The following is a 72,089-nucleotide window of genomic DNA, read 5'->3' as shown; positions in this document are numbered from 1 at the left end:
ATTCTTAGCTTTCTGACGTGCACAGGAGGGAAAATATATAACCTATTTCACTCATAATACCAACTTCAGAACCCAGTGAATCTATATGAATATGCTAGATCTCGCTTAAGTTACATCACAAAGTAACCTTTAATAAACAAATGGACTTCTGTACTTACTTATAGGAATGACCTTTCACGCCAATTCCTAATGACAGACAAGTTTTAGACAGGCCAATACACTCTGCTCGTCCTTGAGCCACAAGCCGGTGGGATTTTGCCATGTCACTGCGCATATGTGACAGCAATTCCTTCTGCTGAGAAAGTCGTTCTTCGACTCGGAGAAGTTCTCCACGGATACGATGCAGGTCTTTCAAACATTCTTCTTCTGTGGCTCGTTCCCTTTCTATTTGGCACAGAAGTGTTGTCATATTTGTCAACTCATCCAGCACCTCATACCTGAATGAAATCAAATTTGACAAATGAAGCCTTCCATATTGCACAAGAGATGAACTTACAACAACACAACAGAGGACTTGAGGTTCTCACACTGATAGTCATGAGAGTTCTGTCTTTTGGGATATAATGGTATGAGTTCACTGAAAGTCAACTGACGTTTTGGAAGAACATGTTGTCTCCTTCATCAGGGTCAAAGAATAAGCTGAGGGGGGAAAAAAACGAATGAAGCAAGCACCATGCTGAGGTGACATATTCCCCTGAAACATCAGTTGACTTCCAAGAGACTACACAGCACAACATGAGTTGGGACGGAATAGCGTAGTCGGTACAGTGACTGGCTACAGGCTGGACGACCTAGGGGTCAGAGTTTGAGTCCCGGTAGGGTCAAGAATTTTTTCTCCCCACGTGATCCAGACCGGCTCTGGGGTCCACCCAACCTCCTATCCAATGGGTACTGGGGGCTCTTTTGCTGGGGGTAAGGTGGCCAGGGCATGAAGCTGACCAGTCACCTCTGGCTAGTGCCAAGGTCAAGAAGACATAGACCTATAGAGCCACTCCTCCAGAGGCCTTGATGGGAGAGTGTTTAATTAGTTAAGCACAGGGACAACTTTACTTTTACCTTTTTACACAGCACAACAGTTGTCTCAAGAAGAGCCATTATGAATACTAAACTTCCATGCGCTCCTTCTCTCCCCATCTCACCTCTTTCTCTTACATTTCTAACAGAGCAACATAAACAATAAAGGTGAATTAAGCAAAAAGAGATCTGAGGTCCTAGGAGTATGAAGATTACAGTTGTGGGAACATCCCACATATGCGGTTTAACGGGTCTAACAAACACCCACTCCTAGGTCAATATCATATTGCCACACATTGCTGACAACACTCATATTTATACAGCACTCGATGTCCAACCCACCTGTAGATCATCACGTGCACTAACCAATCACATTGCTGCCAACACTCGTATTTACACAACACTCGCTGTCCAGCCCACTTTTACATCACGGTGCGCGCTAGCCAATCAGCGCTCACAATTGCAATTGCAAGTTTCGCTCCGCCCATCAAGCATGGTATACAAGGCAGAGCCCAAAGCTCGCAATCATCAGTGATCACATTCAGTTTAGAGCGATCAGTCATCAGCTCTTCACTGCAACCAGGCAACTGACGTAGTTTCCGCAAGTCTCCAGCAACCACGCTCTGCGACCAGGCAACTAATGCAGCTTCCGCAACTCCTGCAACCACACCATAGGCAGCTGCTTCTACCGGCGCATGCAGCACTACATCACTGGCCAGACAGGCCAGGTGAAGGGCCGTAAGACTTAGCCTACTACGAAGGAGCAAATTCTGCCAGCTCACTCGCAGTGGAACAAACTGCCCTTCTGAGGACCAGCCAACATTCCACATAGATTCGCAGCTATTCTGTACATTCAATTTATACAATTTAATATATACAATTGTTACAGTTCAACGTGGTTGTCATTTAGAACATCAACAATCCCACAAGTCTTCTGCAATGTGATGCTGTGTAGACTGGCAAATATGTCACATTCTGGAAAATGTGCTGCCTCTCTTTTCATGGCAGAAAAGAGTGAAATCCTAAGGCTGCAGTCACAATGGAAAAGGAAGTTACTGGAACCAAGTGACTACAGGCAAAGTCATTCAACTGCTATGGGAACACTGCAACCAACCTGACCTAAACAGACCTTACTGTTATCACAGCCAATTGCCAGTATGTTATTAATCTGCATGCACTGATAATGTCCTCCTCAAACAGTCAACCGGATGATCTTTTTTTTTTAATTTTTATCAAGAAGACAAAAGTTCTGTAGGCGTGATTTGTGATGTCATAACAAGGGGACTGTAACAAGTTATGTATTAAGCTGATTGAAATATTTACACAGATGCTATACAGACTCGATACTGGCAGTTTTGTCTCTAATAACCGACTAGAAATTATTTCAAAACAATACTAACAAAATCAAAACTGCATTCATGAAGAAATTAGAGCTTGCTATCATTCAGTTCAGAACCTTTTGTCTTCCTGTCTATTCCACAAAAATGTGAAGATTAAAATATACAAACCTACCATATTTCCTGCTGCTTTGTATCAGTGTGAAATACTGTCTTTCACATTGCAGGATGAACTATGGCTGAGCATTTGAGAACAGGGTAAAGGTAAAGTTATTCCTGTGCTTAAATAATTGACCACTTAGCCATGATGATGGGTTGAGGAGTGGAGGTATAGCTTTGTCATTCTTGACCTTGGCACTAGATGGAGTGGTCAGCTTCATGCCTCTGCCTCTATACTGGGCTGAAGAGCCAGGCTGGATGCTGTGGAGCAGAGAAAATTCTTTCCCCTGCTGGGAATCATACCCTGGCCATCCAGCCTGTAGCCAATCACTATAAAAACTGGGTCAAGGAGCATACATGAACCACAAAGGAAGTAACAAAAGGCTGGAGAAAACTTCACAACACACAGCTCCATAAGTTGTACTCCTTACCAAATATTATTAGGACAATCAAATCGAGGATGATGAAATGGGTGAGGCGTGTAGCACTTACAGGACAGAAGTAAATTCTGTGCTTACCTTTTTGACAGAAGCTGATGCTCAATTTCTGCTAATTTTGCTTCCTTCTGTTCCAGTGACTCATCGCTGTTGCAGGAGCAATCATGTTGACATGAAGATAGCATGCTAACGTGATGCACTTCAAAAACACCATCTTTTGACTCCATCACTGATTCCTCCTCCTGACTTACTACATCGGTCAAGTCATTGGCTTTCTCTAAGGTTTCTCCTTGCTCTTCTTCTGATATTACAGGAGCTGGGGAGGCAGCATTAGCTATCCCCTTATCACTTGCTGCTTCTTTCAAAATTACTGAATTGCTGGGTCTTTTGTTCTGAGCACTCTGCATTCTCAAAATCTTCCCTAAATCACTCCCACGCTCTGCAGATGTGACACTGCTCTGTGGCGCTCCTTTCTTTCCATCAGTTGTGTTTGTATGCGCAATACTAAGTGGATGGTTACTACTGCTGCTCAAAGCTGCGGTTCGACTGGGTGATGAGAGGCGAGAATATGATTCTGAATTGGTCATGTTTGTTGATAACGGCGGTGGTGGTGGTGACAGCAGTGGCAGTTGTTTTTGTTGCTGTTGCTCTTGCTGATGCTGCTGCTGTTGTTGGCTTCGTCTCCTCTGTTCTTCAAGTTCTGCAATCTGCTGCTTAAGACGACGATACTCCTCTTGCTGAGATGACGGCAAATGGCGAACAGCCTGGAACAGGATGATGTTACTTGCCAGAAAAAGTATTCCAATACACAAATTCAACTACATTTACTCTATTCTTCACCTATTAAAATACAGAACTGGATAGTTAATTCATGTGAAACTTACAAATGTCATGTAAAAAGCCTCTATATATAATTAATACTTCCACTGTTATAGATGGCAATATACAGACTGTCTGCTGCAGTGAGGTTTAATTTTGAGAAATTATAGTTTTTAAAAATATTAGGAAAATGATATGTATCCAAATGAAATTTAAAAGGTAAAGAAGCAAACATATAGCCTATTCCCAGGAAAATAATTGTGAAACAAAAGACTTGAACAACCATATACAGAGTAGTTCACAAGTACCTCCAGGAACACCAACAATAACTTAGAATCACTCTGTAGACCAAATACATGGCTACAAGGGTAGTGTGATTCTAAATTACTGTTGGGGTTTCCATAGGGACTTATGAATTACCCTGTGAATGGCAACCAATAGTATGACTCTAACATGAACTGATCTGATGGTAAACTATAATCATACAGAAATAATGAAAAAACCAGTACTTCGAAGAGTAATATTCTCCCCAGTTTCCACATCTCTCTCATGTTCACCTCAAACAAGAGATATATGTAGTTTTCTGCAATCTTCCTTGGATCAAGCATAGTTGGTAGAGATACCAATTTCAGATCACAACTGGATTCTGTCACTTTTCACTGCAATATGCATTCAGTTCTAACCGCACATTTACCAGAAAAAAAAAAGTGTGCAACTGTTCATCCGAATACAGCACCATCAACCTTTCTTCTTATGACACCATTGGTAACACAGCCTATATGCCACTGAATAGCAGAATGACTGGTAACCAATGCATTAGAAAAGATTCTGAGGGAAGCAGTCATGTTCCAGTCAAAGTACATTTCCTTAGAAGCACTGAGAAAACCCTCAGTCAGGACAGCAGGTGTCCTAACTGAGATTTGAACCAACACCTCCTGAATTCAAGTCTTAAGAGTATTATACCACTACACCAAACTGCCCAGTACTGACACTGCTGAGTCAATATATCACAGTATTATTTCTGTCCACCCATCTCTCATGACCTGAATTTTCATAATATTCACCGTGACAGTTACATAAACATTGCCTGTCAGCCATGCAATCTACAAGCCTGTGGGGGCATAGAATATGTAATAATTCTCTGCTATATCCCATAAAATGGCATAACTGAAGCTACTGTCACAAAAAGTTGCCAGTCTATTCAGCATCTAATCTGACAAGACCACAATGTGATATTAAAACTGCTGAACCAATCCATGAGACCATTCTATCTGACAGCCATCAGGTAGGTGGAATTTTTACCGACAGTGACAAAGAGCAGAACTACATCATTACACTGTATAACCACTAACTTACAAATCTTGGTGACCTCCCAACACTGATGGACACACTTTAAGGCAAATGAATGTCAAGAATTCTGTCCAGAATTTCATGCTTAAATATTAAGAATAGAATTCTTAGTAATTGTCAACAAATTTTAGTCCCTATCCTGTGGCACAAATGTAAAGAAGCCCTGAATTTTATTTGAGAGCAACTACATACCTTTAATTAAGGCTGGACTCCAGCAGGGTGAAGGAATGCTTTCACCGTAAGTGGCAACAAAACTGGACACATCTGCAGTGATATACAGTCATGCCATTCACAAAATATTGATCTGTACAGTTTACAATTAATGAATTACAGTACTGCAACATGATAACTGAAAGCCGGAACAGTAGAATGAGTAGAAATGGTCACTAATATGCAATGGTGCAGTAAACACATTCCTGTAGCAACGAGTCAATGCGCAATAAGAGAGGAACTGTTGGAAGTGGTGTTTTCTGAGCAGTCAACACCAAGGCTATTTAACAAGGAACAACAAGAGAAGTTAGTCAGTCAAAGGTCAGGGTCATGAGCTGACAGTGAGCAGTGACAGTTCATGACAGGCACTGAGGAATCTCCACTGTTAGCAGCCGCTGCCTAGCAACAACCAGTGACAACAGAATAACCAACAGATGACACTGTGTGTGGTGCAGATGTAGTGACTTAAAGAGTGTGTAAATTAGTGAGACTGTTATAATCACCTGTAGCTACGAGAAATATAATCACTTTTAGCTACGAAAAACTAAGTATATGCTGCTGTCTCGACACCAGAATGCAGGCAAAATCATGACATAAAGATAGCTAACAGATGTTTCGAAAATGTGGCACAGTTCGCATATTTGGGAACGACTAGAACAAATCAAAATCTGATTCAGGAGGAAATTAATAGGAGATTGCACTCAGGTAATGCTCATTACCATTCAGTGCAGACTTCTCGTCTGCTGTCTAGAAATATAAAAGTTAGAATATGCAAAACTATAACTTTGCCTGTGGTTCTGTATGGGTGTGAAACTTGGTCTCTAATATTAAGAATGAATGAATGCATGAATGTATAAGGGGTGGGCCTTCTCAGCCCTTGCACCGCAACCTAAAGTGATCTATTGTGCTTGCTGACATTAAGAAACACAAACTGCAGGTATCTGAGAACAGGGTGATGAGAATATCTGGACTGAAGAGAAATGAACTGATGGAAGGTTGGAGAAAACTACATAATGAAGCACTTCACAACATGTACTCTTCGCCAAGTATAATTAGAATGATCAAGTCAAGGAGGATGAGATGGGCAGGGAAAGTAGCAAGAATGGGGGCAAAGAGGAATGCATATATGATATTGGTGGGAAAGTCCAAAAGAAAGAGACCACTATGAAGACCAAGACATAAGTGGGTGGAAAATATTAAAATGGATCTTAGAGAGAGAGGGTGGGATGGTGTGGACTGGATCGAGCTGGCTCAGGATAGGAACCAGTAGAGCTCTTGTGAGCACAGTAATGTGCCTCTGGGTCCCATAAAATGCTTGGGAGTTCTTGAGTAGCTGCACAACTGGTGGCTTCTCAAGAATGGCTCAGCTCCAAGAGTGAGTGAGTGAGCGTGCGAGCTACAAGTTATAAACATCCAATAAATTCAAATTATCAACCCAAAACTTGTGTTCACCCACTAACATATGACATTTACTGTCACGCACATGTAACATGCTCAGAATACCACAACTGCAAAATGTTCATCTTTGTTGGGCTCAACATTTTCAGTATGTGGTAAAACCTAACTATCGTGTAAAATAATGTTTCCCATACAAGATACGTAAATGTGCAAACTTCATCTTTGACTGTGGTTTATTTTATAATGCCATCAGTATACTGACTGCACAGCATCAAACAGGATGACTAGTGAACAACAAATTGTAAAGGATTTGGAAGGAGATGCTATTCTGGTGTTTGCCTGGAGGTAGTGAGGAAAACCATAAGATATCAGTCCAGAACAGCTGGTGTCCTGGCAAAGATTTAAACTCAGCACCTTCAGAATATGAGTCTGGAGCACTGTCACTACACTGTCATGCTAGGTACTACTGGTTAACAGCTTAACTTAAAATTACAGTGGAATACACGTAAACTTTTCAATGAAGTTAGTAGTGAAAAGAGTGAGTAAATAAAAGATTATTTCTATAAAATTTTAACAACCTAAATTATTTAGAGAAAAACTTATTGTCACATACTAGTAACATAAGAGGGAACGCAGCTCATGGACATGAAAATATTTCTTACCAGTGGTGTAGCAGATGAGACCACCTGATTTGTTTTCCCTCCCACATTTTCGTCTGGCATCTCCTTTGCTGTAGCCTCCTGTGATTTCCGTTGCTGCTTCAAAAATATGTCCACACTTTTTTCAAAATCATCCGCTATTCTAGAAACTGTGACATGCTGTGTCAGTACTGGTACTGTATTCTGTTTATCAGACAATGGATGTGACAATGATGAAGCAATATTACTGTCACAATTCACAACTTGATCGCATGGTGCAGTACGAACATTTGAAGACGATACAGGCCACAGTGAAAGAGAAGAGTTATTTTTTATCACACATCTTCGTTTAGGGGTCTGAGACATCGGATGTATCTTCTCCTCTTCATCTGGACTATCTGAATCGTCCCCCAAACGTATCACAAACCTCTGTGCTGCTGGCTGTACAGGTGCCACTGAACTTACAACACTTGCTGCAATTTTTCTTTTACGTTGTTTATCATCAACATTTGTTGTTGGCACAGTCACTTGAATCATAGTTGGTTTAGGTACCCGGGGGCGGAACACAACTCTCGATACAGTATTATCAACAGGTTTAAATTGTGCAGTTCTGGTCTTCAGTTCCAGATCCATGTTTGGGGGATCCTTTCTTGCAACAGCTGAAGGTCCCGTAAGTTGCTTCATAGGAACAGGATTCCTATGTACTACTGTCAATATCTGCTTTGTGTTTGATCCTGAGAACCCTTTCTTTACTGACCTCTTCCAGTATTTTGTTCTAATGATATTTCCCTTGTTATAATTGGATAGACTGCTCTGAGAATGCTCTACCTTCTTATTAGGCACTCGCTGGTAAACATTATTCCATTGTTTCAATTCATGCAGGGAAACTGAAAGCTCAGATGGCATTTTTCCTTTTTTATGACTAACTGAAGTTTTCTGTACAGGCTGTACACTGTTACTACTGCTTGGTGATATGTGGTTAGGCAAAACAGGAAGTGAGTGAGCACTGGTTTCAATTTGTTGCTTCGAAGACACTTTTGAGGTGTCAGAAACTGCATTATCTTTTACATTTTTGGGTTTACTTGTCAAAAATGCAGCAGATGTGGAAGGTTTCCTTGCTAGTGTTGTCAACACTTTAGCTCTCAACACTTCTTCATCTTCATCCACATTCAATGAGCTCTTGTCACACTGTCGAGACATGCCTTCATTTTTCGATGCAACTGGTTCACTGGAGACTTCCACTTTAGTCTCTGGTGAGGAGCACTGGCCAACCTCATCCAAAATAATCATACTGGAGAGGTCTATATTTTCCGGTTCACTTGAATTTTCTTGGACACTGCAATCTGCTCTGTTTTCAACAGTTTCTCTGGCAGGTACTGACACACAATTCCGACAAAGATCTTCTGCATTTGTTCTCTTTAATTCCTGATTCTGAGGATTCAGACTAGAAGAAAACAGACCTGTAGGCACTGCACACACTGCACTAGGATCACTTTCAGCCTTGCCTGTTGGTTTCATATGTGTGGCAGGTGGCAATTTCTTCAAAGATACACTATTCTTCAAATCCATGTGTATGTTCCTGATCCTGACTCTATTCTGACAAGAACCAGCTCCACAATCCACTGCACGAAACTGCACAGGGGTAACAGAATCTGTTCCTGGGACCTCGGGGTCTGTTCTGTGTGTGATGGAACTTATTCCAGGAAATTGTGGATCTTCTGTGGCAGGAGCAGAATTTGCTCGAGGAATGTCCAGTCCTATGGAATTAGTTTCCAGAAATGGAGACTCCGTTCTGGCAATAAACGTATTTGCACTGACCATGTGTGGTTCCACCATAGAAACCGACATTGCATCATAAGTAAAACTTGATGAGTTTACATCTGATGACACAAATGAACCAGGCACGCCAGTTGATGCACACAGGTCAAATGTATTAGTCTCTGAAGTAGTAACATCTAGGTGTGTACTTGGATGATCAAAACTGTTATCACTTTGATATAACTCATGATATAACTGCTGCTGTGGAAATGGTGATGATGAGGGAAATTGTACTTGAGAGTTGGAATAACCAACTGAATTCAGTGAAGGAATCTGTACATTACTGTTGTACGTTCCTGACAGCTGACAGCTTTCCAAGTCAGGACTGCTATACATTGTAACTGCAGGGCTCCATGCGTTCACCACATCATCCTTCTGATCCCCTTTTAAATGCACAAGGTTATCTTCATGAACCGTCTTCACCAATGGCACATTAATGCAAGGTACATTTTGTGTACTGTAATCTTCAGGGATTAATGGTAAAAATTTACTTTCACAATTCCCAGGCAAGGGTATATCAACAGGACCAATAATCATCTCACTCTGTGATTCTGACTCATCATCTGTGTGGGAGAGATCCATATCCACAAGGGCAGTAGTCTCGTCTGGTTCACCTTGGACAGCTTCCATGGAAGCGGTTTCTGGTCTCAGTATTTCCTCACCTAAGTCATCTTTGATGTTACTCTTCTCTAGATCTGAAAGACCAGGACTGTCTAGTGCGTTCATTTTCTTTGATTTTAACGTAATCCCACGCTGTTTTCTAACTTGACATTTCTTTATGATAGCAGATTTCAGAGCTGCCAAACGTAACTGCATAACTTCATCATCTTCCACCCTTGGTTTTGAAGTCTCTTTACGGCGGTGGGATTGTAAAGCAAGAAGGCGCAGCTGGACTAAATCCTCATCTTCTTCTTCATACTCTGTTCCTTTTGTGCCTGTTTCACTTTCAACTGCTTTCATTTCTCCCTTCTTATTTACTTTCTCTGGTGAGTCATATTCTAGCATCTTGGCAGGCACTGATAACTCACTGTCACTGTCTTCTATTGTAATAACCAATGGTTCATTCTTCCTAGTATCAGGCAACTCCTTAATGTCTTCAGTTTGTCCAGAAAGATGGTTCTGATTTGTCTCACCCACAATCTCTGCTTTCTCTGAACAATCTTTCTCATTTTCATCGTCCAACTTCATTGCGTCAAGAGACGGCAATGAATTTGTCCTCAAATCATTGTCCAATTCCTGGCTTTTAACAATGTCCTCATCTTTTTTCTTTACACTTACAACAGGAGTTCTTTCCTTTCTGGCTGACATGTTTACCGTCATCATTGCTTGCAGCCTCATCAATAAGCTGCTTCCATGGGCTCCATTACCAGGACAATCACTCTTTTCAATCGTTTTGCTCAAGTATTTCCTACCATCTTTCTTCTTTGAGCACCGATGTTTCTCTCTTTTAGGAGAATAACATCTCTTCTTAGAATGTGAACTTTTAGATTTTGTTCCTAATTTTGTACATGAATCTTTTTTCTTTCTCTCCTCTTCTTCTGGTCCTATTATCCTATTAGAGTCAGTCTTGATATCACTGGATATTGATGGTCTTGGCTCAGGGCTGTTTAAGAGAGAATGCCGTTGTTTTCTCCTAATCATTCTTTTAACTTTGGTTTCCTTCTGGCAGTCACTTCTGTTCTCCTTCTCTTGAACAATATCTGAAAGCAAAATACAGAGGGGAATAAAATCACGTTTATTTGTAGGACCTGATCTTCTCACAGCATTAGTTATGAAGAGTTATATCTTCTGGGATTTAACGCCACACAGTCAGTTGAAAGTGAGAGCTTTGATTTCCAGCTGCCTTCATGCTGGTTTCTTGCTTGACTTATTCTATAAACCTGAAGATGGAGGTGTCATATTCCTCCAAAATATCAGCTGGCTTCCAATGAACTACATGGCATTATACCCCAGAAGACAGAGCTCTCACTTATTTATATGTTCAACTTCAGAAATCCATGTCAGTAGCATGAGTGCTTAAGACAACTAAGCAAATCAGTTAACTATGCCTCTTAACGGCATAACAGTTGTCTAAGAGGTACCTGTGTTCTGAACTTTGTACTAAAATGTCATTAGCTTAATTGATTGACTCAAGATAGTATCCAGTGGTAAGCTTTAGTTGATTCCAAAACAGTACATTATCAACTGTCAACCATCAGAAAGTTCACAAATGTCCCTGAGAAAGAAACTTGGTTTATGTGGAATTTAATTAACAATGAAACTGAAGCATCTTCATTGCAGTTTGAAATTCAGAAAACATGTCCTAAGTCAAAGTCACATGGCGACTGACGGTCAGTCGGTCGGTCGGTCAGTCAGTCAGTCAGTCAGTAAGTCTTGGTTCTGAGCTCCAATATTTATTACTCTTTGACAGTTACGGTCTTGTTTCTGTTGGGTGCCCTCTCTGATGAGAGGACGGGTCTGTCTTTTGTATATGCTGCTGGTCCTTGGCAGCACAGTTTTTCTCGGGTCCAAGTCCCTTGGTACTTGTGACCATATTTTACTGTCTCACATTTGAGACTGCTCTTTTCGTCGCCTCCTACGACTCGCAGGGTCACGGTGGAGGTATTCGACTCCGCCTCCACATGGGTGTTGTCCTAAAATCAGTACTAGGCTTAAACATTACTCTCAATAATCTCTTACAGCATTTTGTACACAAAACTGGGGTTTACGGCTTCACGTTCCAGGTATACCATGTTTCAAGATTTTTTATGGTCGTGCTTGGAATGTATGTGTAACAACAAACAGCATCTCTGGCTTCTGTTGTGACCTGAGTGGGTTCTGTCTGTTGGACTATGGGCTTGTTGTGAAGTAGATCCAAACATATACACACAGATCTTTTGCAGGAAGCACGTGACACCTTCACCAAAGTGCTCAAATGAATTAACGAGAGGTTTTCAGACCATGGACTGCAAAAGCATGGATCAGGCAACAATTACTGAAGTTCAATTCCTGTTAATTCAGTGATGATATTGATGTTTGAATATTTACTTGCTTTACCATGTCATTCTTCATGATGACATTCTGTCCAAACAGAAATTCTTTATTTACTCTTGCCAAAAAATTTCATGTTTTCCGCTAATGTTACAATATACATTGGGGCAACTGTAAGAAGAAAGACACTCTATTCACGACCTAAATGTTTGGAACTAGAACCCAGTCAGTAAAAACACTTACTAAATGACCTTGATTCAGTTCCTACACAAAAGCATCAAGATTTTCATCTGATGCCTATCCAAACAGCAAAGCGTTCTGCAGGAAACCCACAAAGAATGTAAAATAACTGCTCATCTCAGTTCAATGTGAGGTAGCAGCCCCACGTCTCTTGCACGTCCTCTAAGCACTGTGCTACACACATACATATCTTCATTTTTTGCATCTTATGGATTCATAAACTTAACAGACTTGGTTCACACAGTGGGGCAATACTAAGCACATCAGTAATAATGACAATTATGATTGATGCATCAAAGGAAGGGAACTGAAGTACTGGAAGAGAGAAAACTGGAAATATGTGATCACGATAGTACTACCTAAGACAGTGAACATTTCCTCTGTGAAGCTTTTCTTAAGACCCACAGAAAAAAGAATCAATAACACATGTTCAATTAATTTTGACATTGACCAGATTTTAATCCTAAAAGGCCACAAATGCACAATGTAATGGAAAAGTACCCCTTAACATCTTTAATATTCATTAGTTTATCGATTCTGAAATTCTCAAATCATAATTTAAGTCATTCTTATATGATGTGTGGCTTCGAACTCTTTTATTCACACCAAGAGAGGCTCATATCAAATGAGTTCAAGAACTGCTGATCTAAGATATATAACACAATTACAGTAATTACAACCTTAATTAAGCACTATACCATAGACATGTGTGGGAGTGAACGTGCATTCTTAACCTCAGAAGTTGAGTGATCAACTTCACACCCTGGCCACTTTACTCCCAGGAAAACAGATACAGGTACCCAGTGAAAATGGGCTCAGTGGAAACTAGGGCCAGTATGACTGCTGTGAAGAGAAAAATCTCATCCTGCCAATGATCAAACCATGACTTCTAAATCATCTACCCTGCAGTCCAGTCACAATACCAAATAAGCTACTCAGCTCCCAATACGATGCATACTCTGAAGACTTAACAATCCCTCTGTTCTACATAAGATAGCATTATGATACTGCATGCAATTAACAAACAATACTCAGCCCTTTTTAAAAAAACTGGCCAAACAAGAACTATCTTGTTACAATATTTGAGTTTAGATTTCTAAGAAAAATCTAAACCTATGCTAAATATAAGATAAATATGCATTACTTTTACTAGTAAAGCTGTATGCACTGATCAAAGAATACTTCATGCACTAGATGTAAGTGAAAAACAAGTAACACATATTGCACTAGTTTTAAAATATGCCAATAACAAAACAGCGAGTGAGAAGAGATGTTACATCCTGATGTCTCCAACTCACTCCAGAAACTGTAAATTACTTATTTTTTCTTAGCTTCCATTCTTACCTTGCTGAATTCATCTAAAGAAATCAACATGGTAATATTGCTTAAACATGAAAAACTGACTGGTACACCTTGCACGTGATGGTGACACACAACACTTTCATGAACTGAAACCGGAATGACAAGCTATCGATCAGACTACTGAATTAGTTTCTTTCTACCCATTCTGAATAATTTTTACAAATGAGTCACATATAAAGACACCTCTGGGTCTGATGCTCACGTTAAGGTGATAGCACTGGCATATTAACACCACTAGATTCCAACACAAAATCGACCAACATTCATTCCTTTGAACTATAACTCACCTTCGTCCTTGATATCCTGCTTAGGCATAACGAATTGATATTCATTCAGCCTATCAACAAAATTATTTTCCTTTCTGCGATCATCTACAGCAACGGTGTTCAAAGCCACATGATAAACACCATTAGTAGATTTATTCGTTTCTTTTCTATATTTTACAGGACTTAACCTCTGCTGATTTTCCTCTATAATGGAAGAGACACGTTTACGCTTATATGATTTATGGGCACTGCTATTGTGAGGACGAGACGACTGAGCTGCATACTCCGTCCTGACATGGTAAACATTAAATTTATTGCCATAAAATCTTTCACGGTTTCTCTTGCGGCAAACAGATGACACATCTTCATCGGAGCTTACGTCCTCTAATGAACCATCATCATCTTGGATTTCACCCTCTTCGGGCTCATCTTCAGCCATACTTTTCACTTCAGACACAACCATCTTTCCTCCAGACATACTTGCATTTGGAAATTGTGACTGCACTTCCTCCAACGCACCTACTATAGTCTCAAATTTCCATTAACATACCATAGCTTACTCCTCTACTCCCTTTCAGCCCAACAATATAGAAAATGGCGTTCTACCACAGTCACGGACGTCACAGATGTCTATGGACACAGGTCACAAACCAAACACTTCTCACGGATTATTTCACCGCTGGTAGTGCTCAGCAGTCCGACCTAGGTATGAACCCCTTGTTTCACAGCATATACTTTCAAGTCTCTTGTAAGATAATGTTAGTATACACATATAGTTATCTTCCTTACCTGCGGATTGTGCTAGGTCTGTTGGAAATCGTGGACGCGATAACGCACACGTTGCCAGTAAACACTTCCCCGCTGTGACGCAAAAAAGAGGAACTGTGCTAGGCAACGAGACAGTAAACACTTCCCGCTGTGACGTAACAGTAGATGTGGTGCTGGAGGGGAGGTTTCCCACTTTTCCGATTTGATGTATAACAAGCGGAGCCGTGGAAGTGGAAGCCGACAGAGGGCAGTGTGTTGATAGAAGCCAGTGGTTAGTCAGCACGGACAGTTCGACATACTAGTGAGAGCAGTTAACACGAAAGAACCGACTGTGAAACTACTTGATCAACATTTTATGCTATAGTTATGTTGAATTGTAGCTACGGCGTTGAATAATAAAGGGATGTCGGAAGAATACGCCACTCGAGTTCTTGTTTCACAACAAGGTCAGACCGGTCAGATGGCCACTGTATCCTGAATCTTCTTTTTGCAATATTATAGTTAAGCATCCCGTTGCACTCTATACGATATATGACATAAACACCGTCCCAAGTGCAACAATTTATTGTAGTTCTTTTGTCTTGCCCTCTTCTACACTACATGTTTCGGCCGCAAACGGCCATCATCAGTTGTATGCACTTACGTAGCTGTTATTAGTTTAAAATTTAAAACCATAAGTCTTCACAATTGTTCTTTCCGTCGTTACCGACGGGTTTCGATTTATCAGAATCTACTTCGCTGATATCTGTCTGCTTTGCGCATTATCTTTGTTGCCTACACTCGTAAATTTTGATATTATGAACCGGCACTTTTAAAATCTTCAGTTCTAATTTAAAATTGTTTTAAACATTAAAATTCTCAGGGTTACTCGCCCTATGTCTGTAGTGTTGCAGGGGCTACTTCTTGTTTTCAGCACTGTTATCTGTAATATACAAATATTCGTATTACTATCTTACGTATGTTATGTTTTCTTATGTGTTTATATTGTTATTTGCATTTGGTAGGTTCCTAATTTCTACAACTAGTCTGTTATTGTGTCCTAGTTGACAATCTATGTACTTCTTCTGTGACGAACGGGATTTGCAAATCATTGTAGATAGTAAAGTTGGAGACATACCAAGGTGTTTAGCTACTGAGCGGAAGAATTTGGATTGAAGTCTATGAATTATTTTTTGTACGATGGCTTTGTACAGCCTCACAGCTGTATACCATATGTCCATATGTGTTTCATTATTCGCTTATATGGTAGAAGTTTGTTTTCTATGGATAGCTTGGATTTACGGCCCAAAAGCCAGGAGATTTCTCATAGTTTCCAATTTAATTTCTGACGCTTTGTTTTGACGTGTTTCTGCCATGTCAGTTTCGGATCGAGGTAAAATCCCAAGTATTTTACTTCGAGTTTAACTCATATTCGCATATTGTTGATGGTAACCGGCGGGAAAGTTATGCGTTTCGTGGTGAATGTAACTTGCACTGATTTTGTCTGGTCTATTTTGATTTTCCATTTCCTGTCCCATTGCTGGAGGAGTTTTAAGTGATGTTGAAGATGCTGTGATGTCACTACTGGATCACTGTTTGCTGCTAACAGGGCTATGTCATCTGCAAAAGTTGCAATTGTAGTGTTGTTTTTGTGGGCAAGTCTGCAGTATAGATTAACGAATCCCCATAAGAAAAAATCCAGGGGAGTAAGATCCGGGGAACGAGGTGGCCATGCTATCGGCGCCCCTCCACCAATCCACCGACCTGGGAAAAGGGTGTTGAAGTACTCGCGCACTTCTCCAAGGTAATGAGGGGGTGCGACGTCTTGCTGGAAGTGAATGCGTCCTTCTTGGACATCTTCGTCTAACTGTGGAATGAGGAACTCTTGGAGCATGTCCAGATATGCGATACCGGTAATGGTCGTCTCCATGAAGAAGAAGGGGCCGTATACTCTTTCTTTGCTGAGGGTGCAAAACACGTTCACATTTGGGCTATCACGAACATGTTCCAGGGCGACACGTGGATTTTCGTTGCCCCAGATCCTGCAGTTGTGGGTATTGACATTACCACTGACATGAAACGTGCTCTCATCACTGAGAATTACGGAGTCCAGAAACTTCTCATCGTCTTGCATCCGATGAAACATTTTCATACAGAATTCCTTACGAACCACCTTATCTGCAACCGTAAGGTGTTGAACGATGGATAGTTTGTACGATTTCAAGTGTAAACGTTTTCGTAACACTCGCCACACAGTAACATTTGGAATACCAGTTTCCCGAGACGCACGTGGCGTTGACTTTCGTGGACTTCGAACGAAGCTCTCCCTAATCTGTTCCACTGTAGCGTCAGAAACACGTGGCCGACCGGGTGACTTGGCATGGCGGACAGAAAATCCGGTCTGAATAAAATTCTTGTGCCAGGAGTAAATTGTAGGCCTACTGGGAGGTTCCTTGCGATACTGAGTGCGAAATTTCCTTTGAACTTGTGTTGCAGACTTAGTTTCTTCGAACCAAAACACACAACGAACACGCTCTGCACCTGTGAAGGTAGCCATCTTGATTTCAACTGCGGGAGCGCTCGCGGTGGCGGTATTGGGTACTACAGTACCACGTGCTGGAAACTCGGTGTGTTTTGCTACGTTATGACAGTTCAAAACGTTGTGTAAGTCCTCTGTACAAATTTATATAAGCTCTCAAAGTGTAAAGCTCTTTTTGTAACACTCTGTATATATTAAGCATGCATACCAAACGAGGACAAAAGTAAGGACCCTGTACCAACACTACAGACTTAATCAAACATCTCATAAACCCGTTTTCTAGTGAGCTCTTCCATCTCCTTTTACAACTCTGTCACAAGGACGCCTCTGCAAAGTAAACAGAAAACAATTATTTACAATATGCTGCCCAGCATTGTATCTGTAATTTATAACATAACTAGTAAGAAACAGGAGCAGAAGGGTGTTTACAGGACTCATGTGGCTGAAGAGAGGGACCACTGAAAGACTCTTGTGAACATAGTAATGACTTTTGGCTCCTACAGAGGTTAGCAATTTCTTAACTAGTTGAGCAACTCTTTCAGGGACTCAGCACCATTAAGTTAGTGGAAGTGGATGATAATACGTATTGTACCACCATTTTGGATAATTTCATCATTTCACTGAAAACTTCTTTTACAATATCATAAAGAATGAAACTGTGATTTTACATCACTTACAAGATCTGTGTCTGAACAAATTACTCACATTCTAACATGCAGCTTTGCCAGTCTAACAGAGAACATTCAACTTCTGCTCGAGCCAAGTCAATGTAACATTGCGACCAACGGTCGTATTTATACAGCACTCGCTCCCCCCCCCGGAAGGCATTGTGGGCGATGGCCAATCAGCTCTCACAACCGCAACTGCACCTCTAGCTCTGCCCAGCAAGCATGGAAAGGGGGGGGGGTTGTGTGTTGCGTGTGTTTTATCTTAATAGCAAGGTGCCTGGCCTCAGGAAACTGATTCAGATGACTAGCTAGACCCTCAAGACACGATTCAGTCTGGACTAAACAGTTTCAGTAGTTGCAACTGACTCTATTTCATGTCTCATTCTGGAATTGATGCTGATCTGGATTTTATAAATTCCACACATTAAATATAAGGTATAAATGACACTGCAGATCACCACAGTAATTGTAGATAGTGATTGTTATCATAGGAAGAACTGGACAGATCACTTTACCCTGTCTGTGGTAAGAACACAGGGTTTTCAATGCACTGTAGTGGTGCATACTCTTATTGCAACACTTAATAAACCTTGGGAACTTTATACATAATTTACAGCAAGACCTCGCTGATTTGGACTACTTGGATGTGTACCCTTGTCAAAAATTAGTGAAAGCCCAAATTATACAAGTGCTACTGAAAATATGTTCAGGGAAGTCATAAAATTTACTTCAAGTGCCTTTTTAGGCAATAAAAATTTATTTTGAAACTTAGATTCAATATCGTAAAATAAATGTACTTCTCATAAAATGTAAAAATGAAAGTTTTGATATCAGTCTTACAATTTTTGGTAGTGACAATGTGATTGAGGTTGAATTGAACCAAAAAATAAATTGTCTGAATTATCGTGAATTCCAAATTAGTGAGGTTTCACTATAGTGACTTACATTCTCACTCAGAAGCTGGTACAGTTTATTCTGAATTTACTTGTATTAATATTTCAACCTTATATGTCTGACTTCGTAAATTTCTGAAGGTTAAAATCTAACGAAAAATGCTACATTTGTAGCAAAGAATCCTCTTGCTTCAGAACTCTTTCCCAAATCCCTACATTTCGTATTATCAACGCCCATGAAATGAATGAGCAGAACACATATAAACCAAAGAATCATACTGATTCTCACTGATTGAGTAATATTATCTTTGTTCTAAAGCGTCTCAAGGCTTAACTGGCATAAATATGCATTTTGCGTCTGCCTCCTATGGACTCCCAGTTTTGTGACCTGTCTCACACACTGCACTGTCACCTTCTGGAGAATGAACTATTCATAATACGAGAAAATAGACATCACACACAGAATGCAAAGAGTGGACAACATGGGCTCTTTCCAAACGGCAATCCTATGACTTGAGAGCGAACAACTGTGACTCACTGGTGACAATGGGCTGCATAAATTCATTAGCTATGACAGTATGTATTGGGATTTGAACTTTGTATACAGTATGAAATTGGCATAGGAACATGGCTAGTTACAAGGGTAACTTGATACAAAATACTATACTTAAATAAGGACTGACCATCTTCTTTTGACAATTTCCATTTTGGCATTAGTTCTTCAAACATTTCAGCTTAAAACCAGTCAGTACTTGTGGAAAACTGTAACTACTGTCTTCCTTTGGTTCTTTGGAATCTGTCTGAGAACAACTCTTCTCAGTTTTTATTTGCTCATTAGCTATAGCAGTTTCTGAATCACAGTTATCACTTCTTTGCGAGTCTACTGAATAATAAATCGTAGGCAATTTCTGCAGCACAGAGACCCATTCTTTACTGAAAAAGAGTTCCTTTTTCATCTAAAGAGGATTTTAACACATATTCTTTCACATGATTTAGAACTTTCCATTAACTGACAGACATACTCCTGAGTGAAGAGACACCAAGTGACATTTTTATAGCTTCCTCTGATGCTTTTGTGGGATGTCGTTATATGAAGAGACAACCACTTGTTGAACTGTTCCATAATATTTATTATAGTTGCAAAGTATACACAGATGAACTTTAAACTGAAGAATAATAATAATAATAGTGAACTCTGTAACACCTTGAACTTTGTATTGAAACGCAACTCTGATCTAGAACTGTAAACTACAGTCAGAGTTACTTTACGACTGGCAGTTTACCGCCAATCAGTTCATCTCGGCGCCAGGCCCCTTGAGGCCCACAACCAGATTTTTTCCAAATGAACACTTGCAGTAATAGTCCTTATGTAACATCCTCTGACGAGAGGATGGGTTTATCTCTTACGAATACACTTCACCTTTCGTCAAGTGTATATTTTGCACATATAACATGTTATCAAAAATTCTTCCTTTTGCACTACACACAAGTCCCCTGTCAGTACAGGCGTTACAGAGCTGATCATGCCTAACTTACATATCTTATGCTACAACTACAACTACAACTTAGTCATTTTCTTTGATGCTGTTTGTGATAATCAAGATAATTTCCATTCAGGTTCAGAAGTTCATTTATATTTCAATCAAATTTATATTCCAACTTAAATCTTTCTGTTTTCCAGAAGGGCACTATATTTACTGCTATTAGGTTATTTAATAGATTTCCAAAGACTATTCAAAGTCTTAGAAAGGACAGAATCAGTTTTAAAAATAATTTATTTTCATGCCTCATGAATAACTAATTTTATACAGTTGAAGAATTTTTGGACTATACAGTAAATAATTAGTTACAGTGTTTGTTTAGCTTTGTACTGTCTTTCTGCTTTGTTTGTGTTATGCTTGTAACTAGTTTCATGTCCACTGTATTTTGGACTTGTGAAATGTGTGTGTGTATGTATGTATGTATGCATACATTGGAGAAAGGAATACATATAGGGTTTTGGTGGGAAAGCCAGAAGAGACCAATAAAAAAAGGCCTAGATGTAGGTGGGAGGATAATATAAATATGGATCTTAGGAGAAATGTGTGATGTGGACCGTATTTGCCTGGCTCGGTATAGGGACCACTGGAGGGTTCTTGTGAACATGGTAATGAAGGTGCACAAAGGGCACGGGAGAGAATGATAAATTATATTAGTATGTACTGGGATATTGAACTTTATGTGAGATATATATGAGACAAACTCCATCTTAAGTGCAGCAATTTAATTGTAGTTCTTTCTTCTTCCCTTCCTCCACACTACATGTTTCGGCCCTAAATGGCCATCATCAGATGTGTATTCTTACGTAGCTGCTACACTGCCCATAGTTTAAAATTTAAAATCACCAGTCTTTCCAATTGTATGTATGTATAAAATCTTTGTTAACCTACACGCGTCAATTTGATTTCTAAAATTGGCACTTTTTTAAAACTTCAATTCAAATTAAAATGTCTATAAATTTTCTGTTCTTTTGCTTTTTCCAAATTTTTAAAAATTAAAATTTTCTCGGGGTACACGCCCTATGTCTATAGTGCTGCAGCGGCCACTTCTTGTTTTATCGCTCCAGGTATTGTTCTGTGTAGGCTCTCTGTGTGCGTGTCGCTGCTTATCTTTAATACGTGTATTAATTAATTAATTGACGCATGTAGGTTAACAAAGATTTTATACATACATACAATTGGAAAGACTGGTGATTTTAAATTTTAAACTACGGGCAGTGTAGCAGCTACGTAAGAATACACACCTGATGATGGCCATTTAGGGCCGAAACATGTAGTGTGGACGAAGGGAAGAAGAAAGAACTACAATTAAATTGTTGCAATTAAGACGGAGTTTGTCTCATATATATTGTGTGAGTGTAACAGGATGCTTAAATATAATATTCATGTGAGATGTTTAGAAATGACAGAATAGAGGTTCTTTGCATGTACCAGTAGTGGATGATGGTGCAAGCTGAAGTTGATGAATGTACATGGATATAAGCAGTGAGATGTAAAATTTTAAATATGATACTTTGGGGGCGGACAAAATACAGGTCAGATGATGAATTTCATAATTTAATGGCTGAATTATTAGTACGAGTTTCTGTGATAATGAATTTTCTTTTTGAAGATGGAAATTGCTTCTTTATAGTAAGAAGGCATGGAATTAAAAATAAGTGCAGAGACATTGCACATAATTTTCAGTATACGACTGATCTTAATGTATTACCTTGGAAATGAAATAGACTCTTTTATTATAGACCATTGTTAGTGGATGCTGAATACAGAACACTGAAATCCATCTGAGCAGTAAAGCAGTCTTCAACAAAATCATCACATTTGAGCCTCTACTGTACATACCTTTATTTTCTTGGAGATACCACCTATGCAGTTTCATTTAGGAAGACAATCTCCAGATTAATGAAATCAAATTTGTTACAGCCATTTTGTTTTTGGGTCCATTTGAAGGGTATTTATTTTTGAAGGTGGAATATTTACATTCACACAGCACTAACCTGTGATGGATATCAAACATGAATAGCATATGCCCAACCATTCTGGCACCCAAACAAATAAACAAATGCCATTGAAGAATACTTTTTCATATTCAGGGGAGCTCAAAACCATGTACATTCATCAAAATGTTCTGCCTCCCATCATTTACACACACACAAAAGTTAAAAACAGTGGAGAATTGCTAAGAGAAAGGGACATCCCTTGGTAACCAGACATTACACATCAAGGCACTATTATACCTTACACAGTTCAATAAATTTTTAATATTTTCTCTAAACAACTATCAGCATAATTGTCTAATTGCACCTGAAAATTTGTTCCCGACAGCTTACCATTAAACCTTATATCAAGAGAGTACAGCTCACAAAAATCAAATTCCCTACACACATTTTCAAATAATCTTCCCATCCATTATGGTCTTGTTCCATATTTCAAAACCAAAATTTTGTACTCTTTCTTACGGACTGTATCTTCTTTGCAGTTTGGTGCCCTACTGTCACCAGAATCCAAAGCACAGCAGAAGTCTGAACCCACATCACCATACCTGAATATTAAATTGTGCAGCTTTGGTCTGACTCCCCTAAAGGGTTCTCAGAGCATGAATATACAGTTACTTTCTGGCAGCAATAAGTTCAGCATATTCTGGAAACCAAATTATTCAGTGGCTACAAATCCTGAACAAGCATAAGATGGTTTGGGAGGCCATTCAAAAGTTGATATATTTCCCATACCCAATACCAATTTAAACCAAAAAGCACACAGTTCAAGCCCATCACAATTTCCAAAACAAAAAAGCATAAATTAGAATGTTTCTTGATTCAACATGAATTTAAAAGATCCTTCCAGTGGGAGTTCTAGCTAAGAAATGCTAAGCACAAGGTAAATATAGAATTTAAGCTCTATTGTATAACAGTATACAATCAACTGTTCTGTCTCCTGGGCTCTAAAACTATACTGTTTTTTAACATTTCAATATTTCTTCATAAGTTTGTCCAAAACAACATGGTGCTATAATCCATGAAACTATACTTGTTAATCCTGACTTTGCATGTATTGTATGAAATTTTAGAAAGGAGAGGAATGGGAGCTACTTATTTTATATTAATAAACACTTTTGTGCAATTCTGCAATATAATTTATTAAACCACAGTTGTAAGTTATGCAGTTTCGGCCTTAGAGTTTTTCCTTTGTTCTGCACGTTTCTTTTGCTCTTCAGGCTTCAAATTGTGTTTCTTTGCAAATCGCTGATTGCGAAGGAACTTTGCATCAACCTGAAAATAAAATTTAACCATAATAAGACCACTACCTTATAAATTCCAAAAGATGTTAATAAATTGTGTGAGTATACAAAAAATATACCATTTTAATGTAATACTGCTCACAAACTAAAGACCATAGGAATGAAAACTAGTCACGTTTCAGTAGGTTATATGATGGTTTTGTTACCTGTATTTTACAGATATTCAATTATGGCAATGTGAGTAGTCCAGCAGATGTATCCGTATTAAACTTCAGTTAAGGAAGTTGAGGGTAAATATAGCCACCAGTGGCATGTATATAGCATCCATTTTGTACACTTAAAAGAAAGCAAGGGGAGTAAGGTCAGGTGAATAAGGTGGCCACCTGACAGCCCTGCTCCTGACAATCAGTTTCTCTGGAAACTTGTGACTTCACAAGTTGAAATATGGAGGTTCTCTACCTTGTTGGAACAGCACATCATAAAGACCCTCCTTTCCAAAATAAGCATGAATTCCTCCAACATGACTAGGTACACTATGTCAGTCACATTATGCATGGCAAAGAAAAGAACCTGAACACTATTTGCTTAGACAAAACACATTCAACTTCAAACTCTCTTGTTCAATTTATGATTGTAGCTCCCTCAATTTCTCAATGTTTAAAAAAAAAAAAGTATAAAGCATCACTGATGATAATCTGGACTCCGGAAGTTCATCTTCAGATCTTGAAAATCACAACAAAAATATTTCTTGGACAACACATAGTCTTAGTAAGAGCAAAACTTGAAAGCTGCAGTTGCAAAAGCGTTGATAGCTTAGGCAAGAACTCCTTTAACAAATGTGGTTAGTGACTGCTGTTCAAAGCCCTCTTGATGCCGGTTGTAACATAAATGATTTGGAAAACATGCCACAGTGTACCACTGTACATGCAGTCCATAATATAAACAAACATCTGTCCTGCAATGATCAGATCTATGAAATTAAACTAAAAACTCTGTGGCCTGTAAGCAAACTATACTGCCCGAGCGACCACTGCTTGTCGCTGAAGTTAGTGCCAACTTCTGCAGATAGAGGGTGTCACACATGTTCAGCGCAACGGATCCCCACAGCTGTTAAATCCTGGTTTCCTAGACCGGGTACGCTACTTTTCCATTCAAGTAACTCCTCAATTATCCTCACGAAGCTGAGTGGACCCTATTCCAGACCCTCTACTTATAAGAAATTCTGGTAGTGCTGGGAATCGAACCTGAGACCTCTGGATGTATAGCCAGGAACTCTGACCGCTGGACCACAGATGTGGTCATCAGATCTATGCAGCACGGGAATAATACTTATTGTATTTTCTGTCAACACAACACTTTGCTGTAGATGAGGTTGCTAAGATGACATGTTTTGGCTGAGTGGATCCACTGGTGCATTATACAGCATGATTCAGAAAGATGGACACAATTTCAATTGTCTGTATTTCTTGAACTATATGTTGCATTTGAATTCTGTAAAGTACATTTGAAATAGGATGTTGTAAAGTTTCTAATACTACCGCTAGAGCACTCCAGCACCGCGTCAGTTGTAAGAGAGATGGCTACTATGCAACACAAGATTTTTTGCATTCGCTAGTTCAGTAAAAGTGAGTCTGCGACTGTGGTGCAGCATGCAGCATCATAAGTTTAACATCCAACCTCCAACGAGGAAGAGCATTTATCGTTGGAATAAGCAATTTGATAAAACTGGCTCTCTGTGTAAGGATAAAAACCCGGGCCAATCGCGTGTATCAGAGAACGTGGAGCGCATTCAAGTGAGCTTTGAGCATAGCCCAATGAAGTCAACTCGTAGTGCTAGGAGAGAACTTGGACTATCGCAGACAACTGTCTGGTGTGTATTGAGACGCCGGTTAGTGTACAAACCATACCACCTACAATTGGTACAGGCTCTTCGTGCAAACAATAAGGTAAAGAGTGTAGAATTTTGTGACCGTATGCTCAAAAATATGAAAGCTGAATTGTTTCTGTCGTGTGAACCTTGAACGATATGAAATTGAAGGAGACAATTTCTTGAATCGGATAATTTCCATCGATGAAACATGGGCTAGGGCATACAAACCTGAGCTTAAACGGCAGTCCGCTGAGTGGCAACATCCAGAGTAGCCGCGAAAGCACAAGTTTCGTCGAAACCCATCCCCTGTTAGGTTAATGGTCATTTTAGCATACGATGTCCAGGGAGTTATTCTGTTTCATTTTGTTCCACATGGTCAAACTGTCAATGCAGTGTATTATGAGTCCTTTCTGCAGAATAACTTACCGTGCAATTAGGAATAAACGTCCTAAACTGCTTAACAATGCCATCGTCCTTCATGACAATGCAACCACCCACAGAGCAAACAGTGTCAAGAACCATTTACGACATTGGGGTTGGTAAGTACTACACCATCCTCCGTGTTCACCCAACCTTTTGCCATGTGACTATGACTTATACCCAAATTGAAACAGCCATTGCGAGGGAAATGCTTTTGTACGCAAGAGGACATTTCCAATGCAGTTTGGTGTGAGATGATAAGATTTGGAGATGGTGAAGCTGATTGTATTCGCCGTCTTCCTCATCGCTGGCAGCGAGTACTCGATGCACTTGGAGACTACTTCGAAGGTTGCTAGTCGTAATGTAAGAATTCAGATTTAACTCACACTGAATTTTTTATTTCTTAATCACAATTGAATTTTTCGAGGATTAAAGAACGAAAAAAAAACATTCCATAATGTGTAATTTGTCTTGCCTATACCTATGCCCCTTCACTTTTACCTGACATGACTAAGCCAATCGGAGGGGTATATCATGCCCTTTCATAAGTATATTTTGAACTTTCTTCACTGTAACGTGTTTGCCCCAAAAAAATTAGTTGCCATGACTTTTGAAGTAACCCATGTATAACTTCATACTTATTTCAATTAAATATTATAAATTAGCTTTAGTAGTAATTTTGTATTGCATCAATATTGCATACAAACTTTGAGTCATATCAATTCCATTTTTCTAATTTATTAGGGGTCATGAAATACATCTTAAAAAATACACTATGAGCATTTTTCATAAGTGTTTTCAGGCTAGGGATTCACCCCATGTTTTAAAGTGGATGTGATTAATACATTTCACAGAATGCAAGCTCATTAAAGTTGTGCATATTCTACAAACATGCCAGAAACTAAAAGTCTTTTTTAAAACACTTTTTGCACCATTGTTTTCCAGTGATCTGTAATTATAATACATAAACAGTATTGCACAGCTAAAAGAGTTTCTAAATTCCATACTGTAGGTATCACTATATATGGTTTCAATAGGATTTATGCAAGGTCACTTACTCCTCTGGTTGACTCATGCCTGTATCGCTTTGGTTTCTTAATTCCATTTCGATGTGCTTTCCTGTCTGTAACAGAACATTAATTGGGCTAAAATCACTTCTGCATCACCATTTTCTCCTTTATGTTAAAAGTTACTACTAATTCTCATAACAGTATTATCATTGTATACTTTTGTCCTATGAATTATTGAGCTACATACATTAACCAAAGATTAGATTCAACAGTATACAATGGAACCAATAGTTTAACCAAACTGCGCACCAGTTACACACTATCGTATATATATTTTCTCCCATTTATTAAAACCAGGCTCCCAAAAACTGTATTTTTAATTTGGCATTAGTAGTCATACACACATGCAACTGTATTTTCATCACTGCTGTTTGTAGACTGCAACAGTCATAAGCCAGTATCACAAAGGTTTATAAAATCTCAAATACACAAGTCATTACAAGTTTCTGTTATGAATAAACATAGGTTATAATGTATATTAACATCAAATAACAACATAAGAATAAAGGAAGTGCATTCTCACACTTCCATGTACATAATTATTCTAATCTGATAAAAGAAAAGATCTCCCTTGTTCACAGGGCAATTTGGGATGGTTATGTATCTTAATGATTTTCACTGACTGTATGAAATTGTGTGTAATTAATTACCAAACAACTATTATCAATAAAACTTCACAATTAATTCAAAAGAAAGACTGAAATATCTTTCCATTTTCATACAGCTACATACTTAACATTGTTCAGTTTCTGACATAATCAAGATGACAACAGAAAAGTAGAGTCAGAAAGTTGGAAAATTAACTACTTATTCTAAAAAACTGCAGTACACTGCTAATACAGGGGGTGGAAAAAATAATGGAAACACTATAGATATTGTATATATTTCTTTATGTATATGGTGCAGAATCACCTTTCAATTTCATAGCTGCAATCCTTCTTGGAATGAATTCTTACAAGTCTTGAACAGTCCCTAGTGGAATTTTATAATGTAACGTGTTTGGAGTAGATACGTCCATGGCAACGCAATAACAGTGAGCCGTTGCGTAGACAATGCTGAAACAACGAACGTGTTTCCCCGGAGATGAACAACAGAAGGCCACTGAGTACTAACGGATGAGACCAAACATGTTACATTGCCCCCTTCTAAAGGTTGTTCGTCCCGAACAGCCTAACGGTGCATCCTTGGTTTCATTTCCTAAGGTGTTCATCTTCCGCGAGTTACCTCCGTCTTTTTCTTCATGGGTGCTCGTCCCGAGCAGCTCTGTAGTAAGGCGCGAGCCAGTCCAGGTGTATTACCAACATCCTCGACCTAGGGTTTTTCTGGATTCTGTATACTACGTCATTTATTCGGTTGACTACCTTGTAAGGGCCTTCCCACGAGGATTGAAGTTTCGGTGATTTCCCCTTTTTGCGGGCTGGGCGGTGTAGCCACACTCTGTTGTTTGTGGGACCCTGTGGAGTTGGCTAGTCTATCGTACTGAGTTTTCATTAGGTCACTAGCGAGCTTCATGTGTTGCCGGGCATAATTATGGATGTCGTGTAGATGATCTGCCAAGTCTGCCGCATAGTCGGCTGTGGGTAGTTCTTTGTCTGGGAGAACTCCAAACAGCAGGTCGCAGGGTAGTCAGAGTTCTCTTCCGAACACTAGATTAGCTGGGGTACCATTCTTCTCGAAGAACACCAAGTTGCTTTTAGAGATGTTGGAAGTGGGAATATGTTCCTCACTCTGGTCTCCAAATGTGACGAGTGGTTCAACAGTGTTCAAATCTAGTGATTCTGCTAGCCAGGGAAGAAGCTGAAGTTCACCTTTATGCTCTTCAAACCATGATGAATAATTCCAGCTGTGTGCACAGGGGCATTGTCATCCTGAAAAACTGCATCACTGTTTGGAAAGAACATCTGAATCATGGGATGTACCTGCTTACCCAACCTGTCCATGTACTAATTGCAGTAATTCAGCCATGAAGGGAGAGAATGAGACTAAGAGAATATTGTACCATGATACTGCCACCCCACACCATCACAGAACCTCCTCAATACTCCACTGTGGGAACCAGGCATTCTGGATTGAAAGGCTTCCTTGGGTGTAATCCATCTCCTGATGTAAGGAACAGCATGAAGGACAACTCAACTGACCATATCACATGTGCATTTCCAGTTGTCTGATGTCCAGGTTTTATGGTCGTAACATCATCATTTATGCATCTGAGCAGTACTTTCAATAATCAGAGGTTTTGCAGTCACAGCCATACCATGGGTGTTGGATTTGTGAAGCTTACGTTGGAAAGTTTTTGTGGAAATGGTCTTCAAGATGAATACATATTCAGTTCTGTAACAGTTGGGTGATTTTTCAAAATTATCCTTCTCAATGTATGACAATCACTTTCTGTCAACATTGATTTTTGTCCATTGCTCCCGTTCACTGATGTTGACTTCCCATGATTCATGTATGCTAACATAACCTCAGAAACTGTTGCTGTCGATACACATAATTATATGGCAGGTTTGCTCTAGCTAAACGTGCATCAACAATCTGCCCTCTTTCACTATCGGACAAGCTCCCATTTTCTGATTCTTTCACACGAACTGTCACGCAACACAATCACTAATGCACTGACATGATGAGTGTAAATAAATGGAAGAACGTTCAGTGCTGAAAACTTTCCTTCAGTGCAGCAAAACAAATTCTATACCTCAGTATCTAGTATTGCCATTACTTTGTCTATAGCCTGTATATTCACTGTACAAGTCTTTTGAGAGTTCTGCATTTTCTTTCAAAAATTATCATGGGATGAAAATTTACGTCTGATAATTCATGTATGGAAGTAGGCCTAACAGAATAGTCCACTCTGTATGGTTCCTTAAGAACTAGTACTTCTCCACAAAAGTACTGAAGACTGTGTTAGATATGTGACACACTGATGTTTGTATGGAAATTCAATATAGGATAATTTGTGTACTTAACATTGATCTGAACAAGTGGTATCACTGAATGATTGCACACAAAAAGAATTATGGGTGAACCACCATTCCATTCTACAGATTATCATAATGGATGGTGCTCAATTGTCATCTTCACACGTGGCCCATAATCCCATGGGAAAAATGNGGCTACACCGAAAGATGTTTAAAATACAGAAATACATTTTGGCTGATGTATCAAAGTAACACTGACTTCATGTTTGTTTCTAATTTCATNAATCCCATGGGAAAAATGAACTTTACATACTGGTATACTCACTTTGATTGTGATTGGTATGATTCTTGGACTTCGCCATTTCTATGAGCCTAGAAATAANCATTACATCAAATCAAAGTCCTTGCTTATTAATTAATCTAATTAATTGCACCACATACCTCAATGGCGCACATATAGGTCCACAAGCTACGCAGTTTTACTCGTTTTACTGTGGGAACCCCACGCCGAAGAGCNTATATATATATATATACTATACACTTATTACGAATCGGTAAAGATATATGCCTTACCTTAACGTTATAACTTTCTATTAGACTTCCTATTAAACGAGTAGACATCAAACTCAGTGGCCAGTGGTACTCAGTGGCGGCGCTCGGTGCTGTTAATAACTGTTAATACCTAACGAGTCTAACGAGACACCTGGTGAGCAGAAATAGGGAGCACAGATTACATATGAGTAATATGTAGAGAGCTCGGTAGAGGTCACTTAAGTAGGGGTTGGAACGTAGAACATCGTATGTTTGTTGTGGAACATTTTTTTAGAAACAGTGATTCCGTAGTTCCGTAGTTACTGTCCAACGTCTTTTCTGTCGAAAGTTCAATGTTGAGCGTCGAGGACAGTCGAGGAACAGTTCCAGATCGTAACACTATGTTCAGATAAGTTGAAGCATATACTACTACTGGATCTATCATGAAGAGGAGACCAGCCGGCCTTCCGCATTCATTACGGACCCCGAAAAACGTTGACACAGTGAAAAGGTCGATTGTTGCTAGTCCCACCCGTTCCGCTAGGCGTCAGGCATTAGCTTTCGGTATGTCACGTCTTTCGCTACATCGCATCCTACACGAAGAGTTACAATTTAATCCCTGCAAAATAATGATTGTTCAGCAGCTGGCCGAAGGTGAATTTGCACAACGCAGGTAAACGGAAGTTGTTCGACACATGTTCCCCCAACATATGATCTCCCATTTCGGTGATGTTTTTTGGCCCCCACGCTCCCCTGATCTGCCGGTTTGTGATTTATTTTTGTGGGGATAGCTCAAGGCAACAGTGTACACGAGCAGACCACGAACGAGCCAAGGGCCGAAACTTTCCATTCGTCAAGAAGTCGCAGCTATGCCGGAAAACGTGTTAGAGAATGCAATGCAGAATTTTGAGGAGAGGCTCCAAAGGTGTGTCCAGCAAGGATGTCATCTAACTGATATTATTTTCCGTACGTAATGTAAGTTAAAATGCATTAAAATGCCTTCTTTTTTGTGTAATTAAAAAGGTTTTATCTTGAAAATCAACAAAGTTATTCTTATGTGAAAAACGTGCGTTTCCTGTCTTAGTTGTTTATTTTTAGTGTTTATTGCTGTTTCAATTGTCTCGTTTGTTTGCATATACCTCGTCTGAGAGCTGTAAGAGCTTTTCGTATCTGTTTTGGGTAGTAAAGAGAAAGGGATTTCCTTCCATTGTTGTTACTGGGGTTTGGTTAGATCTTTTCCTTTTCTTTGCCCGTTGCCAAGTGTACGTGTAGTTTGTTCTTATTTCTGGCTCATCCTGGGTGTTATTTTTGTTATTGCTTATTGGTGGGGTTCTGTTAATTGCTGTTTGTTCCAAAGGCATCATATTGTAGCTGGTTTGTTGAAATTGGTAGTGGTATTGGGCCTGTGAATTGCTGTTGCATTACCTGTTGCTCTGGGTCTATATTACGACCCAGTCCCAGTGCTGTGCACATGCCAGCCGCCTCACAGAAAGGTAGTTTATAAGTCGTTTGTTCCTGCAGTTTCAGTAGAAAACAAAATTAAATATTATATTCTAACACAACACTAAGTCTTCTCAGTCCGCTTACACTGTTCGTTGCTAGGCTATTAGCAGGGCCCGGATTTTGATGACATGCCATCCTTTTTCCTTGTATCCTATTGGATGCCCGTAAATATATAAATCCCGCAGATGAGCTGCTGGTTACAGAAATGTAACTTTTAGGACATTTTTATATTTTTCGTGATTTTAAAGTTTTTGTGTAATTTTTTTTTCGGTAAATATTTGGACTTTTAATGGTATTTTTTTTGTCAGTTTAGCCACTTTAGGGAATTCTTCTTCATATGTTTTCAGAAATGAGAATAATATGCAAGTAAAGTGTTCTTTCTCTTTCTCCTGCCTCTACAAAGGCAGCCTGCAGCTGCACCCCAAATACCGACTACCACAGTATGCAATAATAAGTTGTAATAATGTCCCGTCCTTTCCGTTTGTTTTGCGCAAAGTGCTGACATTACATATAATAAAACATTTTAAGCTGGCAGCAGGGTACGACAGCGGTCACTCACACTGCTGCCCTTTCCGAGTTCTGTGCAAAGTAAGTCATCGGATTTTTTCGCAGACGCGTCCGCAAATATTCCGTTTTAGGCTCTGAAAAAATAAAACCTGAAAAATTTTCTGGAAGTGAATTGTGGTCGTTCTATCCCGGATGAATCCACCCTCAAGGGAAAAAGAAACTACCTCTCTAAGTGCTGCAACAATATCCTGGAAATGATTAGGAATAAAGTGCATGGGAAAAAGATTTTCGTTTCTGTTGACGAGACCTGCGATACGTGGCAAATGTCATCATTGGAACCTTGGAAATTGATGGACCAGGTGAAGTATTTCTGCCTACGAGTGAGGTCCTAGAATCCGCTAATCATTCCACAATTTGTAAAATCTTTAACAGGTCGATGTTTCTACTGTGGCCAGAGGGTATACGACACGACGTCGTCTTGCTTTTTGTGAACGATGCGGCCCAGTAAATTTTAAAAGCAGGAAAGTCAATAAAGTCGTTTTATACTAAATTGTTGCAGGTTACTTGCCTAGCACATGCACTGCATAGAGTGACGGAGGAAGTGAGATAAAGATTTCCTCAAGTGGATGATCTCGTGTCATGAACGAAGGAGATTTTTGTCAAGGCTCCAGCTCGTAAAATACAATTTAAATCTATGGCTCCTGGTGTTCCACTGCCCTCGGTACCCGTCATCACAAGGTGGGGAACGTGGATATATATATATTGGCTGCTACAAGATGTATGCAAAATGTTACAAAGACCAGTTCGCTGTTTTAATTTGACACTAAGTTACTAAAATTATATGAAGTTAAGTTCGCCCATCGGATACCTTAGGTGTCGGGCTGCTTGGCTAGTGCGTAAANAAGTCGTTTTATACTAAATTGTTGCAGGTTACTTGCCTAGCACATGCACTGCATAGAGTGACGGAGGAAGTGAGATAAAGATTTCCTCAAGTGGATGATCTCGTGTCATGAACGAAGGAGATTTTTGTCAAGGCTCCAGCTCGTAAAATACAATTTAAATCTATGGCTCCTGGTGTTCCACTGCCCTCGGTACCCGTCATCACAAGGTGGGGAACGTGGATATATATATATTGGCTGCTACAAGATGTATGCAAAATGTTACAAAGACCAGTTCGCTGTTTTAATTTGACACTAAGTTACTAAAATTATATGAAGTTAAGTTCGCCCATCGGATACCTTAGGTGTCGGGCTGCTTGGCTAGTGCGTAAAATTTGGTCCGTTTGAGTCGCCTGGTTAGGTTTCCCACATTTAGGAGCCTGGACGCTTCTTCATTTACGTGTTGTCGAAGTCGGTTTTCGTGTGAGGTGGCGTATCTTGCAATAATATGGGAACGTGGATTGATGCTACAATTTACTATTGCTATCATTTATAGGCAGTGAAAAAACATTGTATAAGGGGCAGTCAAATGAAAACGGGTCACCACGCATAACTCACACGGCGCGCAAGTTGGTCACACTGGAATTTTCTTACCGTACGAACATCTGGTGCGGACTCGGGAAAGCACAGTGACGTGCCCTTGCACACTAGTCGTTTGTTTATTGTGCTGAAAGTAAGGTTAGCTCTACGTGTGGTCGTGCAACATCAGTAATGGAGGCGGGTAAAGAAGAACAGCGAAGTGTAGTGCGCGCTTTTTGACTGCTGAAGGGGTAGGAGGACGAGAAATTCATCGTCGCATGTCTGTTGTTTACTGCGAATACAGCATGTCTCGTTTGCGTGTGCTGGCATGACATAAGAGATTCCGAGAGGGACGTGTGTCACTGCAAGATGATGCTCGCCCAGGGCAGGCCCGTCGTGTCATCTCTCCTGATGTTATTGCTGCGTTGGATGGTCATATCCGGGCAAACCGACGGATCACTGTGGAAGAAATTAATCTTTTGATAGGAATAAGTCACGGTTCCTTACACGCCATTGTGACAAAACACCTGCTGTACCGCAAAATCTGCGCACAGTGGATTTCACATCAACTCACGGAGGAACAGAAGACTCAGAGAATGGCTGCATCACTGGGTCACTTGCAATGATACCATGAAGAAGACTGTGCTTTTCTGTCCCGTATTGCCACTGGGGACGAAACTTGGTGCCACCATTTTGAACCGGAGAGCAAACGGCAGAGCCAACAGTGGGAACACGTGAATTAATCCCCACTGAAGAACTCCAAAGCCGCTCACACAAGTTCCGATAAAGTGATCATGACGTTCTTTCTCGACTGCAAGGGCCCTCTGCTTGTCGAATTTCTGGAGCATGGGGCCACAATCAATGCACAGCGCTATGAAGACACTTTGCAGAAACTGAGACGTGCCATAAAGTCAAAACGCCCTTGAATGCTATGCAACGGCATTATCCTTCTTCATGATAATACGCGCCCCCACACTGCCAGTTCTATGAGGAATAAGCTACAGAAATTTGGTTGGGAAGTGCTTCAATATCCCCCCTTACAGCTCAGATCTTTTCCCATATGACTTTCACATTTTTTCGAGATCTGAAGAGAGACATTCGTGGACATCGGTTTGCATCGGACGAAGATGTGTGTGGCTGGGTAAATATGTGTAGTTCCGTAGACAGCCGACAAGCTTTTTCAAGGATGGGATTGACCGTCTTAACTCCCAGTGGGATAAATTTATTAACAGTTTTGGAGATTACTTTTGAGGTAAGAAATGTTCTTTAACTTAACGACCATTATTTATCGTCCGTCAGTATTGCAACACTTTTTTATTCACTACTTAATTTTAATTTTAGTTTAACATTATACACGTTGACAATACATGTTTCGGCCTCAAACGGTCATCTTCAGGTGTCTTGATATGTTACAAATATTTTACTAAATTATGTTAAAACTTCTACACTGTCTTAGTCCGTGTTAAAATCACACGCTATAGTCATCTGTTCAAGGTAAAACGAGATAGAATCCTTTAAAGTTTCTATTATACCCACGTTATTTTGGTGCATATTATTTCACCTCACACGGGGTCTCGTCCATTGTTCATAAATGTATTGTGACGTGTCGCGCTAGCTGGAACCCCCCCCCCCCGGAGCTGACGCGCCGAGCGGAGCCGAAGTGAGCCGAGCGGTGCCGAAGTTAGCCCAGTCCCACCGTCCTGGTAGCTATGCAACGCGAGTCAACAGCGGAGACGTAAGACGGCGTGAGGTAACAGCGTTGCTAGGCTATACGCAGACACTGTTACGTGGCACGCAACGACGCTGTTGACGCGGGCAACAGGTAACAGCGAACGGAATATAAGCCGGCTGAGCAGCAAGCGAGAGCCAGTGTGTTATCAACAGTTCTCAAGGCAGCAGCCTGCCATTCGAGTTGAAATATAGCAGCCGTCGCGGAAAGAAGTACCGGACGTGTGTGTAACTGAGAAATAATTGGGAGTGTGTAACAGAGTGACACTTTTATAGCTCCCGTACTGTGAAACGTGTAGTCTACTGACAATAGCGTAATGTGATTTGCGAATAGGGTTATAAATTGTGAAACCCCGCAATATTGTTATAATTAATTGTAGCCGTGATATGTAGGTTGTTAAATAAACCAATTAACGATCTCTACGGCGTCTTCAGTAACGAAAGACGTTACAGTATGTCTGTCTAGGGTGTTTTGTTTCGGCAGCTTGCCCCTCACGTTCAGTTATGACTGTCATATGCCCCTGGTTTGCGTGTTTCCTCCACAGTGTGTGGTGTTGTCTTTGCTAGTGCGGATGCGGTGTGTTTGTTCCTGTATTTATATGCTCTGGTTGTGAGGAGTGGGGAGAGATGGGGGAGGGTATAGTGTTATGTTGTGTAATTTTGTATAGTATTTCAAATATAGGATTGTGTGTGTCGATGTTGGTGTCATTCATATGTAAATCTTTTTTACTAGTTTTGTAAATATGTTTTTTTTTTCTCAAGTGCATTTAGATATTTTCCTTTTCTTCCCGTTGTTATGATTTCCATGGTGTCCGCTATTGTGCCGTATGTATGTCCGGTGTTCAATATATGACTTGAATATCCTGAATTACTATTGTTACTCTTTATGTCTTGAATGTGTTCTTTATATCTGGTCTCGAATGTTCTTTCTGTTTGTCCGACATATTTCAATTGGCAATTTAAACATTTCATTTGATAAGTTTCACTTCTATTATACTTATCTATTTGTGGCTGTGGCTTTAGTATATTTTATATTATGTTTCGCGTACGGAAGGCCACTTTTATTTCCGTATCTCGAAAAAGTTTCGTGATTGCTCTTACTGCCTTATCGCTATACGTAAAGGCAACCCACTTTGTTTTTTTGTTGCTTCGAGTCTGCATGCGTATTTTGTTTTAGTTTTTTTCCTGGGGGGGGGGTTGTATGTTGCTGGTTAAATTTATGTCGTATTCATTATTGCGTAGTATATTTTGAATTGTATTCACTTCTATGTCTTTTGCCTTTCCTGGTATTGGGTATGTATACACTCGATTTAGTAAATGTTACACAGTGGTGACAAGGGGCGTGGAGGTATCCCACCGCTGCTACCATTGTTACTCCGTGGTGACAGGGGGCGTGGAGGTATCCCACCGCTGTCACAATGTGTTATGGCGCGATGGGGGGGCTTGGAGGAATCTCTCCACCTCTTCCGCCATCCATGCCGTTGCGCCCTTGGGGAATTGCCAGTTGCAAGGCTAAGCACTTGGTACTTGACTTGTTAACTACCTCTTGGCTGTGAGTTCCCAGTCCCGATAACACAGGGAGGTACAGGAGAACGGGGAAATAGAGGATGTGACTGGGGGTAAGTCATTAACACCACACATCCCCTTCACTCGGTCTACTCTCGTCTGCTAACATATATACACTTTATACATATCACTTTCATGGCTGACAGTGGCCGGTTACGTACACATTGTAATTTAGAGCAAAATACACTTGGGTTCACCATCCCTAGCTTTCGAGGTAATTCGTACGTCCCCACTCAGGGCCTACTCTCTCCCCTAACCCTGTAACATGACACTTTAATAATATCTCACTGTATATCCATGACTGATATGAACAGTTCCACTTGGTGTAGGAAGCTGATGGTGTACCTCACTTGGTCTGGCATGACCGTGGTTCTGGCTGGCTACTACACTCAGTTACGATGATCAAAAGATTGATTGTTTGATCCGAAAAGATTCCATGATCGATTCAATAATAGACGCAATGATAGCCCCTCTCCCAGTTGCGTCCGAAACTTATAACCTTCCGCCTGTTGACACCTGTCTTTGGGGTAAGCTCCTCCTATTCACTAGAGCGAATTTTCTCCCAAGGGTCCGTCTCTCGTTGGTCAGCTGGGTAAAGAGGGTTGGATCTCCTGAGGCCGTCTCACTGAGTCGGCACTCAGTACGCCTTGGCCGTACAGCTGTTTTCAGTCTCTTCTGCGTGAATCAGCGGTCTAAGCAATGCGACAAATTTCTACTGACATCGCTACTTCCTGAATTTTTACTTCAAACATTACCCTTCATCTAACTTCTCTACTGTAACCCAAGATAACTTAATACCTAAAAGTTACAAAAACCAATGCCGAAATTCTACGGCATTACAGTAAATATAGTAGTTTATGCATGTATTTTGCCTTTCCTGGTATTGGGTATGTATACAATCGATTTAGTATATATAGTAGTTTATGCTTGATCGTTTATGTTCGTGTGGGTTGCACGAACTATTTGGTATTATAATGTCAGCAGATGTTCTAAAAGACAACCACGTAAAACTGTAACAATTGTATATATTAAATTGTATAAATTGAATGTACATAATAGCTACGAAGCTATGTGGAATGTCGATGTTCAAAAATTGGCTGGCCCTCAAAAGGGCAGTTTGTTCCACCTTGAGTGCGTTGGCAGAATTTGCTCCTTTATAGTAGACCAAGTCATTACAGCCGTTCAGATGGTTGTCCTGCCGGTGATTTGGTGCCATGTGTGCCGGTAGGAACAGCTGCCTACGGTTCGGATGATGATTGAGCCGTTGTCTCGGGCCGTTTGCTGGAGAGCTGCGGCAGCTACGTTAGCTGTCTGATAGCAGAGTGCGGTTGCTGGAGAGTTGCGGCAGCTGTCTTTGGCGCAGTGAACACCTCATGACTCTGATGACTGAATATGATCACTGATGATTGCAAGTCAAAGTCGAAGTCATGTTGCAACTGATGGTCAGTCAGTCTGTCCTGGGGCTCATGACCAGATATTTCTTTTGAATGAAAGTTACTGTCTTGTCTATGTGGGGCGCCCTCTCTGACGAGAGGTCGGGTCTGTCATTTGTCAGTCAGTCTGTGTTAATATGTCCACTGTCTGTATTTACATAAATTTACAATACACACTTATTTCTTTCTTTTATGTACAATATATACAAGGCCTCTGTCAGTCCAGGCTCAGTACAGCAGATTACGCCCTATTTCCAGTATTATTCGCTACCGCAGCAGTCTAGTCACTTGAACGGTCGTATGCCTGACCACCGCCAAGTTTAAGCCTCTTATACTTTACTGATGATTGCGAGCTTTTGGCTCCGCTTTTATACCGTGCTTGCTGGGCGGAGCTTAAACTTGCAGTTGCGATTGTGAGCGCTGATTGACTAGCGCATGTGATGATCTACAGGTGGGCTGGATATCGAGTGCTGTATAAATACGAGTGATGGCAGCAATGTGCGGCAAGACCGGATTGATTGGTGGGTTATTCATCAGTTATTTCAGCCTTGGAATGTTGCACAGAGGTTCTGGAGGGTGCTATTTTCCATCTGGAGTTTTCGATTTGAGATTGTCTGTTTGATTTGATTGAGGAGACGGTACTGGTGTTGAACAATTACATGATTCATTGCTGCTGGAGAGGAGTTGTGATCACTCACTTACCGAAGAAGTTTCTTCGAGCTGTCTCGAGTGATCATAGAGTTGGAGTCTGTTCATCTGCAGCTTACTATCTGTAACAGTTACAATAGTGCGCAAGAACTACACAGTGAGTGGTGTGTCTAGTACATCGGAGGTGGGGGCCGTCCCGTCTGCAACGAACTATCAAGCAGATGAAATGACGGAACCGACCTTGTGCGAAACGCGGTGGACATCAATCGTGGCTTCCTTTGAGAGGAACCATGAAAATTTAAAAACTAATAACCCTGACTGGAAGGAGGAAATCGAACTGATAGGCAAAGGCTTGCAAACAATAGGGCAGCTTATCCAGACATCGCCCTCCATAAATGGAAACGGCGGCGTTTGGAGCAAAATCATAACAAAATCCGAGTCTGTAAGAACAGTGCTATGTAAGCATCTCGACGGTAAGGCTCTTTTTACAGCCATGCTGCGCCTGTACGCTTCCATCCACAGGGAGTTGCGAGAGTCGCTCCTGCTGGAGCAGAAAGAAGAATCAGCTGAGGAATTTTGAGAACAAAGATGACGTAAACGAAACCCCTCAGAGGAGCAGACTAAAAAGCCAAAGCCGTCACCTAACCCAAGGGACCCCAGGATAAAATCCCGGGTTGAAGTGCCAACGAAAAACTTTTTTGCACCCCTCAGGACAACAGAAATGGACGTCGCGGAGGAGACATCCGACAAATAAGAGCAACCATCTTGCAGCAGGTTAGGTAGGCCTCCTCCCATTGTCCTAACCTCTGCAACTAACCTGATACAGTTGCAGAGGAATATCAAAGGCATTACTAATGGCAGTTTTGAGTTCTGTAACACAAGAAGTGGGACCAGAATTCTCACAAAAGACATAAAGAAATTTCTTGAAGACAGCAATTTGGCTTACTTTTCCTACTTTCCAAAATCAGAAAAACCCATCAAAGCTGTCATCCGTCACCTCCTCCAAAATACTCCAGCGGAATATATCTCTGATGGTCTGGTGAGTCTGGGGTTTGATGTCATTAGCATCAAACAAATGACCAGTCGTTGGACTCCTCCAGAAGGAACAAATACCATCTACCTTCCCTTGTTCCTTGTTACACTTCCCAGAACTGAGAAGTCCCAAGAAATCTTTCGACTGACCAACCTCTGCCACATTGCCATCAAGGTAGAGGCATACAAGGCACAAAACGGGCTCACACAGTGCTACAACTGCCAGCAGTTCGGCCACGTTTGGGCTAACTGCAAACAGCCCCCACATTGTTTGTGGCGCAGAGGTGGCCACTTAAACAAGGAGTGCCCAGAGAAGGAGAACTCTGCCTCCACCCCAGTATGCTGCAACTGCCGATTGGCGGAGGGAGAAAAGCCACATCCCGCCAATTATCGGGATTGCAAACATGCCAAAGAAGAGAAACAGAGACGGAAGGTTCAGAGAACGTCCAAAACTACGGGGAGGGTGTTCTCTTCAGCCACCGTAACTCAAGGTGTCTCCTTCGTGGCGGCACTCCGAGGCAGTACAGCAGAGCAGCTTCAGCGCCCTCAGGAAAGCCATGTTCCGGTGGCTCCAGCCACAACAAAGAAGCAGATTGTACCGGCCCCTGCACTACAGAAAGAAACAGGTCAGTCAGTTCAGGCTACTAATGTAAACGGTCAGTGTCTCGACAATATGTTGACAGTAGTGACTGTAGTACAGCAGATTATGACAGAGGTCAGTGGTGCAGTGTCCGAGGAGGACCACATAATGGCCATTACGAAAATTGTTCTAAACCTTATGAAACAGAATGGCCACTAGAGTTCATAGGCCCCTCAAAGTCATAGCATTTAATGCAAACCGCATTGGGAGGCAGCGCTATGAGCTCAGTAAACAGCTGCAAAACCTACACATAGATGTGGCCCTGTTTTCAGAGACACATCTGAAACCTCATGAGAGGTTCTTTATTCCAAATTACCACTTTTATAGAATCGACCGCCACTCGGGCAGAAAAGGTGGGACTGCCGTTGCAGTCAGAAAAGGCATTCCCCATAACCATGTAGACTTACACCCCTTGTTTCAGTAGAAGCGACAGGGGTCTGCATACCAGTTGTTAACAGTGAAGTACTGATGCAGCTGTTTATAAATCCCCAGGCAGAGCCAGGAGTGATGCTGACATCACTGAGCTCTTAAGTTTTAGACGTAAGTCTATTTTGGCAGGTGATTTGAATGCTAAGCAACCATTTTGGAATAGCAGCGTTTCAAACCCCTCAGGCTTGAAACTAATGAATTTATTTGATATGAGTGAATTTGAAATTTCAGCACCACTGTGCCCCACTCATTATTCTCCTGCGGGAAGTGGTGATGTGCTGGACATTGTGGTTCACAAAAATATCAAGAGTGTCAGATGTCGTCATCTCTGATATTTTGGATTCAGATCACCTACCAATAGTATTCCACATACTGGATCACGTTAAGATTAGGAATCTTTTGGAACCTACTGAGAAATTTACAGATTGGGAGCGGTTTCATGCCTTGCCTCTGAGTTAATATAACCTAAACTAGAAATTAAGTCAAGGGTAGAAGCCGATAAAGCGGCACGTGACTTTGCAGCCTGTATTGCTTCGGTGTATAGGTTGTCGACAAGTAAAGTTACACTTTCGGACATAAACAACGATCTTCCTGGTCTAGATCGTTTGATAAAATATAAGCAGAGGCTACGAAAACTGTGGCAAGAAACCAGGGATCCAGCGTGTAAAACGGCAGTCAATTGGGTCACCAAATCAATCAGACGAATGACCCGAAAAAAGGCACTTGAACGGTGGGAAACAAAAATAGGTAACGCTGAAGTCACACCTCAGGGTATATGGCCCATTGCGAAATCTCTCCTTAAGAGAGATGGACCAAGGGCGCCAACTGCTATTCATGGTTCTTCTGGCCTTAAATTTCACCCCGCATGATCTGTGCGACGATAATCATGAACGGCGGGTGGAGGCTAGAGTACAAGCTCTGCTGGAAACCGTAGACGATAACCTCCCTCAAAGGATCAGACCATGTGACGTAAAGAAATTAATAAAATCTCTGAAACTAAAAAAGGCCTGCGGAATTGACGGCATCCCGAATGAATGCCCCAGGCACCTTCCAAGGCGACCATTGGTTCATCTAACTCATTTATTTAATCACTGTTTTCGGCTTTCTCATTTTCCAAGTACTTGGAAGGAAGCAAAAGTAATAACTCTACCCAAACCCGGTAAAGATTCGAAATTCCCTCAAAATTTATGTCCGATCAGCCTCCTGTCCACGACAGGAAAATTATTCGAAAAAGCAATTTTGAATTTTCTCCAAAAACATATTGAAGAAAGAGGCCTGCTCAACGCAAGCCAGTTTGGTTTTCGTGCACGTCACAGCATGACATTGCAGTGTATGAGGCTGGCGGACCACGTGACCCTTAATTTCAACAATAAAATGTCTATGGCTGCGGTGTTCTTGGACATCGAAAAAGCCTTTGATACAACGTGGCACTCAGGATTGCTGTATAAGTTATCAAAATTGGAATTCTCGAACAGTTTGACCAAACTGATTGGGTTCTTTCTAAATGTAAATTCAGGGTCTCGGTTGAAGGCGAAATGTCAACGCCAAGGGAAATGCAAGCAGGGGTGCCACAAGGTTCTGTCCTTTCCCCTACTCTTTTCAATTTGTACATAAATGATGCCCCCCAAACACATGGTGTTCACCTGGCCCTCTTTGCGGACGACACCTGTCTGTATGCGACAGATTGCAAGGAGGGTTATATTATCAGAAAACTCCAGCGCAGTCTCAACTCAATGGAGACCTGGTGTGATCGCTGGAATATAAAAATTAATGAAGATAAGATTCAGGGGGTCTACTTCTCTCGTGGTCGTCAACCGCCTGAGTCTTGTCATACTCTAAATGGACGAAATATTCCATTTGTAAATAGTGCAAAATATCTAGGTGTAATCTTCGATAAGAGAGTGACATGGAGTTTACACATCGATGATCGAAGCCAAGGCCTTCAGAACATTCATTAGAGTATATTCCCTATTCAAAAGTGATCGATTGAGCGCTAACATTAAACTGACCCTCCATAAAGCTCTTATTAGATCCGTAATGACTTATGCTAGTCCCGCCTGGGAGTTTGCGGCAGACACCCATCTAGTGAAATTGCAGCACCTGCAAAACAAGGTTCTCTGCACCCTTGGCAATTTTCCAGGTGCACACCGGTCCGCAATTTGCACATGGCATTCAAAATCCCATACGTATATGACTTTATAACAAATTTCTGCAGGCAACAAGCAGAAGTCATACAAAATCATGATAATGAGAATGTTCACAACACTGGACAAGGCGAAGCCTGCCACAGACAGTATAAGAAGCTTAAACTTGGCGGCGGTCAGGCATACGACCGTTCAAGTGACTAGACTGCCATGGTAGCAAATAATACTAGAAATAGGGCATAATCTGCTGTACTGAGCCTGGACTAACAGAGGCCTTATATATATTGTACATAGAAGTAAGGAATAAGTGTGTATATGTAAATAAAACAGTGGACATATTAACACAGACTGACAGACAGACCTGACCTCTCGTCACAACGGGCGCCCCACATGGACAAGACAGTAACTTTCATTCAAAAGAAATATCTGGTCATGAGCCCCAGCTGGGGCTTGACACCAAGACAGACAGACTGACTGACCGTCAGTTGCAACATGACTTTGACTTTGACTTTGACTTTGACTTTGACGTGCGGCAATGTGATATTGAGTAGGAGCGAGTGCTGTGTGTTAGACCGGCAAAACCGCGTGTTAATATGTGGGATATTCCCACAGCTTCTTCCAGATGAGATAATCGATGCATTGTTTACGATGTTGTGCTTATGCGATTTTTCAAACTGATCTTTACCACCACATTATTGGTGTGAGAAGACTTTATAGCCACCGTGACCGCCAATGCTATCGCACCCACCACCGCCATTGCGATCACTCTGGTGTGTGGAAGTTGTTCCTATTATGTTACCTCATTTTTCATTACTCTCTTCATGATTGTGTGGTTATCCCAGTCTTGTACAGTGTGAACCTAAGCTAAATGTTTGAAGAAGGTATGTTCCATGCTCTTCATCTTTCTCCTGCAATTTCCTCATGTTTTCTGCATTTCTAAAATTTCTATTTCGGATATTATTAAATAATGTTCCAAGGACATGGTTTCTCCTCTCTGTATCACTGCATGCCTTACCATGGTACTACTTTTCTGTCAACAGTATGATCAACGTTTTCCTCACCTCCATTCCTACGAGCATGTAAAAAAATCATTGTGTACATGGCCAATGAAAACTTTATCAGTGGTTATTTTCCTAATCATGTGGTCACTAAAACATTTTCACCACCTCTCCTCATTACCATATGGTTGTCCTACACCAAATACCTCTTCCATCATCTCTTGTCTCCTAAACATAGCAGTGGTTGGGGAAACATATTTGTCACTTGTTTCCAGGACTACCTAGTCACAAAACTATTTTTCATTACCTATTTCCAGGCAATTTTATCACCCTTTTCAGTCACCATATGGTTACTCCTTACAGAGAGCACCTACTCCTCTGTTTTTTCTAACCACAGCTTCACCTGCAACCAACCAGGCTCTGCATAATCTGCATAAGGGCTTCCCCCCCCACAAAACATTAACCATAAAAGTGGCAATGGCAGTGTTTGCCTAAATACTGGAAAACTTTCAACATTCCTTGCAGAATATTTCTGAAAGCCAAAGTCATATAAATGGCTCAAATAATTGACTGTCTGGCTAGAATAGGTCCCACTTCTGTCACACTCATAGATCATTTCTTCTTAGATAAGAATGTCTTCAATAAATTTCAAACCCATTCTGCAATAAATGGGTTTTCAGACCATGATGGGCAAATCTTAGTACTTGAAAATTTACAGGTGATAAGAAAAAGGGACTATGTAAGAGCATTTAGGGATATCAATGATGAGAACATAGCATATTTCCAATGGGCATTACAAAATGAAAACTGGGAAGCTGTTTATGATCAAGAAAACGTTAATATGAAATTTAATAAATTCCATAATACCTTCTTAACAGTTTTAGAAAACAGCTTTCCCCTGGTGTACAAAAAAAAAAACACCAACAGATGGATAGCCAAAGGTATATGAACATCATGTAATCATAAAAGAGCTTCATACAATTTAGTTAAAAAATCAAAGGATGAAAGATTGGAATCACACTATAAAAAGTACTGTATGATATTAACGAAAGTAATAAAGAAGCTCGGAAACTGTACTACCAAAAACTTATAAGTAAGTTGGAAAACAAAATACAATTAACCTGGAAGATTAATAATAAAGAAACTGGGAAAAGGAGGGGCCCAGATGATATAACCAAATTGAAAGTGGGGAAAAGCAAAGTAACTAATACTAAGGAAGTAGTAGAAGTATTCAATAAATACTTTATAACTGTAGCTGAAAATCTGGAAATGAAAAGTGCCAATAAAAATGAAGCTATTAAATACTTAGACACTTTGATATTTGATAAATTCCCTGAACTGAGGCTAATACCTACAACGGAGGTGGCAATAAAGAGCATACTTATGTTGCAAAAATCAAAAGATTCTACAGGATATGATGGCATTTCTAGAAAGATACTGAAATATTGTATAACTGAGATAAGTAAACCATTGTGTCACATATTTAATGCATCTTTTGAGCATGGAATATATCCTGATAGAATGAAATTTGCCTCATTAAGACCTATATACAAAACAGGTGAGAAGGCAATTATGGCAAACTATAGACCAATATCATTGCTAATAAGATTTTCTAAGATTTTTGAAAGAGTCGCGTACAATAGGATAAAGCAACACATACATACAAACAATTTAATATCTTTTGCACAGTTTGGATTTAGAGAAAACAGTAACACAGAAATGGCAATATATACATTAACTAATCATATTTTAGAAACGTTGGAAAGACGCAGTCATTCGTTAGGAATTTTTTTGTGATTTGACAAAAGCATTTGACTGTGTGAGTCATGATATTCTTTTGAGTAAATTAGCAACATACATCATTGGTGGTAAAATAAAAATATGGTTGAAGTCCTATCTGGAGAATAGAAGACAAAGAGTTGAACTTTATAATAATGAGAATGGAAAATGGTGTTCAGTCTGGGGAACTGTCAAATATGGAGTGCCACAGGGCTCGATTTTGGGTCCTTTGTTGTTTCTTTTATATGTTAATGACCTGCTATCAGCATTAAGTACTGACAACAAGTCGTTGTATGCCGATGATACAAATGTATTAGTGTCGGGTATTAATATTGATGAAATTCAAGAAAGGTCTAAACTTATGTTAAATTTCTTAAGTCAGTGGTTTAAATACAATGGCTTATCCCTAAACTTGAGGAGAACTAAAGTGTTAAAATTTGAAACAATCATGACAATCATCATCATCAGTAATCTGTCAGACTACAGGTCCACAGTCTCTTCCAAAACAATTCCTCCTCTTCCAATCTGCACACTTCTTGTCTCCCTTCTGTCCAGTCATACTCTAACTTTCTGATCCATGTACAGTTTGCTGATCAATCTTCTTTCACGCCAATCAATACCTGTTTCCTTTAGGATCTGCATTAATTTGGTCCAGTTTACATGGTCAAATGCCTTCTGCCAGTCTATGAAGCAAACACACAGTTCTTCATCTATCTCCAAAGTTCGTTCTGCTGTAATTCTCATCATCCCAATTGCATCCGTGGTTCCTTTTCCTCTTCTAAATCCAAACTGATCTTCTCCAAGTATATCCTCTATTTTCCTTTCAATTCTTCTTTTAAGTATCTTTGCTATTTGTGCAATAAGGCTTATTGTGCGATGGTCGCTGCATTTTGTAGCTTTTGTCTTTTTCTTTAAGGCAATCATTGTAACTTCTGTAAAGTCCTTGGGCCACTCTCCACTTGCATATATGGTGTTCATTAGTTTTGTCAGTGTTTTCAAACCACCTTCTCCCAGTAACTTGAGCACATCTCCAGGTACATCATCATCTCCTGTAGCCTTTCCCTTCCTCATTTCCTTGATAGCTTTTTCCACCTCACTTTGTAAAATATATGGTCCTTTCTCGTCTGTATCTACTTCTTCTTCCGGTTCAACTTCTAAGGTTTCTGGCCGATTAGGTCGATCATATAGTTCTGAAATATAATTTTCCCAAATTTTCAGCACTTGCCTCTGATCTACTATTCTATTCCCCTGGGAGTCTTCGATGCCAACATTTTGAATCCCATGATTCTCTTTCCATCCTAGTTCTTTTGTCTTCATGTACATCAAATCATAACGGCCTGTTCTTTGAAATTCCATAATCTCATTACATATCTTCTCAAGATATTCCTTTTTGGCCCTGTCCGTGGCTCTTTTCAATTCATTCCTCAGTCTCCTGTATTTCCTCCTGCCTTCTTCATTGTTGACATTCTTCCATTTCCTTCGCTCCTCCATTTTACTCATCATCTCCTGTGTAACCCATGGTTTTCTTGCTATCTTCTCAACTTTACCTACCAAATCACTGATAGTATCTAACATGCATTCTTTTATATCGTTCCACTGCGCTTCAGCATTTCCGCTTTCACCTTCAATTGCACCGAGTTTCTCTTCTAGAGTCTCTTGCACGCTTTGTCTTTGAGCATATAACTTCTCCAAATCCCATCTGGGTCTGCGCTTTCGAAATCCTATAATTTTCTTCAACCTGGTTCGGAACTTGGCAACCAGCAAGTTGTGGTCAGAGTCAATGTCTGCCCCAGGAAGCGTCTTCACATCCTTCACACTGTTTCTGAATCGATGTTTCACAAGGATGTAGTCCAGCTGATGCCTCTTCCAATCCCCAGGTGCCTTCCATGTGTAAATTCTTCTCTTTGGCTTCTTGAACCAAGTGTTGGTGACAATCAGTCCATTTCGTTCACAAATGTCAATAAGCATTTGACCCCTGTGATTCCGTCTTCCTAGTCCATGTGATCCAACAATATTCTGATATGGTTCATCTCCAACAATGCTATTCCAGTCTCCCAATATGATGCTGTTTGTGTCACCTCTTCCATCTTCCTGAAGAATTTCTTCAATTGCGTCATTCACTTTTTCTACTTCTTCATCTTCATAATCTGATGTTGGCATGTACACTTGCATAATCAGTATATCTACTGGTTCTGCCTTTAACTTCAGAGCAATAATTCTGTCATTACAAACAGTCTTCTTAACAACACTCCTCACTACACTTTTATGCACTACTATTGCCACACCTCTTTCAGCCCGTTCACCTTCAGAATAATACACTGTATAATCACCGCTTCTTATTTCACCTTGTCCTTTCCACCGTACTTCGCTGACACCTAAAACAGACACCTCATTCTTCTGCATTTCCGTTTTCAAATTCTCCAATTTGCCTGCTTGATTCAAGGTCCTTACATTCCATGTTCCAATCTTGTAGCCATGATGTTCCTTCTGATCTTCATGACAATATGCCTGTACATTTAAAGTTTAATGATGAATTATTACAAGAGGAAACTCATATTAAATTCTTGGGCATTGAAATTAATAAGTTCTTGAATTGGAAGACACAGGTTGAATCATTGTTACCCAGATTGGGAAAGGCATGTTATGCGATACAAATTATGAAAACATATAGTAATGTTACAACAATTAAAATGATATATCATGCATACTTTCGTTCACTCGTGAGATATGGAATAGTTTTTTGGGGTAATTCGTCAGAGGCCAAGAAGACCTTTCTCTTACAAAAGAAGACTACTATAATAATAATGGGGATGAAACATAGAGAGTCATGTAGGCCAGCATTTATAAAATTAAATATATTAACACTGGTCTCTCAATATACAGTGTGATTCAGAAAGATGGACATAATTTCAATTGACTATATTTCCTGAACTGTATGTTGCATTTGAATTCTGTAAAGTACATTTGAAAGAGGATGTTACAAAGTTTCTAGTACTACTGCTAGTGCCCTCCATCACTGCGTCCCGGGCCGATCGCGTGTATCGGAGGAGAACGTGGAGTGCATTCGAGTGAACTTTGAGCGCAGCCCAATGAAGTCAACCTGTAGTGCTAGTAGAGAACTTGGACTATCACGAACAACTGTGTGGCGTGTACCACCTCTTCCCATAAATTTGAATGACCTAAGAAACTGTATCACAGCTGCGGTGAACTCAGTGACGCAAGATATTTGTCATCGAGTGTAGGATGAATTCAGCTACCGTCTAGATGTTATCCGTGCAGCCGGAGGAGGGGGGGGCACACTGAACATCTATAAACTTCCATGTATGTATAATCAAGTGTAATTTACAGAATTCAAATGCAGCATATAATTCAGGAAATATAGCCAATTGAAATTGTGTCCATCTTTCTGAATCACCCTGTATTTTATCTCTGATGACTTTTAAGATAAATAACTTGGAGTATTTTACTTTTAATTATTCAATTTATGAGAGACCGACAAGACGCAAAAGAAATTTACGTGTCCTACACTCACATCTCGCAATGAGGCAGAAAGGGGTCCATTGCATGAGTATAAAAATATTTAAGTCTGCATGATTATTTAACTGATTTAGTACATTATAAAAAACAGTTTATAAAAGAAATAAGGGATGTCCTAATACATAATCCGTCATATACTGTTGATGAATTTTTGCTCTTCTGTCTGGATCATCAGCTAAGGGATAGAAGGGGAGTACATGCTGACTGATGGATGTTCCACAGTAGGCATCAATATAGACATTAAGTGTAAATATAATCTGTATTTTATGTATTTATTTAGATGCACGTTGTTTGCATTTATGTTTGTTTGTTATTGTGATATGGCATGTTGGAATTGTAAAGATGTATTGTTGTTTGTAAAGTTTGTGACATGTTTCATATTCAGTGCAGATTGCACTAATGAATATCTTGAAACGCAGATGTATGTAGTATGTATGTATGTACGTATATATATTAGGGCACTCAACTGTGGAAATATTTCCTTTGTTAGACCATATGCATTTACATATGTCATTCTTCTAGATTAAAAGAAATGTGTAAATTACTGCAAATAACAGACAATTTGAATGCCGATACACTTGTCATTTTTATATTTCCTCCATTGTTATCTCTTACTCCTGGGGATACATGATGTACCATTATCTGTGTTTAATTCATCAGAGGTCCTCACTACCTCTGAAGGCAAGTGATGTATTCAAGTGAAACAGCCTCTCCATATCTCACACCTGTGTTCATGTTGAATAAATTCAATCTAATATTCTGTGTATAAAACACAATGAATCTAGATATTAGTGTCAATAAAATATTTCACCATACATTGGTATCATGTGTAATTAACCCTTTAAAGCCCAGTGGTTAATATATGGACCACTGCTTTAACATACCAACACTCTGCATTCTGCCCACAGAGCATATGTGTGTGTTCCATGTGGTTCTCACCATAAAGAGCAGCTGTTTCCATTAACAACATTAACTGGTTGGTCTTTGTAGTGGAGACATAATGTGTTTCCTGTCAGATACAAACTGAATTTGTGTACATTACTTAGAAGAAATTCAGTCTTTAGAAGGTTAATGGTAGGAGTTTCTTGACCAGTGTTAAGGATGATAGTCATAATGATGGTAGGGGTGAATTACAGAAGTGAGTCCTGCTGGAAAATCTGGAGAAACTCGGAGATAGCAGCCTGAACCACTATTTCCACTGTTGTGAGACTGGGCATGTCACAGAGGCCATATGAAGACTAACAAATTTCGTAACTATGACAGAAACACATGAACAGAAAAACTTACATAAAAGGGAACATGTATTAACTAAATAACCAACAGACTTCATGAAGAATGGTTCTTCTTGAAAAGCTAATAGCTGCTCAGTTAGTCAAGAAATTCCTCTTCCTTTATGGAACCTGAAAATCCAGTACCATATTCACAAGAGCCTACCACTGGATCCTATCCTCAGCCACTTGAATCCAGTTCATTTCAAGGCTTATTCCTTTAATATTTATTTTACTATCTTCCTCACATTTGCATTGCATCCCTCAAGCAATCGCTTTCCTCCATGCAGGGATTCCATGAGGACCTTTTCTGATGGGGGCTGCCAGTTTTCCAAAGGAGGAAGAGCCAGCCAGAATATTTGCTTACAAATTTACATTTCAACTGTTTAGTCACTGCCTTAAAGAATTAATGACAGAATAAATTAAAAAAATTCATTTTTCAATTTTGATTTTTCCAAATACACACAGGAGCAAAAGCANAAAGCCCCCCCCCCCCCCGCCCCCAAATCACACTGGTCCTCTTGCTCCCATATTTGCTATATATGTTTCCACCATTAATTTGAAACTAAGGACTTAAAGGAAAGGAAATTTAGCACTGCAGTAATAAGAGAAATGAAGGAAGGCAATAAGAGGCACTAGGAATTTACAGTGTATACAGATGGGAAAGCCAAAAGATGAAAGAAACTTCTGGAGTAGTGATGTTAGTTGATATGAATGTACAAGTATATTTCAAAGTTCTAAGATAAAAATGTTTGCTTAGATATTTATCACTACTGTATGATTGTGTTATGAATGAAGGCTGAGTAAGACTGTATCCTGTATTAAAAAGAAATTAATATTATAGATAAATCTCATGATAACAAGTTTGTCATATTGAAGTGGTATGGGATTTTCCTCAGTATATTGAAAACAATACTAATACCTCATAAGACTGTTCACCTTGGATGGAAGGAGCATGTAGCGGTAGTCCTTTTTTATATTGCAGAATTAAATAATAATTTGTTCAGAACTTTGTAAACATGATAACTGTATTCTTCCATTCAAGGTAAAAGTAAAGGTAAAGCTATCCCTGTAACAGGCCATGAAGGCCCATAGGGTTGTGAGATGTCAATGCTCCCACATTTTCTTTAGACAGTCAGCTCACAGATGGCAGTGAGCTTGTTGGCCTTAAGTGCCCGCTGCCCTTTACCCCCCACCCCCCCAGGAAGATTCCTAGTACTCATTTCTGTTAGAGGCCGAGACGACACCAGGGCCATAGTATGCCTGGAGTGATTAGGTAAATTGAAAAAGTGCACCTCATTGGGACTTGAACCCATGACCTTCCAGCTTGTAGCATAGTTGATTGAGGCACTGTGCTACAAGCTGGAAGGTCATGGGTTCAAGTCCCAATGAGGTGGACTTTTTCAATTTACCTAATCACTCCAGGCATACTATGGCCCTGGTGTTGTCTCGGCCTCTAACAGAAATGAGTACTAGGAATCTTCCTGGGGGGGTGGGGGGTGGTAAAGGGCAGCGGGCACTTAAGGCCAACAAGCTCACTGTCATCTGTGAGCTGACTGTCTAAAGAAAATGTGGGAGCATTGACATCTCACAACCCTATGGGCCTTCATGGCCTGTTACAGGGATAGCTTTACCTTTACTTTTACCTTGAATGGAAGAATACAGTTATCATGTTTACAAAGTTGTGAACAAATTATTATTTAATTCTGCAATATAAAAAAAGGACTACCATTCAAAATCTTAAACAGAAACATTTTCTGGGTGAATACACAACAAATTTTCCATTTATATACTTCATGTGAATAATCTACCAGTGAAGTGTTTCTTTTATACCTATATCTGATGCAGTATCACTTCAGTTTTCAGTTCCCAAGAATAATAAAAATACTGTTGAATTAAGAAACAGTTTGTTTGGAACAAAATTTTATTCTTGCAAATGCGCTCTTACAAATTTCAATTCATGTATAGTCTTTAGATACTTTCACGTTGATAGAAACATATTTCCTATGTCAAGTACTTAAAGAGGAAACATGTCAATATGAATGACAGATTCCAGTTTAGAACTCAGAATGACAAGTTCTACATAACTACAAACTCACAGTAGTGAACAAACCTACAAGAAACTAACAAAGAATTTTGTGCATAACAAAACTCAAAACATTTTCTTTTTCTAATTTCTCTGTGGTCTCCATACTTCTCATCTGAATCCTTGCATGACCCTGATCTACTTAAAGGCTAACTAACCACTTACACTTACCGATAACTAGCCAACCAGTTACAATCACACTGACCCATAAGATAAGATACAGGACTGAATCTGGGTTTTGAGTTTAGACTGCAGCCCATACCATATATAAAATACTAGATATTTTCACAAATACCATCAGAATTAGGAATTAGATCTCATAATCATCTTCATGTTTATTCTTAAGCAACCTTTCAGAAAGGTCTATTTTGAGAAATAAAACTCTGCTTTATATTCGAATTTTATTTTGTGTATTACTGTCTTAAGTACACATGCACTAAGGAAGCAAGTAACCGCCATTTCACTATCTTCCATATTTTTAAATTCATTATACAACTAACTGGGAGTGTCACTAACAATTCAACACTATTGCACTTGAGTTGTACTGAGCTACATTCTTCAAACATGAATCAGGTTCCTGTTGTTTTCTTTAGTCCCTGCATATGAAAACTATGATAACGTCTTGAAGCAGGACAAAATCACTTCATTGTCAGTCCTTTCCACTTCATTGTCTTCAACAGAATTACTAAATAACCATGAGATGATCATCTGCACAGATGCTTGAAGTAACTATGTTTTGTATAGAAGTTTTACTTTATGAGTTTCATTTTTCCAAATTTATATGCATATGTGGAAAAATCCATTTAGACCTCAGTTTTAGGTATTCTTGACTATGGACTGGAGGCTTTAATTTTCCGATCATGAGCTGACTGAGGACCTTAATGACATGATCTACTTCGTTGTATTTTCATAGCTATGCATATTAAATCAGGGGCAGTTCAAGAATGTTAATGTTATTCTGGTTGATGTCTATGTTTAAATCCAGTCTGATTAAATTCAGCAATACCTAGCATGTCTTTCCTGTTTGTTAACTTTTATATCCAGTATGAATTGAGTCAGGATAACGCAGTATGTATAGCATTTATGACCTGGTCTACACTACACAGAGTGATAAAAAAAGTCATACTCTTGAAGGTTTAAACAAGCCAAACAGCTGGCAGGTTTCTCAAAGCCATGCAGTCAATAATGCATTGGACTGTTTCAGTGTAACCACACACATATGTGTATATTTTGCAGGCTCTGCTGTTATGTGAAAGGCAAAATGATGATTCAACTTGCGTGACTTTTAGATCACTGTGTATAAATCCCTCTATACATCCCCACTCCCCTTTCTTCAGCAGATGTACCCATTACGCTGATGGCCTTAAATCTATGAAATCAGAAAGTAACAGTGTTTTGGCAATGAATTCCACTTCAGATTAAACAGATATCACGATGTAAACAATGTCCCCGGAAAAACCAATCTTGCCTAAGATTGCAGGTTTATGACGCAAAGAAAGAAAGAAAGAGAAAAACATATCAGAGAGAACATGATTTTCCAATTGAATGAGAAAGCTATATAGAGTGAGCCTTAATAACATACGTTAAACATGATCACCTTATTCAACACTTACAGACAAGCAGAAAAGTTCGCAAATGATTTGTTAGCGAGATGCAGCAACACTGCATATGGCAGCTACAAGTTAGCACCGGAAAACCGGTAAAAGCTATCACTATAACAGGTTGTGGAGGCCACAGAGTTGTGAGACGTCGAGGCTCCCATATTACCTAGAAAATCGGCTAACAGATGGAGGTGAGGGTGTCAGCCCTATGTGCCTGCCGCCTTTTACCCCTAGGAAGATTCCCGGTGCTCATTTCCGTTACAGGTTGAGTTCACTCCAGGCTCTTGGTGCGCCTAGAAGGATTAGGTCAATTGAAAAATCCAATGACCCCATCGGGAATCGAAACCGTGACCTTCCACCTTATAGTATAGTGCCTCAACCAACTACACTATTCAGTCCACAGATTCTTTCGAGGTGACTATTACTGATATTCTGCCATTCAGTAAGGTAGATACGTATTGAATAATAATAACACGTAATGCAGAGTATTCATTCGGCGAATTGTGAGACATGATATTACTACATGGTGAAGCGAAGCAATTACATCATCTAAGCGGGATTCATTTTTCTAGCATGTCGTCCGCGAGAAACAGGTCATAAGCGGGCTGATATAAGAAATGCTGGTAGCCCACGCAGTCGCAGGAATTCCAATGTGGCAGATGTTCCGCGTGCCACAGAACGATACCCTGGAACAAATACTATGCGGTCAGCCCATTGTCACCACCTTTTCCAGTGAGCACGTCTCATTACCAGCTGTCGTATTTGTTCCACGTACAGCAACTGCCGCTGGAAAAGCGCCCTGAGAAAGGTTACTGCACCGGGAAGCACTGTCTCCAGCCTCTCTCGGCCGAGTGCTGTTGATGCATATAGCATGATGCTTCACACCGAATGGGGTTTTAAATATTCGTAACCCGCACACATGGGTTCATGAAAATCCTCAATAAAAGTACTGCAGTAGCATTTTGCATTAAACATTTATACAGGATTAACTGGTTATCTCCTCCTACGTCCTTATGAGCTACGAGCCGGAAGGTCACAGGTTCGATTCCCAATGATGTCACTTAATTTTTCAATTTACCCAAACCTTCCAGCCGCACCATTACCCTGGAGTCGACTCAGCCTCTAACAGAAATGAGTACCAGGAATCTTCCTGCGGAGTTTAAGGGCGGCCGACGCTTAAGTCCGACCTCCCCGCAAACTGTGAACCAATTGTCTAGAAAATATGGGACCCTCGACGTTTCACAAACCTATGGGCCTCCGCAGCTTGTTACAGGTATAGCTTTACCTTTACCTCCTGCTTGTCTATAAGTATAGAACACAGTGATTATATTTAAGGTATGTGGTTAAGACACACCCTGATATGAACTGCAGTATGCTGTTATCTGCACAGTGTTCAGAGACTTGAATATAGATATTGTGACATGTTGCGCAACGGAGGACCCCTACCTCCCCAGCGGCACGTGGCGGTAACGTAGCGCTCTCGTTACTACTTGTCGCGCTATGCAGGACACCACTCCCCCCCCCCGGCGGCGGTGACGTGCCGAGCGGAGCCGAAGTGAGCCGAAGCGAGCCGAATCCCAGCGCACTGGTCGCTATGCAACGCGGATAAACGGTGGTTGCGATAGACGACCCTAGCAACAGTGAAACCCCGCAGCTGTGTGATAATTAATTGTAGCCGTTACTTGTAGGTTGTTAAATAAACCAGTTAACAATCTGTACGGCGTCTTCAGTAACAGAAACACGTTACACTGGTGTCAGAAATGGGATTTGGACTTACACACGTGACCGACGAGATTCGAACTTAAGACCCGTTACACTGGTGTCAGAAGTGTTTTACGAACTTAAACACGCCACAAACAAATTGTTGTGAATCAAGTATCTTACTGCTACAAAATGGAGATACAGCAGATGATGGAACTTCTACTGAAGGAAATCAGAGACAACCAAGAAATGTTCCGAAACCATCAAGTAGAGATGAGGGCAAACCAAATAAAAGCAGATGCCGACCGAGTGCACATGCAAGAAATGTTCCGCACCCATCAAGAAAAGGCGGAAGAAATTAGAAAAAAAAGACAGAGAAGATTTCTTGGCGAAATTAGAATTCAATCAAGAAAAAGCAAATATCATGCTGGCAAAATTATACGCCGACGGGAAAACTGATAAAGACGATATGCTGAAAGAGTTGAAGGCCATGCAAGAAAATAGGAAGACAGACAAAGAAGGTTTAATATCCAAATTAGACGCCAATCAAGAAAAGGCGGTTGCAGACAAGGAAGAAATGAAGGCAGAAATGCGATCTATGCGGTCAGAGTTGAATGAGACAGTCCAACATAAAATTGAAAACATTTTTGCGATCTTTGAACACGACAAACAGACTCTCCGGTCAGAAATAACTGAGCAGATTGAAGTGTCCCTCTGTGCGCGGACAGATAAACTCCAGGAAAACCTGACGAAAAACTACAACGAAACCTGCGCAGCAATTGACGAAACCAAACTCGAGTCTCAGGCCCGGTTGGACATAGTGCAAATGAAGGTCGAGCGGGGAAATACGTCAACGATCGTCACGAGCACAGCTCAGCCACCGACATTCAACGGGAATTCAACGTGGAGCGTGTTCCGGCGACAATTCGAGACCGTGGCAGAACATAACCAATGGTCGGACAGGGAAAAATCAACATACATGATCACCGCTCTGAAGGGCCGGGCAGCATAAGTTCTACCCGGAATTCCGGCAAATACCACTTACGAGGAAACTCTTCAGGCTCTAGAGGACCGTTTCGGGGACCAACACTTTGCAGCTGCTTACCACTGCCAATTAAGAACGAGGACGCAGACACCTGGAGAATCCCTGCAAGACTTTGCCACGGCCATTGAACTCCTTTCCCATCATGCCTACCCCAATCTACCTACTGACCACATAGGAAGAGACGCAGGAAAAGCCTTCGTATACGGAATATGAGATGCCGATATAAAGATCCAGCTGCTGCTGGGAGGGGAGAAGACGGTAAACGAGGCCCTACAGCCTCTAACTTCCTTAAGTTTTATGGCTCACCCCTTATACTCATACTCATACTCATACTCTGTCTTCCACTAGTTGTCTCCTAGCAATGATTCTCCACACAGAAACTGTCACTTCAAATCACTATACATATTACACATAATTGAGGTCTTCAATCACCCTTTAATTCTTCACAGGTCTTCTACAAACTTCCTGTTGCTGTTACTTAAACACATTCAAACACTCTCAAATACTCCCAAATACTGAAATATGTTCCATGTCCAAGTCACATTGTGACTGGCGGTCAGTCAGTCAGTAAGTCTTGGTGTCGAGCCCCATCTGGGGCTCATAACCAGATATCTATTACTGTTTCACACTTATGGTCTTGTTTCTGTGGGGTGCCCTCTCTGATGAGAGGACAGTCTGTCTTTTATATATGCTGCTGGCCTTTGCCAGCGCAGTGTTTCTTGGGTCCGAGTCCCTTGGGACTTGCGACCATATTTTACTGTCTCAGATGTGAGACTTACCTTTTGGTTATATATGAGACAACTCCGTCTTAAGTGCAACAATTTAATTGTAGTTCTTTCTTCTTCCCTTCCTCCCACACTACATGTTTCGGCCCTAAATGGCCATCATCAGGTGTGTATTCTTACATAGCTGCTACACTGCCCGTAGTTTAAAATTTAAAATCGCCAGTCTTTCCAATTGTATGTATGTATAAAATCTTTGTCAACCTACACGCATCAATTTGATTTCTAAAATTGGCACTTTTTTAAAACTTCAATTCAAATTAAAATGTCTATAAATTTTCTGTTCTTTTTCTTTTTCCAAATTTTTAAAATTTAAAATTTTCTCGGGGTACACGCCGTATGTCTATAGTGCTGCAGTGGCCACTTCTTGTTTTATCGCTGTTCAGGTATTGTTCTGTGTAGGCTCTCTCTGTGTGTGTCGCTGCTTATCTTTAATACGTGTAGTGTGGGAGGAAGGGAAGAAGAAAGAACTACAATTAAATTGTTGCACTTAAGATGGAGTTGTCTCATATATATTGTGTGAGTGTAACAGGATGCTTAAATATAATATTACCTTTTCGTCACCTCCTATGACTCACAGGGTCATGGTGGAGGTATTCAACCCCGCCTCCACACGGGGTTGAAATAAGTTCTGTCTGTAACTGTTGTTATATAGCTTCCCCACTGACCACGCAGAAAACAGCTTATATTGTTAGGAAATTTTTACTGAGCATTGCATACCAACTGCATTTCAGTTCACAAAGGTATGTCTGACTCGTGCACATTCACACTACGCAGTCCTGACCAGTGTCTGGTGTTTAGAAATTAAACACAGTCGTAGAAGGTGAGTGACAAAACTACCTCCAGCCTGAACACACTCACATGTCTGATCACTGCAACATTTCACTATGGTCTACTACGGCTGTGACTGCGTCGTTGATAACAGACGTTTCGTATTGTCGTGTGCTGAATTTGTGCTTCCTTTGCAAGCTCAAGTCTGCTGTGGATGAATATACTGAAAAACAAAAGCTATTTGTTCTTCCAAACATCGACTGCAAACTCGTTAACCTGCACTGACTATGAACTACAGACTAAAGTGGTGGGAAACACTGTTGCAACTCCAGTGGCACATATTGTGAAGGTCTTTAATTATGGTGTATTTTTCAATACCAGCACATCGTACACTTTCTAACCACTAAAATCTTACGTTCAGACACTTCTTAGCCAATTGTTGAACCTCGTTCCCCTTTCACGCCTGTAGAAGTCGGCAGCCATATGGTAGCCTCAAAAACAGAGTGCAGCCCACAGTGCCAACCTGTAATTTTCAGTTATACCTTGTTTTGCGAGACCGCCTGTGTGGTCTAGTGGTCAGAGTTCCTGGGTACAGATCCAGAGAACCCAGGTTCGATTCCCGGCCCTACCAGATTTCTGAGGATAAATGAGGAACTCTTTCAAGGAAACAGCGGCTCCGGTCTAGAAAATTTGCACTAACTTTGCCGACAGGTGGCTGTCGCTTGGTCAGTATAGTTCGCTTGCGGGCTACAGGCCACGAAGTTTTATCTTGTTTTACAACGTCATGGAGCACATAACACAGTGCCAACATGGATTTTGCTTGGACACTGTGGCAGCAATGTAGGAGGGATAATAAGGAGCATTCATCCTTGTCGATATGGCAGTTTCTGGTGATCTTAATAGTCTCTCTTCTAGTAAATTCTAAAGGGTTCTGACGATTGTGCATAACACACAGAACACACATTGATACTCATCCACTTGGTTTTGTTGTCTAGGTTCGAACACAAATTTTCTACCTCCTTTTCTATCCTAGTTCCACACATGTGCATGCAATATCACAATTTTTATTTTTGTGGTTTCTTGCTATCTTCGGCTGAACTAGCCTAGTCTTATATGTTGAAATAGCTGGGTAAATCTGACAGGAGTTGTCCAGTGATTGAGATTAGCTCTTTCTAAGGGGCCCAACTGAGCAAGTATCTTCCTTCCTCACCTGAAGACGGAAACAGATCCAGTTTCCGAAAGTCATGTTTTCTATTTCCTAGAATTCCGGACGATGGAAAAAGTCCAAAAACCAAGTAATTCTGTTAGTCTCTCTTCTGCTAGATGATATTTTGAAATTATATTTCCTGTAAGTTCCACTTGTAATTCCATCCTGGGAATGCTGCCATCTTTTTTTTTTTTTTTTGTAAAGTAAATGTAAATTCAGACAACGGATATCAATCAAATGGTACTTTTAATGGTAGTTTTGGTCTTTTCATGCTGCAATAGCTTGTCAAGCAAGCATCACTGCGGTGCACCCCTCCCGTCTCATAATTATAATCAATGACTACTATGGATTTCTCTATGTCTTGCCCTGAATCCTACCTAGAACCATTTTATTATGAGCGGTACTTATGAGCCAAAAGTATTTTTTGTTTTCCACTTCATTATCATTAGTCTGTCTTTGCAGACTGAAACATATTCTCCCTTTTACAGTTTTGCGCTCTTTATTTCAGCAAGAACAGTGTTCCTGTTTTGATGCTACACAAGCATGTGGAATAGACCTGGGCTTGAAAACTAGTTGTCCATGATTACACAGTGTCCCTGATTCAGGAGAGGCCTCATTAGTTGTGAAACTACTTGGGAGCCATATGGCTAATTTTTATGGACTCATACAAAACAGAATCCTGTCCAGTGTAAATAATAAAATTCCATATGTAACCAGATTTGACTGCACACAATTCAAATTACTTTATACCAAATATAACACGTTTTGATGGAATGTATGCCTTCCATGGCACATCATCAAAGACTCATCTACTGACATATCGCACATAGGTAAGGTAAAGGTAAAAATATTTCTGTAACAGTATGTAGAGGCCCATAGGGGTTGTGAGACATTTAGGCTCACACATATTCTCTAGACAATCGGCTCACAGATGGCGGTAAAGTTGCCAGCCTCATGCTCNCCCTTTAACCCCCCCCCCCCAGGAAGATTCCTGGTATTCATTTCTGTTAGAGGCTGAGTGAACTCCAGGGCCATAGTGCGTACACTCCTATATTTGGCATTTTGGTGATCCAGTATGTGTTTGAGTTTACACAATTTTGGGGGGAAATGATAAAGTGGCCTCATCGTAACTTTTCTTTTTAACACAACGAAGGACAAGTAGAAGGTGAAACCTCCTCTCACTGATCAGGTCAAAAAATATGAGTGTTTTCAGAATTTTCCTCCAGAAAAAATACCGTTTATGTTCGTTTTCTCCCAGTGATGGGTCCTAGATCTTAGTTTTTGATTAGACGTGTTTCCTAAAAATTTGGGGGTATACCACTTTTTTTCTCTGGCCATAACTCCCGCTATTTCTGGTGTATTAAACGACTCAAAATCTTCAGAAGGGGGGGGTTACCAGGGGTCTTCTAAATCAACATTATGGCAGATGTGCCAGTAAATGGAAAACGTGGTCATTCAGCCCTTGACTTGGTCCATATGCCATGCTGCATGCTACTGCTGTCACTGAAATTTTGTTCTTCATCAGAGCTGACATTCTGTTTATCGCTAGACGAAATGTTCATATTTATTTCACTGTCACTAATACATTTGGTCTCAGAAATATCACTACATTAATTCTCTTGCATCAGTTCATATAACACCTCATTACTCATGTGCATATTCTTTCTAGGACCTGCCATAACGTTTACTCACAAAAACTCGAACCCAGGACAGCAATCAAGCACTCAGCACCTTCCTGACACTCCTGACACACACAAGTAACTAGAAGCTCTAGCAAGTACAGCGTACAAATTTGCATCACTGACTGCAATTTATCTACAACAGTGTAGTCAGAAACGTGCATGGTTTGTAGAGAAGTCATACACATCACACTACAGAGTCCATGAGAAGCTAACAGTCGCACAGATAGTCAAGACATTGCCTATATTTTACATTTACATTTATTTCACTTCATGGATCCAGTCACCTCCCTGTAGGGCTAGATATAAAACATGTCACACATTACAAATTCATGATGACTACACATCATACGTCCTTGGCCCAATAAAGTACATAATCAGGCCTCATGCAGACAGCACAAGTTGTCAAGACAACACACATAGGCCGTGGAAAACCCACTGTCACATTCGAACCTGAACAAAATCCCTCATATTTCCAATCATAACAACTCTATGCTGTGCAATTAAACACCATGCCATTCCACATCCATTGGCCAGCCCTATCATCAATACAGTTTCATTGTAACATATTAAAACTCATAACAAACACAGACATCATACATACTGCCACACTTACAACAAGCAAGTCTCAACAACGTATATGGAACCTGGAGGTTCATTATCATGTTTAGTGGAGTTTGTCTCTGGTCTCTAACCTGCACCACACGAGTCTAGGCCAAACCCTCACACTGCATTTCATTATGATCCATTGGCCTCCCATCTGTGCCTCTTTGCTCTGAAAATGGTGGTAATGCAGATCACAAAAAAAGTAATTTGTTTTAAAATGTCATATCATGACCCGTATTACACTCCGCTGTCTGCAAAATGTGAACAAGATCTGGAGCAACCTCACACCTGAATTTTTATGCCAGACCTCCTGGATTCCCCAGTGAATAACCAGAGAGTCATACATATAGACAGACACTGGGAAAAGTAAGAAACGGAAAAGGCGCAAATGCATTCATGGTGATCACAATGTGCAATTCTGCAGCAAGGAACAGGCATCTGGTTCCAGAATGGATGACTGAGATTTTGTTTGTTTGGATTTTTCTCTTTGTAACTTAGAATACATCAGCTTCTTGTTACATGCACTGAGAACACCTAAAGATTAAATGATTTCAATATGACACTGAAAGAAAAGAGCAGTGAAGGAAGGGGTAAACCATTGCACAGTCCTAAGGTCCACCTCCATATCATGTTCAATTACTGTTTGGCGTCACCTCAGTAAAATGAATAACAAGAACATCAGTAAACACAATTGTAATGGGTCCCAGTAAGCACATATTAAAACCAATTAGTGAAATATAATGCTATGATTTAGGACCTTAATGCATGCAGTAAACTCCTACAAGTAATTCCTTACACAACAACCATATAGATTAGGCCAATAATAAAACAGAATAAATAATGACAAAAGACACTCTGAAATACTTTAAGTAATGCCTGTGGGAAGGAAGTGCCGGCTGCTTAACAGAAACAGCTTACAGAATACACCAGAGGCTGAAAACATATAGAACTCACCGGCTGAACGTAATTTGTACCTGGAACTGCTCAGTAAAATCATAGAACTAAGACCAATGGACAAAGGGAAGGGTAAGAATGTAAAACGCCTAGGTGCAGGTGCATACAGTAGGGCAAATGTCAGGGTGTATGGGATGGTGTGACAGCAACTGGGTTGGTGGCATGGCTGAAACATAAAGCTCACCATTATCCATTGGCATTAACAGTGCTTCATTTCTAGAAAGTACCAGATATATGATAAATTACTGTGAAAGATATTTTTATGCTCTTGTTTAGTCTGTGTACCAGGTCTTGAGGTAGTGTGAGATTGCTCCATCCCAATTAATCATTCAGAATCATGAAGTCATCTCTCATTTAACAATGATATGGGCATCTGCTGTTGTAATTCAAAAGCTGCTCAGAAAGGGTGGGTCATAGCAATTTGGCCCCTGCACTGCAACCATCACTGATCTGTTGTGCTTAACCTGCTCAGAAAATAACATTTCATCCTGCACTTCTCATTTCCATTTAAGAATGATGAACAGTTCAATGATTAAAATTGGTATATATTCATTAATTAATTCTTATGACTGGAATTTCAATTAAGTCCTTAATCAGAATATTCTGCTTTACATGCATGTAATGTGGTTTAAAAAATGTTGAATTTAAAATGAAGTTCTGCACAACAATAATGGCTATTTTTTAAATGGAGCATCCTCTCAGACAATGACTATGTCAACCATACATTGGTTTGATGTAAGTGGTCTGTTTTCCCAGTTTCACAATAGTGCTGACCTGCAGGTTTCTGATGAATGATGTGTCTACCCCAACACTTAAGTTAATCCTCCTTTGGAAATGATAAAGCCATATCAAGATAAGGTGTTAGATATATATACACACTGCAACAGGCTGTGTATTCGTCCGGTTCCACCACAGCCCTATACACCATGATGTCACTAGTATTCATCTTTGGTCTCCTGGCTGGAGCTGCACAGGTATTTAATTAAAAAATGAATTTACATTATTTTCTGTCGAAATTCAGCTCTCCATCAATTTAGCTTTTGGAGTTTGTATTAAATTAACAGCATAAATTGCCCAGTATACACAGAGATTTGAACCAAAATCAGGGGTCAGTTTATGGACAGACAGAATTTGGTATTGTGGTAGAAGAAATTAATAACATGCATATAAGAATAATTTATTCCTCTTCAGTAATTCTGTCTTTGAGTGTCTTCATTATATTAAATACAACAAAAAATCAAAACAATATTTAGGTGAAAAGGAAATTTGGCATGAATAACCTCTATTATGTACAGGAGTTCGACAAAATAATAAAATCACTACAGATAATGTGCACATTTCTTTATTAATACGGTGATGGACCACTTTTGCCTTCAATACAGCCGCAGTCATTCTTGGAATGGACTCATGCAAGTTTTTAACAGTCTTGAGAGGAATTTTATATCATTCTTGAAGAACATCTTCAAATTGCTTTAGACATGTTGGAGGTAGGAATCTGTTCCTCACTATAGCGTCCAAAACTGACAGGAGCGGTTCATTGGTGTTCAGATGTGGTGATTGTGCTGGTCAGGGATGATGTTTAAGTTCACATTCATGCTCTTCAAACCATGACCAGCTGTATGAATTGGGGCACTGTCATCTCAGAAAAGTGCATCGTTGTTCAGAAATAACGTCTGGATCATGGGATGTACCTAACCCAACCTGTCCACATACCCCCTTGCAGTAATTCGGCCATGAGGAGTAATAGTGAGACCAACAGGATACTGTACCATGATATTGCTGTCAAAATCATCACAGAACCTGCCCACGATTTCATTGTTGGAACCAGGCATTCCAGATGGTAGGCTTCCTTGGGTGTTCTCCAAGCGTAAACTCTTCCTGATGTAGGGAACAGTGTGAAGCATGACTCATCTGACCACATCACGCACACACTTCAGTTGTCTGATATCCAGGTTTTATGGTCATGACACCACCGTTTACACATCTGAGCATTACTTTAGGCAATCAGGCAATTAGCAACTGCAGCACTGCCATGTATATTGGATTTGTGAAGCTCACATCACATCGGACAGTTTTTGTAGGAACAGGGTCTTTAAAATGAATATTAGTTCTGCTGTCCTGTCACCTGTGCTGTAGGAGTTGTGTGATTCTTCGAAACAATCCTTCTCAATGTACGATGATCTTTTTATGTAAATGTTGATTTTCACCCCTGTTCCTCTTAGCTGATGTTGCCTTCCCAAGATTTGTGTATGCCGACACAACCTCAGACACTGTCACCCTTGCTACACATAGTTATGTGGCAGTTTTTGTCACAGATGCTTCACACAAACATTTGCCAACAATCTGTCCTCTTTCAAAATAAGACAAATTTTCCACTTTCCGATGCTGTCATATTGACCTGTCATTCAAAAAAATCGATAATCCACTGATACAAGCACTTACTTACTTACTTACTTACTTACTTACTTACACATGGAGCTGAGCCCTTCTGGAGGAGCCGCCAATTCAGCAGCTACTCAAGAATTTCCCAGCATTTTATATAACCTGAAGGTTCATTACCATGTTCACAAGAGCCCTCCACTTGTCCCCATCCTGAGCCAGATCAATCCAATCAATACCACCCCATTCTATCACTAAGGTCCATTTTAATATTGTCCACCCATCTACCCCTTGGTTTTCCCAGTGGTCTCTTTCCTTCTGGCTTTCCCACCAATATCCTATATGCATTCCTCATCTCCCCCATTCGTGCTACATGCCCTGGCCACCTCATCCTCCTCATCCTGCCCCGGGTGATTATGATGATGGAGAATTTGGTGGAATGAAGATTGGCAGGGGAAACCGAAGTACTCAGAGAAAACCCGCCCCAGCACCACTTTGTCCACCACATATCCCACTTGACCAGACCCGGGATCGAACCCAGGCTTCCGCGGTGAGAAGCCAGTGACTAACTGCTTGAGCTATGGCGCGGCCTAGCACCAGACCTTGAACAAGCATCTGAAGAATATCATCATCTGGGATGTGACATTGTGCAATGTGGAAGAATTTGTGAACATTTAAGATGAATATTACTATGTCCATCATCATGGTCAAAGGGTACACCAAGCAAGCAGAAAGATGAGTAAACTTTACCCTTCCTGCTAGTTGCTTCCTTGAGCCTCTCCCTGACTCTGAAGACAGAGGCAGTATTTCTCTCTGAAACATCTGTAAACTTCCATCAGACTACATCCTATCACATCCAAAAATATATTCTTCCTAATTTCTGCCATAAGATCTCATACATTTTCACTTCTAGTAATGAAATAAAGGTGATAAATGATACAGTGTATAAATTTCAAAATAAAAATACCTTATCAGAACTGCAATACACAGTGAGCCACCAGTCCCTGTGCACCTACAGTAAACAATGAGTATATTCAGACAGTCGATGTACATTAATAGAAATATATTTCTCGTATTTTTTTTGTTGCTAGTGGGGTGGGACTAAGTCCCTTGTACTGCGGCCACTTCTGGCCTATTGTACCAGCCCCAGATGACAGATGAGGGTGATTGTGGAGCAATTGGTGGAATGAAGATTGGCAGGGGAAACTGAAGTACTCAAAGGAAACCTGCCCCAGCGCCACTTTGTCCGCCACAAATCCAACTTGACCAGACCCGGGATCGAACCCCGGCCACAGCAGTGGGAAGCCAGCGACTAACCGCTTGAGCTATGGTGCAGCCTTTTCTCGTACTTACTTAACTTACAACAAATGTTGGAAGTGGCCACCACATACTTGTAGACAAGCATTTATACATCTTAATCTGTTTGCGAAGACAAATGTCAATTCAATTTGAGACTGGTCAATTATTTTATTATAGTGTTACCTGTCATAGTGAGTGATACATTATATATGGCCCATCATAGACACATATGTATGTTTTATACTTTGTGATATCCAGTCAGATTTTTATTGTATGATGAAATATCTTATTATTATTTTGTTATCTAGTATAAACAATGTCAGATTCTATATCTATGTACATAGATCTCTGGAAGAAACATTAATTATGAATATGTAAAGTAAAAAGTAAAGGTATCTCTGTAACAGGTCATGGAAGCCAATAGGGTTTGTGAGATATTGAGGTTCCCACATTTTCTGGAAAATCGGCTCATAGATGGCGGCAAGGTTGTCAGGCCTACGTGCTGGCTGTCCTTTAACCCCAAGAAGATTCCAAGAATATTCCTGGTACTCATTTCTGTGTGGCTGGAAGGGTTAGGTCAACTGAAAAAATCCAACGACCTCATCGGGACTTGAACCCACGACCTACCAGCTTGTAGCATAGTGCCTCAACCAACTACGTTACTGTGTGCCCCAAAGCTGAATATGAATATGATGAAATCAGCAATGGCTTCTTTCAGTTCAAGGAGTGTGTGAGGAATGTCTGTGTAAACTGAGTCTTTCTTTGCTCCCCAGAGATAATAATCAGGCGATGTAAGCTAGGGGCATTGTTGTGACCAAACACCATTCAAAATTATTGTCCCGAACACATTGCACAGTAGCATCACGGAAACACGAGTTGTGTGTACAGTAGCACAGTCATGCTGTAAGTGGATGCAGGAAATTTAGAAGAACATACAGCGGATTATCTGATGTCATAACATGGGGCGCAACATACCAACCTTGTGATAATGTAATATTACATCTTTGAAGTAATGTGGAATAGTTGTTATCTAAATGCAACTGTTCTTGTTGTTGATGTAAACGGATAAATTAAACCCTGCCTCATCAGTAACAAAGGTGATGTCCAGAGTCCAGAATATCTTTTCAGTTGGCAGTAATTATGTCCCTAAACCATCAGCAATATTCAACACTCTTTAAGACATCCCTTTCTTTCAGTTCATTCACTGATGCTACTTTGTAGTGACCCAGATGCAAATGCTTATTCAGCATTCTACGTGTGCTACCATACAAGATGACCCTCTGCAGTGCCAATTTACAATTACATTTCTTACAATTCTTAATACCAAGAACAAGTTGGGTGTATCGCTTGTAGTGTAGTTGCACACTGATGTTTGGCTTGCCCTGTATGTTATGGCAATACAATCTTTTTCATGAGCAAAATGGTTGAAAACTTAGTGGCCATGTGTGCTGAATTTGTACTACCTTTGTAAGTTCAAGCCTGCTGTGGACGAATGTACTAAGCAACAAACGCTATTTGTTCTTCCAAACATCGACTGCAAAATCGTTATCTTGCATAGACTATGAAATCATCACTAAAGTGGTGGGAAACATTGTTGCAACTCCAGTGGCACATATTGTGAAGGTCTTTATAATTATGCTGTAGCTTTCAACACCAGCACATAGTACACTTTCTAACCACTAAAATCTTATGTTCAGAACTTCTTATCCACTTGTTGAACCTCAATCCCCTTTCATGCCTATAGAAGTCGGCCGCCATATGGTAGCCTCAAAAACAGAGTGCCAACCTGTATTTTCAGTTATACCTTGTTTCATGAAGTTGACCCATTTTGGAGCATGTAACATAGCGCCAACACGGATTTTGCTTTGACACTGTGGCAGCAATGTAGGAGGGATAATGAGGAGCATTCATCCTTGTTGGTGGGCAGTTTCTGGTGGTCTTTCTAATAGTCCTTCTGTCATATGATATTTTGATATTATATTTTCTGTAAGTTCCACTTGTAATTCCATCCTGGGAATGCTGCTACCCTTTTTTTTTTTGTAAAGTAAATATAAATTCAATAGTCTTCTCGTGCTGCAATGGCTTGTCAAGCAAGCATCACTAAGGTCCACACCTCCCACCTCAGAATTATAATCAATGACTACTATGGACTTCCCCATGTCATGTTCTCGAATCCTACCTAGAATCATTTTATAATGAGTAGTACTTATGAGAGAATTTTTTTTTTCACTTCATTATCATTAGTCTGTCTTTGTGGACTGAAACATATTCTCCCTTTTTCAGTTCTGCGCTCTTTATTTTAGCAGGAAGTGTTCCTGTTTTGATGCTACACAAGCATGTGGAATAGACCTGGGCTTGCAAACCAGTTGTCAATGATTACACATTATCCCTGATTCAGGAGAGGCCCCCATTAGTTGTGGAACTACTTGGGAGCCATATGGCTCATTTTTATGGACTCGTACAAAACGGCATCCTGCCCAATGCAAATAATAAAATTCTGTATGTAACCAGATCTGACTTCACACAACTCAAATGATTTTATACCATACCTAGCACGTTTTGATGGAATGTGTACCTTCCATGGCAAACGTTCAGGCCTCAACAAACAACGAAAGGATTAACAGCTTCACAGACTCTTAACCAAATATATAAAGTAGGAAAGAACCCTGCTCAGACCTCCAAGGAAGACAATTTACCCCAATCTCCCATTGATAGAAGAGGCATGAAGACAGGAACCTTAGCAGCTTAAGATTTTAAATATTAAGAATTTTATTAATATTTTAACTCACTACATTTGATCTTAATTAAAATCTTTATATAAAACTAGGACAAATTTGAACTTTATGTACTATGATTTATGTAATAGTAGTTTCCTCAATATGTTATTTGCCTTCTGAAGATGGTCATTAATTCCTGAAACATGTAACAGCATCATATACATACATAAATATACATTTGAGTCACACTGGATAGTGTAGTCAAATCATTCTATAATAAGATAGTAACATATATTTGATACTGCCATGAGAACCAATAACTAAAAAATTTAGAAATAAAATTGACATCACATTAAATTAAGATATTGCTTGCCATCACATAGTTCAGAATTTCATTTTCTCATGTCCTACCTAAAAACACAAGAATTAAAACATACTAAACTGTAAATTTGCTGTTTTCTTTCATGGCAGTAAAAGGTTGTCTCTCACTCTAAGGGAAGAACATAAATTTAGAATGTTTGAAAACAGCGGACAGAGGAGAAATCTTGACCTAAGAAAGAAGACATAAGAAGAGGATAAAGAGAATTCCGTACTTAGGGGCTTAATTATGTGTAGTCTTCACCAGATACTTTTAGGGTGACCTAATCAAATAGGATTAGATTGATGAGACAAATATCACCCTAGAGAGATGATATATGCATACACAAATTATAGTTGGAAAACCTAACCGTAGATGGTAAGGCAATAATAAAATAGACCTTAATAAACCAGGATGTGATACGGACTTGATTTACCTGGCCTGGGATATGGTCTAGTAGCAGTGTCCTGTTAAACTGGTAATGTACATTCAGATTCCATAAGTAAGGAATTCTGGACTAGGTGAGAGATTTTCAGCTTCTCAAAGATGATTCTGCTCCATAGTGTTACTGATAGAATGTTAGAGTGATCAAATGCTGTTTCTTTATAATTTTAACATTATCAACAAATGCAAGGAAAAATAGAAAAAACAATCTCACAACACACATTTTAATAATCTGTCTGTGATGTTAATATAATGGAGAGACAGGTGTATAGGAAGGAGAGAAATGCAACCATGGTATTTGCACATGGGACCAGAGATTTTTGGTGAAGCTTTGTTCTATTGAAAGTATTGATTTTCCAGACATTCTGTCTAATGTAACTTGATACAGTCTCTTAAATGAGACAAAATGTAGTATAGTCCACAGATGAAGATTATGCAACATTTCAATAAGAGCAGATGCCAAGGAATATTATAAATAAACATTTAACTCTTCAGTCCACTTAACACAGTAAAATTAAATGTACCCTGCTCCCTTGACATACAAAAATGTAATTTATAAATGGCATTAAATTGTCTAATCTGATGGCATTAAGGTACAGTGAAGTTAAATGGTGCGTTGCAGGGGTCTAACAGTTTCACACCTGATTCTTCAGAAATGTTCAGTATGCCATACAAATGGAATGTCATTCTAATATACATGAACACTCCTCAGTGTAGCATGTCCTATGATAATTTATGTCAGAATCAAAGGTAGAATATTCTGCTACCTTTGAAGACAAATTGATACCAATGTTTGAGGTTATGGTCAAAGTTAATATAATTGCTGAGTTGTTCATTTCATTTTCACTAGGCTGCCTCAGGAGATCTTATGCCCAGCAATGTCTACATGCCCCTTGTTGGTAAGTTTCCTTTGTTGTCACTGATGCAGAATGTAAGTATCTTCCATTAGCTTTATAGTAACAGGTAAGTTAGGAGAACAGTCCTACTGAATGGCTCTTGATTTAGGATTTTTAAGGAATTACCAAGACGTATGTTCTAAATGAAAAAAGTATACACATTCTCGACTTTAAATCAGTATTGAGGTTAGTACTAGTATATAAAGTTCAGTAAAGTTTTCATAGAATTTCAAGGTACTGCATGCAAGGAACTAATTCCGAGAAAGTAATTAAAGTTCATTCAATTAGAAAAATTATCTGTAAGGTTCTTAAAATGCTTAAGTCCCATATTTGGAAATAGTGACAAAACATGACTTCCTTTTGTTAAATTATTCAAGATCTGAAAACAGTATATGATTATGATCCAAACAAAAATAAAGAAGTTTAGCAATTAACATACAATGCC

General features: G+C 40.1%; 2 protein-coding genes and 1 long non-coding RNA gene across 5 annotated transcripts in view; 1 reads left to right on the top strand and 2 right to left on the bottom strand.

Annotated features, from left to right (window-relative positions):
- LOC111867984 overlaps positions 1-14,606 on the bottom strand; it is a 25,738-nt gene extending 11,132 nt beyond the window's left edge. For all 3 annotated transcript variants that reach the window (XM_023858252.2, XM_023858254.2, XM_023858253.2), the window contains exons 1-4: positions 14,040-14,606; positions 7,387-10,880; positions 3,029-3,711; positions 159-437 (exon numbers count right to left, since the gene is read on the bottom strand). In XM_023858252.2, the coding sequence (XP_023714020.1) occupies positions 159-437; positions 3,029-3,711; positions 7,387-10,880; positions 14,040-14,496 (4,913 nt within the window). In that variant the 5' untranslated portion in view covers positions 14,497-14,606. The remainder of the gene's footprint in view (positions 1-158; positions 438-3,028; positions 3,712-7,386; positions 10,881-14,039) is intronic.
- Positions 14,607-30,493: 15,887 nt separating this feature from the next.
- Positions 30,494-54,856, bottom strand: LOC117282594. Its single transcript, XR_004513393.1, has 2 exons — positions 54,819-54,856; positions 30,494-30,622 (listed from the first exon to the last, which is right to left on the bottom strand). It is a non-coding gene; the product is annotated as an uncharacterized LOC117282594 (long non-coding RNA).
- A 9,597-nt stretch (positions 54,857-64,453) lies between these two features.
- LOC111867983 (brachyurin) overlaps positions 64,454-72,089 on the top strand; it is a 36,581-nt gene continuing 28,945 nt past the window's right edge. Inside the window, exons 1-2 of the mRNA XM_023858251.2 lie at positions 64,454-64,525; positions 71,599-71,647. Of these exons, the coding sequence (XP_023714019.1) occupies positions 64,478-64,525; positions 71,599-71,647 (97 nt within the window). The 5' untranslated portion in view covers positions 64,454-64,477. The remainder of the gene's footprint in view (positions 64,526-71,598; positions 71,648-72,089) is intronic.

Source organism: Cryptotermes secundus, unplaced genomic scaffold (genome assembly GCF_002891405.2).
Source record: "Cryptotermes secundus unplaced genomic scaffold, Csec_1.0 scaffold508, whole genome shotgun sequence".
In the NCBI taxonomy this organism is placed as follows: domain Eukaryota; kingdom Metazoa; phylum Arthropoda; class Insecta; order Blattodea; family Kalotermitidae; genus Cryptotermes; species Cryptotermes secundus.
The sequence above is the reverse complement of the archived record's forward strand: the minus strand, read 5'-3'. Positions and strand labels throughout refer to the sequence as shown.